Source organism: Gorilla gorilla, chromosome Y, assembly GCF_029281585.2.
Source record: "Gorilla gorilla gorilla isolate KB3781 chromosome Y, NHGRI_mGorGor1-v2.1_pri, whole genome shotgun sequence".
NCBI lineage: Eukaryota > Metazoa > Chordata > Mammalia > Primates > Hominidae > Gorilla > Gorilla gorilla.
This window is the reverse complement of record NC_073248.2, coordinates 43,359,544-43,420,491: the sequence shown is the minus strand read 5'-3', so window position 1 is coordinate 43,420,491 and position 60,948 is coordinate 43,359,544. Positions and strand designations below refer to the sequence as shown.

General features: G+C 37.5%; 1 pseudogene; it reads left to right on the top strand.

Annotated features, from left to right (window-relative positions):
* Nucleotides 1-361: 361 nt before the first annotated feature.
* On the top strand, nucleotides 362-9,746 carry LOC129530217 (RNA-binding motif protein, Y chromosome, family 1 member A1-like; annotated as a pseudogene).
* The last annotated feature ends 51,202 nt before the right edge of the window (nucleotides 9,747-60,948 follow it).

The following is a 60,948-nucleotide window of genomic DNA, read 5'->3' as shown; positions in this document are numbered from 1 at the left end:
AAAAATACACAAAACATCACACCATACCTCATAAATATATAGTTTTCAAATAAAATTATTTAACTGGGAACATCCTTCATATTGCAACTTAGGAAAATTACAGTAGCTTTTCTTATCTAATTTTTAGAAATTAGATTTTGTCACCTACATAATAAAATGCAGCATTTGTCCATGAAGTCAGTGCCCCTTTTGCTCTGTATGTTATGAATTTTACATATTTAAAGTAAGAAATACTAAAAAGATGTTAGCCTCTGGAAGGGACTTTTCCTTGAATTTTCAACACAGTATGTAATAAAATTTTATCTTTTTAGTTTGTTTATTTTTATCTAATATAGTTTTTTTTTTAACCATTGACAGCACAATGGTAGAAGCAGATTGTCATGGCAAGCTTTTCATTGGTGGCCTCAATAGAGAAGCCAATGAAAAGATGCTTAAAGAAGTATTTGCAAAACATGGTCCCCTTTTAGAAGGTAACTCTTAAAGCCATGTGTTTTGTGTGTGTGCGTGTCTCTGTTTGTGTGTATTTTTGTATGTATATTTCAATATGTTATTTAAAATATGTAGGTTATATATGTATTTTAAAATATGTATTTTTCAAAGTTCATTGTACACATACATTAAAAGGCCTTGTCATTTGTAAACTCTTATTTTGAAGTATCTATCTGATATTTGGAAAATTCTCATAGCAGCAGGTGAAGGGTAAGAATCACTTACTACTTAGAAAGGAAAATGAGGAAAAGTAAATGTGTTATGGAGTTAGGGAACAAACTGGAATAAAATAGGCTGACTATAGGGGTGACTTAGTATTAAGAATCATAGTAGTGATGTGAAATGCAGTTATTTTTTGGTTTGATGTAACTTTCAGATGGTTAGTACCTTGGTGAGTCCATTCTATAAATGTAAAATGTTTTTATGTATTTTAATTCTTTTGATAAAAGGTCGAACCAGTAAGTCCAGAGATTTTGCAGTCATTATTTTTGAGAATGCTGCAGATGCTAAGAATGCTGCCAGAGATATGAATGGAAAGGTAAGAGTCCCTTATTAATAATACTCTAACCCTGGTTTTCAGTTAACAGTATTTCTAGGTCTTTTTAGTATTACTAAAGTGTTGAAGATAGTAGAGTGCCATATGGACTGAAATGCTTTAGCCATCGTCTTCTTTGTGCCATATACCTGAAAGTGTAGTTGGAAGGGTGCTGCAATTAACATTACATAAATTAATATATGGTAACTTTTTTTCTATTTTTGTATTTCAATATGGGTGTAAATAGATTTTCAAAGGTTTCCAAGAGCATTAAAACCTAGAAGGAACCCTCCTCTAAATGAAAGGACTAAGTCAACATTTTTAAAATGCTATCAATGGAATTACTTCCAATTCTTGGAAATACTTCTATAGCATATACAAACTGTGGATAGACATCTAGACAGACTCACAGGAAGGAAAGATTCTCTCCCATTTTCTGGAAATATATTCTTGAGAAAGTACATTTAAATAAGACCTTTACATTTAAGGATGTGTTAAGTACTTGAAAATAGAAAACAATATCAGAACATTGAAGTTGGACAACAGAAGAAGTAACTGGCATTTTTTGCCCCATCCTTGCTCTTTTCTCCTAAGGATGTTTTTTTCCTGTCACCAGAGTGATTTATGTAACATGAATACCTAATTGCTCATTTTCCCAATGTGTTTGAGAACGTGTTTTGATCAAACCAATGGTCTCTTGTCCAATTGAGTCTTAAATCTAGGGATTGTGTGTTTACTAAAGCTTTAAAATTTTATGTAATTCTATTAACTATGGAAGTCCTTTACGTTCTAGTCAAGATCATTCCATTCTGGGCCCTTTAGAGCTTTTCTGCTTTCTAACATTATCCAAATCTGTTTATTCTGCTTTATAACATTATCCAAATCTGTTTTTAGCTCCTGTCACTCTTTATGCTACCCCTAAAATGCTTTTTTGGACTTTTTGACAATTATTCTTTCCTATGTATGTCTCAGAAATAACAATTCATCCTTCAAAAACAACTTCAATTTTCTATTTTCTTCCTCGTTGCAAATCGTAGATATTTTATACTCACTGTACCATGTATTAATCTATTGATGGTTAAATTGTCTACAGTGTATATTTAAGGCTTCCTAGTTGCTTTTATTTTTGTTGCATCTAGTAGAGTTGCTGACACATAGCAGAAAGTACATTTTTATTCACTCTTATAAATTAGTATTTTAAGCTGTGGTAGAAACCCAGAGTAAATTTGTGGTAGTTGTGGAGATAATTTTTACTTACATATAGTAATCTATGATAATTTCCTTTTCCCCCCTAGTTTTCAAGCACAAGAGCAGGTAATTTGTATAGATTTTTTGCTTGTTTGGTTTTTTTGTTTTTTAAGATGGAGTCTCACAGTGTTGCCAGGCTGGATTGCAGTGGGATGATCTCGGCTCACTGCTACCTCCCCCTCCCGGGTTCAAGCAATTCTCCACCTCAGCCTCCCAAGTAGCAGGGACTACAGGCACATGCCACCACGCCCAGCTAATTTTTGCAGTTTTAGTAGAGACTGGGTTTCACCCAGTTGGCCAGGATGATCTCTATCTCTTCACCTCATGATCCACCCACCTTGGCCTCCCAAAGTGTTAGGATTACAGGCATGAGCCTCCGCGCCCAGCCAACGTTATTTCTGAGTTACTTCATCTCACATATTTTATTGTGTAAACATAAATATGAAGTTATATGCACATAAATGTTAAGACGGCCAACAAAGGAGGTTCTTAGGGTTATCAGGGGCAATTAACAGTTTAAGGAATTTTGACTGACTTTGAAACACTGGGAAGGAAGCAGCCATGCGCAAATCTGGGGAAAATATTTTGGTCCCAGAAATAACAACAGAAGTTTCAAGGTAGGAACAACTGGCGATGTGGCTGCAAGGGGTCTTGTAAGGGATTTAAGATCTTCCCCCAAATAACAAAAAAAAATGTAATTTTAAAATAGAGTTATTTATTATCTGAACTGTTTTCAAAAATTACTTTGGCCTATAGAAAAGATTATACTGAAAAAATGTTATTGTGAAATTAATTAGCACATTTAAGCATTTCTGAGAAACAACATGAAGTACTATATTAAGAGTCATTTTTTAGGGGCACGTCTAAGGCAAAATAAGAAATGAATAAGGCAAGAAACCTTAATGAGATCAAACAAGGATCACATTTACAGAAACGTTTCTAGAGTAAATATAGAATTATAAATCATATGGGGACATTTTATGTAAGTGTTAGCAGATCAAACAAGAAACAACTCATAATGACTAATGTGACTAATCATTTGGAATAAGTAACCTCATTTTTTTAAATGACACAAGTTTCATTGGGACACTGAAACTTTTAAATCAGTGATGTGAATACAAAGATGAAGTGGATTATCTATTGTAAAAAAAAAAAGACACGCCACATTCTTCCATAGAATGTGTGATGGGTTAATCTTTTTTGTTTGAGGTGTTTTTTTTTTAATAATTGAGGAGTTTTCAAGGAATTTGAATAATAGAATTTGTGTTTGATCCCTTAATGGAAGGCATGTGTTAGTAAGTGTCTCAAATTTAGTATTGTGAAAGACGTGTTCATTTTAGGAGAAAAAAAAATTTGCTTTGGGAGAAAATATCTAGAATTGAACTACAGTTGATGTAAAAATGTTTGTAAAATGTGCTTAGGTTTAATCTTGCCAATGTTATTGATAGTACTCTTAATACTTTTAGTCGTTGGATGGAAAAGAAATAAAAGTAGAATAAGCAAAGAAACCATCTTTTCAAAGTGGTGGTAGGCGGAGACCACCAGCTTCTTCGAGAAATAGAAGTCCTTCAGGAAGTCTGAGATCTGCAAGATGAAGTAGTGGAGGAACAAGAGGGTGGCTTCCCTCACATGAAGGACACTTGGGTAATGTTTTAAAATATAAAGATGGAACCATAGGACTGAAAGAAAATAAGTTTGAAGATATCAAAATTTCCCAATTTTATTTATTTTGGGAAATTTACTTATTGGTAAGAAGTAATTTTCTTATTGATGAGAAAATTAACTTATTGATAAGAAGCAATATTATTTCTAAGTACTAAAGGTGTATCATAAGAATGATTGCACTAATATCTAAAATTTGTTTTAAAATTGTAATAACTTTGCATTGAAATGACACAGATTTCAAACTGAATTGAGTTTATGAATGCTGATTGCCTGTACTCAACAGGTTTTCTGAAGAACTCATTTATATTCATTATACTTCATAGAGTTTTCTACTTTGGGGCCCAGAACTTCATATCAGTTGTATTATCAAAATACAACGGAATATTTAAAACTTTCCAACAGGAAAAAAAGTAATTCAGTACTTAGGATTGATTTTCCAATATTTGTTTTTTTTGTGTATACATGTGCAAACATGTATGCAAATCTATTGCTTTGTAATTTTCATATGGAGAGTTTGTACATTGGCCTGCCATAAAGCATTTTCAATTTAAGAAACGTAGAACTTTAATTTCTAAAAAAAAGTCTGTGACTCTGGAAAGGACAAAACACCACTGCTTCACAGATATGTATGTATCTTTCTTGCTGGAAGGTGAGTCACTGAAAATGGTATTTATGAGTGATTTACACAGTAGAAATGAGGGGTCAATTTCTACATAAAAAAGAAAAACAAACCATGTATTTAAAATATATATATATTGGATGGGGGTGGGCGCACTTGGGGAGTATGGGGCGGGTGGACCACGAGGTCAGGAGTTCCAGACCAGCCTGGCAAACATGGTGCAAACTGTCTGTCCTAAAAATACAAAAAATTAGCTTGGCATGGTGGCACATACCTCTAATCTTAGCTACTCAGGAGGCTGAGGCAGGAGAATCACTGGAACCTGGGAGGCAGAAGCTGCAGTGAGCTGACATAATGCCATTGTACTCCCACCTGGGCAATAGGGCAAGAGTCCATCTCAATCAATCGATCAATCAATCAACCTATTGGTTAACTTATATTATCTATTAACCAACCTTCAAAAATCTATCTTTAATTTTGTGTTTTAATGACCAGATGTGTAATTAATTGGAGATGTGTTTTTAAAGTTGAAATTGCAGTGTTTGCTGCATTTTACGATGCATAGCTTCATGGTTATTTTGTCTCCATTGATCTTGAGGGTGAGATTCAATAATACTGTGCCATGTATGAGAATGTGTGTATTCTAACCTGTAACACCACCTGGTAATTGGCATATGTCTACAGATTTGTAGATATATAAAATATTTTTATATTATTTAATAAGCAATTCTTAAAGATTATTAAAATTTAGCATAGTCTAATCTGAAAATTAGTGTTTCACAAGGGAATTGTAAGAATTCTATACTATGTTAACAAATTTTAGAGATAATATATTTTCCTGATGTGTCACCTTTTGATATTGTAAATATTTGAGTTTCTTTGAATGGAATTTAGTTTATCTTTTTGATATGCTTTGAAAATTTTTCCTCATAATAGAATGATATAAACAGTCATTTATCATTTTTTAATATTTTTTCTTTATGTATATTATACTTAGATATTTTACTGATAGATTTCTGCTCCCTGTTCACTGCCCATTTTTCCCACATCTCTCTCTCCCACCAATATATTATAATTCTTGAGTTTCCTTCTAGATTTTCTAAACAGACTTTTATTGCTTGAATTGTACTAATTTCATATAGAAATGTTAATTTTATTAGTTTAGACAAATGTGAATTTGTAACATTATAATATGTAGAAAAACAACAAAACTTAGCCATTCAAGAAACAGTGATGCTAGTTAACTAAAATGATTTTGTTTGAAATACAGATGATGGTGGATACGCTCTTGATCTCAACACGAGTTCTTCTAGGGGAGCTATTCCAATTAAAAGAGGTCCATCTTCACGAAGTGAATGTCCTCCTCCTAAAACATCTGCTCCTTCTTCTGTGGCAAGAAGCAATAGTTGGATGGGAGGCCAAGGTAAATGCTACCTGATAAAAGACCATATTTTTTGTATAACTAAAAATGAGCTATTTTAACTTGATTCTTAAATTTAAGTTCATTGAACAAAAGAGAAGTGACACATCATTGGGCATAATTACTGATCGATAGCTTTTATTATACTTTCTATCTCACTAGGTACACTCAGATTTATGTTGAAGAAATACTCGAGCTTCTCACTGCAGTTCAAAGAAGTGATTAGAGTGAGGCCAACATTCCTCTTAATCCTGTGTTTGCTAGATAATTCCCCTTAATTTTTCTAAAAGTCCCTAGCAGTATTCTTTGATGATAGCCTTCTTCTTCTAATGAATTCTTTCATTTCCTAGGTCCCCTGGTAGTGGTCCCCTGGCGGGCCAAGTGAAAAATTGCTTGTTCAGTTTCTTTATTGGGTTGGAGTCTTGCTCTTACAAGGTCAGAGTGCATTGGTGAAATGATGGCTTACTACAGCCTCAAATTCCTGGGCTCAAACAATTCTCCTGTTTCAGCCTCCTGAGTTGCTGCAACTACAGGCATGCACCACCACACCTAGCTAAATTTTTTTCCTGTATTTTTGTAGACAGAGGATGTCACTACATTGTCAAAACTGACATTAAAGCCAGGGGCTCAAGCAGTCCAGCTGTCTCAGCCTTCCACACTGGCTCGCACTGTGAGCCGCTGAGCCTGACCATCCAGCTTCTGAGACCTCAATAATGTTTATGTGCAAGGCATTCTTACTGCTTCTATGAAGATTCAAAAGAACTACAAGAGCATTTAGCAGAAAAGGAGTCACTGGGCTTACCTATTATTTAAAAATAAAATCAAGTCTTGAAAGGTAGACATGAAGGAGTCCAATATTCTTAAATTGAGTGGATATCACAGAAGTGCAGAGGTGTGAAATATAAGGTCATGTAAATCAATAATTAAGATTATACCGGGATGTTTAAACATTAACACAAGATCCTTAGCGTAAGACTGGAAATTATTTGAGGAGAGAATTTAGACCTAAGCAACCTGAGGTGAGCAGTAGGATTGAATAGAAGTAATATTTTTGAGAAGGAGAATTGTTAAGATTGCAGACAGAACAGAAGAAAGGAAGACAGTAAATAAAAGTTCTTAGCAAAGAAGTTTAGGCAGAACAAATTAAAATTCTTACTTAGTCCTCCACCCTAATATGGAGGAAATTGAAAACTGCTGTTTTCAATTTTACATTTCATATGTAGAATATCGGTGAAATTAGATATGTGTTGACTTCAGCATACATAAGCCAACACATTTCCATTGGAAAATTAGCCAGTGAACATATCATAGGTGAAAGACTGACCTCTAAGGAATAGCACGTAAAGAGTATATTAAAGGAGAACATTTTCTATTTTTAAATAGCAACAATGTTGTAATGACCCCTTTAACAGGATTGCTTATTGCAGTAAAAGTAAATCTTGGCCATCATTAGAAAGTTTTCACTAGTACATTTCAATTTGTCAACATTTAAGGTAGAGCCAACCACTTAGAGATAAAGAAGACCTTTTATGTAAAAATTTAGCATCCAGTCATTCAAAGGTAGCATCATTTGTGTGTGTGAGGTGGATTGAACAACATAGGAAAATTTACCTTCTTCAGCTGAGAAGGGACAATGTATGTAAACTTAAAAATCTGTGAAGAGTTTTGTGGTTTTACATGTCTTCACTGTATCATTGGTAGTCATCAGTAATTCATATGAAAAGAAAAATAATAACTAACTAGTTATTTACCATTACAAATGAACTTTTACCTAAGAATTAATGTCTGTCTTCAGCTTTGTTAGAAGAACTGGCCTTGCAGTAGCCATGGGATTATCCAAAGCCATAAGAAATATTCACAGTGTCATGACTTTCTAGTAATTTAGGGAATGAAAAATGGAGTCATAGAAGAAATAATTTTTTGTTTGAGAGAAGAGAAAATAGTATTTCGGATTTGCTGTTCTTTCCATGTTTCATCATTTTAATATTAAAGGTCCCATATCACATGGAAGAGAGAATTATGGAGGTCCTCCATGCAGAGAGCCAATCTCTTCCTGGAGAAATGACCGTATGTCACCAAGAGATGATGGTTATTCAATTAAGGAAAGGTAAAGAAAAAAATTTTTAGAAGTTGATTTTTTTTGTTATGGTGATGAAATTCACATAATAAAATTAAATATTATAAGGTAAACAGTTAGGTGGCATTAAATACATTCTGTGTTGTGCAGCAGCTACCTCCGTCGAGTTCCAAAACATTTTTATGACTACAAACTAAAACTCCAGCTACCAGTTAAGCAGTCCCTTTCATTTTCTTCCTTCCCTCAGCTACTAGCAAACATCAGTCTTTGCTCTGCCTCTGAACTTACATGTTGTGGGCATTTAATGTTAATAGGCTCAAACACTACATGACTTTTTGTATCTGTCTCCTTTCCTTTTGTATCATGTCCCGAAGTTTCATTTACATCATAGCACTTAAATCCTTCCACAAGCGGTTAACCCGTTATTTTATTTGGGTTGTTTCTACCACAGTATTTCTATGCTCCAGTATTTGTTTGAGTACACTTATTCAATTCTGGGTATATATATAAGTGGAATTGCTTGGTTCTGTAATAATTATGTTTGTTTTCTTGAGGAAACGGCACATGTCTCCATAGTAGCTGCATCATTTTCCCTTCCAACTAGCATTGTATCAAGGTTCCAATTTATCTTCACCCTCTCAAACACTTGCTATTTCCTGCTTTTTATTGCCATTCTAGTGTGTGTGGGAAGTATGGTATCTTACTTTGGATTTGAAATGCTTTTTCTGAATCACCGATTATGAGTATCTGTTCCATGTGCTTTTTGGGCATTTGTCTGTTTTATTTGGAGAAATATCTATTTAGATGTTTGGCCTTTTAATTTTGTTTAAGTTGTAAGTTAGTTATGTTTTGGATACTAGAAGTTGAAATTTTAATATTTGTTGTTTAAACTTATGCCCACAGAAATCATCCACTTTCCCGAGAATCTAGGGATTATGCTCCACCGTCTAGAGACTATGCATACCATGATTATGGTCATTCTAGTCGGGATGAACATTTCTCTAGAGGATATAGGTATTATAACATTTCCTGGATTTGTCAAATAGAATTTTTAAATGGTTCATTCTGACATTAAGAATTTTTTTTTCAATTTAGTGATTGTGATGGCTGTGGTGAGGTGATGTTAGAGATCGTTCTGAACGTCCAAGTGGAAGTTCTTATAGAGATGCATTTCAGAGATATGGTAAGGGTCTGGGATGGATTTGTAAATTATAGAATTGTATTTAATAGACCAGATCGTTATTTTAATGAAATTCTAAGGAAAATTACGAAGGACAAATATAACATGTCTAAATATTGAGTATTCTTAACAGAAGAAAGCATAGGGAATGATATGAAGGTGAGAACTTCAGTTCACGTTCAGAAAATGTGACTCAACTTTTACTTTAGAATTAAATTTGTTAAGCTTCAAAATACTTCTCTTACACTTCTTACTAATAAAACCTTCTGATTATTGCAGGCATAATTAATATCCTGTCCGCAAAGACAGAGGAAAGTAGACATTTCCAAATAGTACTTTAACTTAATCATGCTTTAGTGATAGCAGTAATAATGTTTAAATATAGTCCGACATATTATTTTATCAACCCTGCAGGGACCTCTCATGGTGCACCATCTGCACGAGTGCCTCTGTTGTCTTATGGTGGAAGCAGCCACCATGATTATAACAATAAATGAGATAGATATGGCATAAGTCGGGAGAGTTACTCAAGGAGCTGTGGTGATTTTTATTCCCGTGATTGTGGGCACGTTGACAGAAAAGACCAAAGCAATCTACCTTCTCTGGATAGGGTACACCCTGCTCCTTGTGAAGCATGTGGTAGCTCAAGATATTTGTCATCTACAGGAGATGGTGGGGAAGGTCGATCTGACAAAAGAGCCTGAAGCAGATATTAAAGCAAGTATTCAAACAATAGTTATTGCATACTAAACCTTGTTTGCAAATTGAAAATTGACCTGTTATTTCTGCATTGTTACCTGCGTCTTACTAAAAGAAACATGTTTGTTTTGTGGAGAGAGGTAGATACTAACTTCCTCCATGAATTTTTTGAGGTATTCAAAGGAATTTTATTTCCAATAAATAAAGGGAATTTTATTTCCAAGTAATTTCATACTTACTAATGCTATTTGAAAACTATCTGTTTAGATGTAATATCTACATTAAAATTTTCAGAATAAAATTTTACATGTAATGCAAAATGCCTAATGTTTTTGCTCAGCTGCACATGCTTAAAAGCAAATTCAATAAGAGAGTAAATTGCATTGTTTGTTGAACATTTTCCTTTATTTCTTTGAACATAAATAGATACAAAATTAGGCATATGTTATGTCTCCCTTGTAAGCTGCACAAGTTTTCTAAATAGGCTGTTTCTCTTTAAAAACTTATAAGCTTACAATGTTTGAGTAGTCTTCAGAAAGACTACAAGACTGTCTGCCTCACCATATGTTTATCGTTTAGAGGAACAGTACAGGTCAAAGGAAATAATTAGATGTGGTTGATACTAAAATTTAAGACATCCAGAACATTCTACTTGAAGCATTCTGTGACTGAAGAGGGATAATGCTAATGAAAACTTTTTTTTACCTAAATGAAAAGTGAACCAGCTAAGTTTCTCAAGTGCATAGCATAATGAAATTAAATTTTCCTAGTTTAAATGGTGGAAAGTAAGTGTTTGGTCTTGGGAGGTAGTCATGTTATTTTTTTCTTAAAAGTTTTGACAATGGTGTGTAAGTCATGGTGTAGTAATAAGTTGTTACAAATAGGAATAATCTAGAGTGGTTGGAATTTTATCAGGTTTTTTTTTTTTTTTTTTTTTTGAGATGGAGTGTAGCTTTGTCACCCAAGCAGGGGGGCAGTGACTCCATCTTGGCTTACTACAACCTCCACCTTCTGGGTCCAATCTATTGTCCTGCCTCAGCATCTTGAGTAACTGGTATTAGATAAGTGTGCACTACAGCTGGCTAATTTTTTGTATTTTTAGTACAGACAGCGTTCCACCACACTTGCCAGCCTGTTCTTAAAATCCTGATCCACCCTCCTCAGACTGCCAAAGTTCTAGGATTACAGGCATGAGCCACCACTCTCAGCCTATCAGATTTAATTGGTTATATGAATGGAAGCACTTTCAACCTCATACTTTTGGGAAGTGAAGTGTATAAAACAAAACAACAGCATAACATTTCAGACAGGGGATTGCTTAAAGGTTTAATAAATCATCAAATGATAAAAATAAAAAGATTTGGACTTAAATAACTAAACCAAATAATTTTTCTGATTATACAACCTAAAGAAATGAAGTACATGAAGTTCCAGAAGTTTTGCAATCCATAATTCTTACAATTAACAGACTAATCTGCAAGGAGGAAATATTTTCTTGATAAAATTTTGACAAGATCTTCAATTTCTATAGGTAAGGGTGCAAATAATTTTAAAGGGAGAAGTTACCAACTTGGATTTTCAAGTGAGTTATTTGTGTTATGAAGTTGTGTTTTCATTCACCTACAATGTAGGATTGTGAGGATGAAGTGAAAAAATAAAACTCCCTAGTCTTGTGTATCTTACTGTCCAGGTGTGGTGGCTCGGGTTTTTAATTCCAGCATTTTGAGGCCAAGGCTTGCTGATCACTTTAGGTCGGGAGTTCCACTTTAGGTCGGGCCAATACCATGAAACCCCATCTCTAGCAAAAGTATGAAAATTTGCTGGGCATGGTGGTGCACACCTGTAGTATGTTACAGTTAATCGGGGGGCTCAGGCAGGAGAATTGTTTGAACCTGGGAGCCTGAGGCTGCAGTGAGCCAATATTGCACCATGTACTCTAGCCTGGGTGACAGAGCGAGACTCCAAATCAAAAATAATTATATAAATCTACAAATATGTAAATAATAAATAAGGTATCCTTCATTTCAAGCATTTATTATTTCTTTTTTCTTTTTTAGACACAGGGTCTCCCTCTGTTGTCCAGCCTGGACTGCAGTGGCACCGTCAAGGTTCACTGCAGCCTTGAACTCCTCGGTTCAAATGCACAAGCCTTCCATTTCAGCCTCCCAAGTAGCTGGGATTACAGACACACATCACTGTGCCCAGCTTTTGTGTTTGTGTGTGGTGTGTGGTAGGGACAATGCTTTGGATATATTGTTCAGGCTGGTCTCAAACTCCCAGGCTTAAGTGATCCTCCTTACTTGGCCTCCCAAAGTGTTGTGATTACAGCCATGAGCCACTGAGTCTGGCATATCATTTCTTGGTATGTGCGACATTACACCTTCGCTCTATTAATTCTTTTGAGACATATGATAAATGATTATTAAATGTACTAATCCTGTGCTACTGAACACTAGATCTTATTCCTTCTAAGCAACTATAATTTAATGCACCCCATCCCCTCTTTGATCCCTTCGTTACCAGTAAACATTGCTTGTATCAAAATATCACATGTATGCCAAAAATACCTACAACTTTTATGTACAAATTTTTTAAATAAGTAAAAATTAACAAAAAAGGGTATCTTCAACAAAGTGATAAAATAGGAGGCTCCAATTTGTTCCTCCATCCACAAATGCAACAAATAAAAAGCCACACCCACATCAATCCCCTATGAGATAAACTTAGAAACAAGTTGGGATACTCTTGCACGTAGGGTTATGAAAATACTTACTTAAAAAAAGGTAAGATAAACTGAATCATGATCTTTTTCTAGCGTTTATCTCTGACACATTGCCCTGGAATCAATAGGGAACTGTTATTTCACAGCTTCTCTCAGAGAACTGAAGTATTATTAATCCACATATGTAAAGCCCCAGCTGTTAACAGCTGCTTCTCAATGAAATGATTCCTCACTTGCCTATCTCTGGATTCTAACACAGACTGGCATTCATAACTCTCCTAGGACCTCCAAGATAAAAGAGGGATTTAAATAGACATTCGAGCACTTCCGAAACTGTTTCCTCGCGGCTTACTGGATGTCAAGCAGTCAAGAAAGCTCAGCTCCCACTTTGTACCTCAAAGAACTTCTATTGTACATCTAACGTCTTGACTTTTTTTTTTTTCTTTTGAGATGGAGTCTTGCTCTATTGCCCAGGCTGGAGTGCAATGGCACGATCTCGCCTCACTGCAACCTCTGCCTCCCAAGTAGCTGGGATTACAGGTGGCCGCCACCATGCCAGGCTAACTTTTGTATTTCTGAGTAGAGACAAGTTTTCGCCATGTTGGTCAGGCTGGTCTCAAACTCCTGACCTCAGGTGACCCACCCACCTTGGCCTCCCAAAATGCTGGGATTACAGGCGTGAGCCACCACACCCAGCCATGTCTTGACTTTTATAGCTTCTGCCCAGATACCTTGCTTCTAATCCTCCTGACTTTTGTATCTGTCAGGGTCCTCTGAGAGCAGGCACGTAGGCATTTCTCATCAGTCTTCATCATCACTCACTCTAGCAATATACTGAGCTTCTAAATTTTCCTTCCAAGAAGGCAAACTACCCAACTATTGCCCTGACTTCTCAGGTTGCTGACTAAGATTTTGAATACCATCTTGCCAATCTCTGGAAGCTAATGGATCTCAGCTTTTTGTAATCTCAAGATTCTAAAGAGGAAAAAGGATTGTTTTATGAAAACTCAGCATGATTTTTAAACTTCCCTATTGATATAGTTTGAACATTTGTCCCTCCAAGCCTCAGGTTGAAATGTGGTCCTCCACACTGTAAATGGCACCTAGTGTGAGCTGTTTGTTTGTGTCATGGGGATGGATGCCTCATAAAAATGGCTTGGTGCCCTCGCCATGGTTAATAAGTGAGTTTTCCGCTCTATTAGTTCCCACAATGCAGCTTACATCCAAATAGGTTGTTGAGAAGTGCCTGATTACCTTCTCCCCTTCTCTCTCTTGCTCTCTCCACATGTGACATGCCTTATTTCCTTTTACCTTCTGTCATGAGTGAAAGCCTCCTGAGGTTCTCGTCAGATGCAGATGCTGGCACCACAGATCTTTTACAGCCTGCAGAACCAGGAGCCAATGAAACATCTTTTCTTTCTAAATTTTCCAGTTTCATATTCTTTTATAGGAACACAAACAGACTAAGACGTGTATCTCTGGCTGGTAACTTGCCTATATCAGTAAGCAGTGGAGATCAGCACTCATTATTTCTTGTGTTCCATACAGGACAAAGAGGTGGTTTTCAGAGGTCCCGTGAGCTCTTCCTTATACCCAACCCTTGGATTGCTCTACCTTTCAGCTTCTCCGTGGAAGCACCCAACCTTTTAAACTCCTCCCTTAGGAAGAGTATTTTGTTGTTGTTTTCATTTTTATTTATTTGTTTGTTTATTGAGATTGAGTCTCACTCTGTCACCCAGGTCGGAGTGTAGTGACATGATCTCAGCTCACTTCAACCTCCACCTCCCAGGTTCAAGAGATACACCTGCCTCAACCTTCCAAGTAGCTGGGACAACAGGCACAAGCCACCAGGCCTGGCTAATTTATTTGTTTTGTATGTTTAGTAGAGAGGTGATTTCACCATGTTAGCCAGGATGGTCTTGACCTCCCGACCTCATGATATGCCTGCTTCGGCCTCCCAAAATGCTGGGGTTACAGGTCTGTGCTACTGTGCTCAGCCTGGACCAGACTTTTAACTTGCCTGTTTCTAGGGTCTGATGCGACAGACCAGGCATTCTGTGATTCTGCTAATTCCCACCCTCTCTGCAAAAAACCTCAACTCACAACTATCCTTAGATACGGACACCTGAGTGAATGATTCTACAGCTTGGGATTGGATCTATCACACCTTTTTTGACTGTAGAACTGAGAATAGCCACACAGATAGGATAAAAGAACAGTTTTAATTTGATGCTTTTTCTCCTCCCCAAGCCAGCACAATGTTGCATACAAAAAATTCCCCTGGACTCACAGTTTCTTCACAGAGGAGAGAGTTGAAGATGTACATTCTGTCCTTTCTTTTCCATTTTGCAATTCGTCACATGAAGTTCTCTCTAGTCTTACCCTGTGGGAAACAGTGGGGGTATCGGACAATGGCTGTCAATTAGAAACAAAGTACATGCATGGGGCTCACAGTGACCGTAACAGTAATCTTACTCATGGCTTTGCATTCCAGCCAGCAGAGTTGCACCATCAGAAAAACTAGGCAACAGCATCATTCTGCAGCAACCAACCATGGTTGATGGGTCTGCCAGGCTCAAATCACTGGCCAACTACCAAATCCCACCCTGGTTTTCTCTGCAAAACTTCCAAGGCTGTGACAAAGAGGCAGCTTGGTGATTATCCACAGAAGGGTCATGTGACCCCACCCATTCCCAGCTGCCATACTTTTGACCATCCTAGCCCTGTGTGCTCCACCCATCCCCAGGCTGAAAAGCAGAGGCAATTTAGTGGTTAAGGATGAAGTTTCTGGCCCTACCTGGACCCAGTGGGCAAGCAGCTTATATAATAAGTCTTGGTACCCCTGGAAGGAAGTTCACTTCTGATGTATCTAGTGGAAATCACTGGGGTGTTAGAATCCCTAGAGCACATGACTTTATTGAGAAACAGAGAATTCCAGTCTCGGCTCCAGCCCCTCCCACTGCTGTTGGGAAGCAACTACCCTGCTGGGGAAAGGGCCTGTCTGAGCTAATGAATGTAGTCTGTCCAGGCTCTGTCCAGCAGAAAATGGATCTAGACTCTCCAGCCTGTGTCCCCTATAGGGATGACCCACTCTCAGCTCTAGCCCTTCCACTTTAGTCAGGGAACACTATAATCCTTGAGAAACTTTCTGGGCAATATGCAACTTTCTTAGGAGAGACCAGGCTCTAAATGATCTGTTCAACAGCGGGTGTCAAGGGACCTGATCATCAGCCCCAGGCCCTTCTGCCGCAGGCAGAAAATTAGCTCAACTGTGCAGGGACCTTCCAGTAACCATCACAGCCAAAATTACAGGCATTCCATTCTGTGTTCTGCAACAGAATCTAAGTGGACACAGTCTCAGCTTCAGCTTGTCCAATTTCAATTTCTGAAATGGAATCATTGGTAATAAATAACCTACAAGCCAAAAAAAAAAAAAGCCCAGGAACCGATAGATTCCGGATGAATTCTACCAGATCTACAAAGAACTGCATCATATTCCATTGTGTGGGTGATTCCAGCTTGTTCAACTGGTTATGTGTGTATGCTTACACACACACACACACACACACACACACACACACACACACACACAGGCACACACCTGTGTTTCATGTTCCCTCAAAAAGCTGCAGTGGAAATGCCAGGCCAGCCTCTGGTGTCATCCGAAGGATCAGTGGGGAAGGACCCACTCCTTTGCTTGCATTACATTGTTGCCAGCAACCTTGTCCATAATGGCATCTTTTCAGTGGTTTCTTACAGCTCTTTAGAGAATCTGCAATTATGTTTATTTGTATGGTTTACAATATATTCGTTAACCTTTATCTCTAAACTTGAGGCTGGGTACAATGGCTCAAGTCTGTAATATCAGTACTTTGAGAAGCTGATGGAGGATGCTCTGAGCCCAAAAGTCTGAGACTACAGCGATGTATGATTCAGCCCGGTGACAGAGCAAGACCCTGCCTCTAAGTAAATAAATAATAAAAATACAACTGATAGTAATATTTTTGTTTTACAGTTTGGAAACACAAATTTCCTTGATCAAATAAATGAATATTTGATAGTCACTAACACAGCACATTTGCTTGTGTATGGGAACCAACGCAGGAAAGCAGTAGGATTGGATGCTCTTTCCCCTTAATCCCTGAACATGTATATACTGTGATGATGATAAGGGGTGAATTTGGATCAGGAAGTCTTTCTGCCAGAGCCATCAAAACCATGGAAATAAAACCCTCCACAAATCAGGAAACAAAACAGTCTTTACTGATAATAGTAACTATAAAATCTTTTGCAGATTTGGTTTCATTTTTAATTTAGTGTAGATTACGCAGCATAACACAGACTACCCTGCCCCTACTAGTATGCGATTTGATGACAAATGTCAATTAGACTTGGTTGTTGAAAACTACAAGAATCTTAGTTAACACCCTAGTTACATGAATAATTTTGACAATATAAACCAGCTTATTTTAAACTTTCAGTTAGTCCACTAGACACCAAAATATTATTTTAAACATAGTTCAAAATTGATGTGGATAATGGCCCTTGTGCACTGGGTGCTAGATAGGCTCTGCTGAGGGTGTCAAGGTGTGTGGTACCCTCTTCTGTTCTCCCTGAGGGGTGGGTGTGTCCACTTGAGGGAACCGGTGTGGGTAGAAAGGACTGCAGGGCTGTACCTGGTGCTCCCCATGGGGCTCATGTGTGTGCAATGGGGGCGTGTGTGCAAAGGAGGTTATATATGCTCAGGGTCCGCAGCTCTTTGGGTGCAACACAGGCAGAGGGAAGAAAGACTGTCTGGGTAGCTGGTGCCTGCCTTGCAGAGGACAGCAGCCCCGTGCACCGTGAACCCGAGTCTTGAGTACCTTGTGTTTCTGGTGTGAGGCCTCTGGACACACACGGGGAGTGGGTGTGGTTCGATGGCTGGTATGAGCATGCAGACTCCCTTTCCTCCAAGGACTTTCCCAGGGAAACGTACCCTTCAACTTTCTGCTGTGAGTGAAGGGTCCTTGGCACCCCTATTTTCTCTTGTGAGTGCTGAGCTTGGCTCCCAGTCCCTATCACATGCTCTCAGGGCACCTGCAAGCAAGCTGCCCTACTATCTGCAGTATCCTTGCCTCAGCTCCCCTCGCTGTCTCCCATCCCCTGCCTCCTGGCTGACCCTGTGTGCCCCTGGCCTGGCTCTGTTGCTCCCCGCCCCCGGAAGCCCGACTCCCACCTCCTGCTGCCAGTCATCCCGAATGGGCAGTTACAAGGATATGGCTCTGGCCTAGAAGCCGGAGATGCCCTGGATGATGGCCCTTGTGCCCTCCAGGCCAGGCAGACGCTTGTGACAAAGCTTCTGCCTCAGCCATGGGCAGGGCATGTGGCCTGGGGCATTCACGGAGCCCAGCTCCCTGTGAAGGACCTCCAGTGACTCTGTGGCCGGCTGGGGCATGCTGGGGCCCGGGCCAGGCTGTGTTCACTGGTCCTCCACCTGCCGCTCCATGTCGGCTTTCTCCTCAACCACCACCTAGACCACCGCCGTGACGTCGTCCACCACCAGCACCTTCTCCTCCTACAAGGGCACCTCCGCACTCCGTGCCCTGGCTGCCCTCTCCTGCAGAGCCTCCGAATTCAACAGGGTGCCTCCTTTGGAGGTCCCATTGCCTACAGCCTGCACTGTCACCTTCACATCTGGATAGGTGTATCCTTAAAATATACTTAAAGAACAATAACTTAAAAGTGTTCCCGTTTCTCCACATCCTCTCCAACATCTGTTGTTTCCTGACTTTATAATGGTCGCCATTCTAACTGGCATGAGATGGTATCTCATTGCGGTTGCAGGGCCATGGATGAAGCTGGAAACCATCATACTAAGCAAACTATCACCAGGACAGAAAAACAAACACCACATCTTCTTACTCATAAGTGGGAGTTGAACAATGAGAACACATGGACACAGGTGGGGGAATATCACACATCTGCCCAGTTGAGGGGTGGGGGGCTATGGGAAGGATAGCATTAGGATAAATACCTAATGTCAATGACGAGTTGATCAGTGCAGCAAACCAACATGGCGCATGTATCCCTATGTGACAAACCCGCACGTTCTGCGTATGTACCCTAGAACTTAAAGTATAATTTAAAAAAATGAAAAAAACTGAAAAGGAAAAATAGCTCTCCAAACCCAAATACTAAACAGAAAATTAGTATCAAGTGGCCTAGAATGTAATTTACATGAAAATGTCACAAACATTCAGCAGATAGTTTCTAAATGCTACAATAAGCCTGGCAGTCTGCAAGAAGCTCAGAAAAACATGGTCCTTGCTCTTCTGAGAGTGCAATCGTTACAGGCACAGATAAATGAGGAATAATAAGTATGATAACTGCTGTAATAGGCAAATACAGGAACTATAACTGGAAATAAAGACAATGATTTTGATAAAACTTTAATAAACAATGAAATATTAAAAAAAAAGACTCATGATTTTAATAAACGTTGCCTCCTTCTTCCCTCCAGAAGAAAACTCATGCCTCTGCTTTATTGGCTGACATGTTCCTAAGGAGATGTAACAGGTCTGATTTGTATTAGTAAATCACATTTGCCTCATTTATGAAACATGTGTTTAAAAATCCTCTTAAAGGTCAAATGAGAGTATTTGTTGTTACTGGATAAATTGTCAAGTGCTACCCAAATATTATTTTCTCATGGTGATTTATACCGTGTGTATATTACATAGTTAGTGTAGCATTCTCGGAAAGGAAACCTTGAAACACGTCTGCTGCTCGGTTTTTATTTTTCAATTGTTTCAGTCATTATTATTTATCACATGCTTTCTAGGGGCTTTTGAATTTTAAAGAGATATGTATACACCAAAAAGAGAAGGACAATGAAATTGTGAGACTACAGTCATAATGATTTCATTGATTAATTCAATTGTTTATAGGGCTAGATTAGATTATATTTCTCCCAAAAGATTCTCGGAGAAATTCTAAGATGACGCACCCACTGTTTGAAATGGCCAAAAAGTTGTTGCTTAAGTTAGAGTTAACTCTTTTTAAAGCCTGAAGATACAGTAATAGTTTCATGAATTACAACAGGGAAAATAGGATTTTTAGTGCTACTTGCTCTCATCAGAAATTATCGTTAACTTTTAAATTGTTCTTTATGTCACATTAAATTTTTCCTTTCCATCTCATGTTTTGGATGTGGTATGTATTTTTAAATGTATTTTCACCCTTATTGTGCTTCTGTGAGAAACTGCAGATTTAAGTTCATATCATAGTTATCTTTTAGTTTTATTTGTTTGTTCCTAAAGGTTCACAGAAATAAAGAATTCCATTTATGCTTGTATCTTTCAGCAACCTCATTTCAGATAACGGTGCACATTACTGCAGGTATCACATGTACAGGTCCAAAGGGAGAAAAAGAAGAAAGCAAGCTTTTAAGTCTATGTATTTGTAATACTAGATCAGAAACTCAGTATTCATAGTGAAATCAAAAAATGATCACAGTCAATTCCATCTCATACCCAGACTGAAATAAGAACCTTCAAAAGAAAAGAAAGTTAAGAGCTTTGGGCTTGTCAAAATTTTCCTATACAGATAAAATTATCGGTGACTTTCTCTCACTAGAAAACATAAACAAAAATTCATCCTTCATATATGTGTAAATAAAATATTTTTATTTCTATCAGTTATAACATGCAAGCAAGTAATACAGTGAAAGTACAATAATAAAACGATATAAGGAAATTTCTCTGTGTCAAAAAATTCCATCGAGGCCATTAATTTTACAAAACCCGTAGAGAATACTTCATGAAACTACATTATACTCTACTCTTTAGTATTTTACTTACATTTTAAATAATCAACAAATTAAATAAAATTCTTAATCATTATTTATTACCAATAACATTATTCTACTCAAGTAATCCTTTTGAGATTAAATATTTTAAATAAAACATTAAAAACAAATTGTATTGACTGATATCAGCTTTTGATGAAATAATACTTCTGTATTTGTAGTCATGTGAAGTATAACTTTCTCCTCACAATGGATCTTTTATAACACCAGTGGTATTGCTTTCTCTGATACAAATCCTTTTTGATCTCACAGCTTTACTGTATCTACATATTACATTCCTCCAGATAGTAGGCTTCAAACAGATGGAAAAAATTATATTTGTGACAAAATTCTAGGAAAGGGAATGGTAAAATGGGACAATAATTTCTAAATTTCTAACTGTCCATCCATGGATTTGGATATATTAAGATATAGACAAATATTTGCACACTGCAAGTTTGCACGTGTTTATAAATTTAAATGAGGTATCCATAATGTATGGGTTGTGTAATCTTTTAATTAATCCTCAATTTTACATGTGGGAAATTTGAAAAGGGTTTATCCTTATCAAATACTCAATTCGAAGTACTATACTGAATTTGATGTAAAGCCAACAAAATCTCTGTCAACATTCATTTCAATTAATCCATTGATGTTAACTGCTGATAGCTTCATTCTCCTTGATCCCTGTTGGCAGCCTGAAAGCTAATTCTCACTCTAATTCAGCACTCAGGGTGCCACCCACAAGTGACTAACACCTTGCTGTGGATTGTGACCTCTGACTCTACCACTTTTGTCCTATAACAGTCCTACCTTTGCATATTTAATGAACTTTGTACATGGTTAAAAAATAAAACTGTAGTGAAATGTCAGGCCATGCTGTGAGATGTTCCATTGCTTCTGTATCTCTAATTGACCTTTCATGTTATAGAGGACAAGAAAAACAATTCAATACGTTTCTTAGTATCCAATGCAATGCACCCTTTCTTATTAATATGCCAAACCCATCCCTTCAAGGCACTGACATCTAAACACAGCTAGATGTATCAAAATCTCTTCTCATTAATAACCATTATGTTAATCACTGTTGCCCAGATCTGGACTCTGACTGTGAAATCCTAGGGTGGAAATTGCTATAATGGCTCAAACTACGGGAATGACTATGTTTCGGCATAATTACTGCTGTCATCTTACTGAAAAATATCACGTTGGATGGCAGCTTCTAGTTACATAAATCCTGTTGATTAATGTCCAGCATTTATGATATTGCACAAGTAAAGATCTTTGATAACTTAAATGATTAGCTGAGCAATAATTAAAATAACTCACAGCAATTTAAATATTCATTTACTTACTAGAAGTGCCATACATCATTAACTCCTGATGAAAACAAACTGGGAAAATTGCAAGTGCTGAACTGGTTACTAAAGTATGTATTTCGGGGTATAAAACTATCCATGCCATGTATGATGCCTCACCTGCAAGGATAAAGCTTTAGCATATATGAAAAATAAGTGTCTTTGGTTCTTAATCTCTTTCTACATTTGTCTTCATAACCTCAACACAAAAACACTCATATACTTGACTTTTGGCTGGGCTGACTACCAGTTATTAGGATTTAAGTAAATAGAATAAAGATTTCAAAATTCGATGACCAAATATGAGAAATCACACTCTCCCCATAACATACAATTATTCTCAAGTGCCACTGCTAATGCAAAATTGAAAGAAGAAATTAAGTCCAATATATTGCAATATTCTAAAATCTAAAATTTTTTCTTTGAGGTCTGGTGGTTCATGCCTGGAATTGCAGCTCTTTGGGATGCTGAGAAGGGAGGATTGCTTCAAGCGCAGGGTTCAAGACCAGCCCAGGCAACATAGCAAGTCCTGTCTCTACAAATGTAACTAATTAAATACTTAATTAAATTGGGCACGCTGGCACACATCTATCTTCTATTTACTCAGCAGTTCAAGGTCGTAGTGAGCTGTGATTGCACACTGCACTTCAGCCTGGGCCATGAGGTAAGACTTTGTCTCTACAAAATAATTCAATATAACAAAACAAAATGAAATAAAAACACTTTTAGTTGTTTTTTGGAAGTTTGTTTAATTGCTCCAAAGCATAGACATTGTTTAAAAAGTTAAGCCGTTCATGGGGAATCGGCAGTGAACATTGTTTATATTGTTTTCCAAAAATTAGGATAAATGTTAGAATATTATATATAAATATCTCATAACCTTTTGTACAATAAATATTGACAAATGTCAAGCCATCGTGTTTATAGACTTTTCCTTCAAAATATTCATAGCTTAATTGGAGGATGAAGAGAAGAGCAATAATTGCAATGTACTCTGACAAGTGTTACAATAGATACAATTTAGTAACTTAGCTGGAGAGGAAGGAAGTGCTTAACTGCATTTACAGGGGTTGGGGGAACTTTCTCAGGTCAGGAACAACTGATGCATCTGTAAGGATACAAATTTGCAAGACGAATGTTTGGGAGAAAAACACTATAGAAAAAAAGAAACATTATTTCTATCAATGATAGACATCCTAACAGTCAGTGCATATGATGCCATCTGCCCAATTCTTAGACTATACTAGCTCCATAAATATTTCTTGAATGAATCCATGAATGGAAGATACTGGGAAAAGAATGCTGGAAGGGATTTTCAAAATCCAGTGAAACAAAGGTGAATACCCTGGACTTTACAATTTTGCCTGCTTTTCTTTAAGTTCTTGTTATGTTTACTACCTCATAAGCTCTGTTTTACTTTTTGTTGTTTTCACAAATATCACGCATGATATCGTTCCTGAGACTAATTCTCTCTTGATCCCTTGATACTATATTTGTCTCTGATGCTCCTTTGTGTGAGGTCCTGGGTTCTTATGCCCACAGCTACGTCACTCACCTCTCCCTGGCACTATTCTATAATAGAGAGGCCTGGCCCCTGGGAGGCAGGGTTCCTAGGCTCTCATAAAAATTACTTCCTGTTTCAGCTCAGTCAAGGGATGCCACTGCAGAGATTAGAGAACAAAAAGATGAGAGAAGCCAGTTTGTGTCGCCTTCCTTCTCAGCAGGGTATGTTTCCACAGTGATTCCATGCCTGCAGGACATGCTGTCTGTGTTTCCATTTTCCATGTAGTGACCCGAATCCTAGACTGGATCTTCTAATGCCATTTTCTCCAATTGTCTTTTTGAAGGATTTGGGTACTATTTTGGAGTTTAAAATTTAAAAAAATATTGATATGGACAGGGGGGCAGGGAAGTGCCTGATACAGGAGGGTGTGGTTCTTGGCTAGGGATTCAGCCTCAGGCCTGTGCTCATTGACCTAGGTGAGGCACGCACTTCTGTTTTCTTGCCCAAATTGGTGAGGACATGCGCTTCTGTTTTTTTGCCCAAGTGTTGCATTTTCCAAGAGCACCCCGGCCTGCCATACCCCCATCCTGTGCTATCAGAAACCTCGAGACCCTAGCGGGCAGAGACACAGTAGCTGACGTCGAGAAGAACCATCAGCAGAAGAAGACACAAGCAATTGGACCTGGAGAAGACACCGGAGGAAGGAGAGTGCAAGGACAGAGGCGGCAGGCGATCCACCGCAGAAGAACACAGAGTTGCGTGGGGCTGTGGAAGGACAGCGCTCACCTGCCCCATTCCAAGGGAAAACCACCTTCCTGCTCCGTCTCCCTTCTGGCTCCCCATCCATCTGCTGACAACTTCCACTCAATGAAACCTGCACTTACTCTCCAAGCCCACGTGTGAGCCAATTCTTCAGCTACACCAAGGCAGGAAACCCCAGGATCCAGAAAGCCTTCTGTCTTTGCAGAAAGGCAGAGTGTCTAATTGAGCTGACACAAGCCGTCTACAGATTGATAAACTAAAGTAACACCGTGTAACACATGCCCGCTGGGGATTCAGGAGCTGTAAACATTCACCCCTAGATGCTGCCTGGGGTCAGAGCCCCACAGCCTGTCCTCATTGCTAGCTCCGCAGCGGGGGATAAGGGACGTTTTCCCGTTGCACTATGAGTCTGTTTCCAATGCAGTGTGCTTTCTGCAATACTGCAGTGTTACCTCATTGCATATATTTGACAAAATAAGTTACAAACTATAATGTGAGAAGAAAATAAATGGTGGAGAATAAGGAAGAAAAATGAAACATTGTGTCAATAAGGAATGTTTTTTACTTCATGTAACAGAAAAAGTAAACATGAATTAAATAAACAGGAATTTCCGGTTTTCACATGTTGACCAGCCACAGTTAGGCATTTGGCGCCTTTGATCCGTTGCATTGCTGCATGGAAGCAGCCTAGCTGCATGGTAGTAGCACTGACTTTTTTTTTTTTTTTTTGCTATTTTCTTCAAGGTGAAACCTAGCTCAAATCCAACACCATGTTGGGTCCAGTTGTTGCTAGCCAGCTTTGCCCACACTCTGGTTTTTCAGTCCTATCAGCTTCTAGTGTATGCAGCTACTTTAACAGTGTGTTTTTGCTAGTCATGTGAAACTGCCGCCTGAGATTTTCTATTCTCCTGCAATCATCTAGTATTTTTCCTGGCTCAAATTATGTGACTTGCTCATTTTTCTCCTCAGGACACTGCAGGATGTTCTTTACCTGGTTTTCTAAAAGAGCATTGGTAAACCAGTTTCATTTCCCTCAAATACTTCTGAGAATTCCTGAGAAACTTATACATGTCTCACTGGACTGCACCACTGCCCACTCAGCTGCCTGTTATTGACTTCTTTCCTTAGATAAGATCCCCCAGACAGCAACTGCATGGGCCCTCCCACCCCCACTCCCACTAAAGACCAACATCCAATGTTTAAAACATTTTAAGTCTTAGATATAGCATAAAGGGATTATGGAATACAAAACAACACATCAGACACATATATTAAGAACACTTCAGCCAGTATCAGTCTTTGACAACAAAGGTAACCATTTTAACTACACGGTATAAATATATTTACACATAAAGTGTATGCATAGGGAAACGTTTCTCACATTGTATATACTTTCTCCAGTGATGTCTTAGGCACTCATTTAAAATAGGTCACTGATTGAATTACAACTGTAACCTATAATGAAAATAGCAGAGTAGAAAGGTGTAGAAAGGCTTTTTTTTTTTTTTTAAACAGCTCATATGTACACATTGTTTGGTCTTCCAGTTGTGCTGTTTCTTTTGTATGCGTGTGTATATGTTTATGTAATTTTAGATAGTTACAGAGAATAGATTTAGTACAAGTAATTAGAAATTAAGCAGACTTCTTTGTAATAAAAAAGGAAATGGTTAACTTTAATTGAATTTTAGTGCAACAGTAAAACTGGATAAGAATTTATTCTTACTCAGGGAAAACATGTACTGTGTTTTGCAGACTGAAAGAGTTCTTTCCTGAGTAAGCCAGTGTTGGCCTTTATTGCAGAAATAGATTGTTTTTGGTAGACCCCTACAGCCAGCTACCTGCAGAGAAGGAAATCCTACTAGAGAGGATTCTAAATTGAATATTAAATACTCTTTCTATAGGTGAAGCATTCACATACAATATTCTTTTACATTCAGCATAATTATAAAAGTTAATTTTAGAACACTTTCCAAAAAAATAAAGCAATTATAAAAATTAGGGAGATAATTGTATATTCCTCCTTTAAAAAGTTTTAGCCTATTCAAATCTAACAAGTCCACTCTGAAATACCTGTAAATAAGATACGAAATGAATAAGAAAATACAGCAGAATGTACCAGATGTTTTCTATGTGTTGGATATACATACATCTGTTATTTTTTAGTGGCAGACAGAGTGCAGTCTACATAATTTTATTGATAGTAGGTGCCTATGCATCATATATTCACAGATAACTATTATTTCTCTGAAGATTGAAATAGAAAGCTAGGAAAACACAACACAGCACATACACTGGATTATATTTAAGCAAATGTGAATTGTATAGTTACATGATCTCTTCCAGGGGCTTCTTATCACTCTCCCTTAGGGTAGTCTAAGGATTGATTAGTTAAAGTTCCTAGGCTCTTTCAAGCTAAGAAACACTGTGTAAGTGCTATGCATTATCATGGTAACACGAGAGTGAGGCATAAGTGATTTGCAACATCATAGGCTCTTTGAAATGTGCGTCTAGTCTGGTTGAAAGTTTCCTCTAACGTGTTTTATGTATTGGAAGTGCTTATCATATTTGAAGATGAAATGTGCTCTACTGAAATCATGCAAATCTGCAAAATCAATCTTTGTTCTATATATTAGTATAATGATGTTTCTCAAAATAGAAGAAAACTTGGGATATGATTTCAAAGGTAACTTATAACAAGGTAGAATTTTGACATCAGTTATAACTTGTCTATTATCATTTGATTGACTCAGCTGTTGCTCTCTTAATTAGTGCAACTGAAGTCTAGTTAATTTGCATAAAGGTAGCTATCCCATCTTACATACTTTTAAAGACAGTCAGGAGACTATTCACTGTTTCTATAAAGCTTACATAGATTTTATCAACATGTTTCAGTCATATATGACTGACTGCAATAGTATCAGTTCTAAAATGTAATTTATACATTAATAATTCCTTTAATATTTTTATTTTTATTTTTATTATATTCAGAGAGTACATGTGCAGGCTTATTACAGAGGTATATTACATGATGCTGACATTTAGTCTTCTATCAATCCCGTCACCCAGATAGTGAACGTAGTACCCAACAGGAAGGTTTTCAGGCCCTGCCCCTCTCCCTCTGTCCCTCCTTTGGAATCTCCAGTGTCTATAGTTCTCATCTTTATTTCTGTGCACCCACCCAAGTTTTAGCTCCTATTTATGAGAATATTCAATATTTGATTTTCTGGTTCTTCATTAATTTGTTTAGGTTAATGGCCTCCAGCTGCATCCACACTGCTGCAAAGGACATGATTTTGTTCTTTTAATGGCTGTGTACTATTCCAGGGTTCATATGTACCACATTGTCATTGTCCCATCCTCCATGGATGTGCTCCTAGGTTTATTCTATGTCTTCGCTATGGTGGTGAATATGAGAATTCTTGTGTCTTTTTTGGTAGCTTTAATAATTTATTTTCATTTGAGCATATACACAGTAATAAGATTGCTGGGTGAAATAGTAGCTCTATTGTGAGTTCTTTTAGAAATCCACAAACTGCTTTCCACAGTGGCTGAACATTCTCTCCACCAGTGTATAAGTATTCCTTTTCCTCTACAGCCTTGCCCACATACGTTTTTTTTTTTAATTTTGGCTTTTTAATAATAATACTCATTCTGACTGGTATGAGATGGTATCTTGTTGTGATTTTGATTTCCCTTCTCTGATGATCAGTGATGTTGAGCACTTTTCTTATGTTTCTTATCCACTTGTATATCTTAAGAAGATATTTTAAATACACATACAATTATTTCCTCTACTCATAGGTCAAATTCTGCCTATGTCCTTCTCTCTTTTTCTACTACATGATTTTACATGGATAATGAGTCAAAAAATGTGATGTGCTAGTAATACATTTTATTTCATACTTATAAATGTAAAATGTTTTTCTTTGAAAGATACCACATTCTCCAATTTTTATTTTTTTTTAATTCCTTTAAAGCGGCAATGGGGACAGGGAAATTTTAAAGCAATTACTTCACAAGGTGATTCCAATTTATACAGAATATTGTTCATTGTAAAATTAATTTGTTTTTGAGTAAAATTAAAATATATATACAAATACAAAATAACATAATAAATACTAATTTTACCCCACTTAAAAATAACAGCTATTAATATTTTCCTTGTTCTATGTATATTACCTCTGGTTGTAATTGGAATACACCCCGTCAGGTTCATTTGCTTTTCTCCATTTCCAGAGGTGCCATTATCATCAACCTGTTATTACCTTCATATTTTTAAAAATTTATTAAAATATTTATTTCTAAATAATACTGTTTTGTGAATTTTTAATGTTTCTGTGAATATATAAGGTGTGTATTATTTCACATTTTTTGTTAACATTCTTATTGAGAGCTGCCATTATTGATGGCATAGTTCTCGGTCTACAGAATTTCATCATGTTCCATGATGTGTTTGTGGAAATGCTAGAAAGAAAAACCTTCCCTATGCCTCTAGGTACACATGTGTGAGAGTGTCTAATGAATATACTAGAAGAATGGCTGGACTGCAGTGTGCATACAGTTTTAATTTTGAGGGGATGAAATCTATTCTCATTAGGTCCCAGGGCTACCACTTTATTACTATTGTTTATCCAAGCTAATTGGCTTAGCATATGTCTTAGATTTTTCATTTTTAATGAAGTATTATTATAAGTTACATTGATTAGAACCAGCATGTGTTTGTTAAATGTTCATTTTGTTTAATAATTATAGCTATTGTCAGGGCTCCATCATTAGGTGAGGAAAATAAAATATTAACAGAATGATGACTTCAGTAGGGGGATAAGTCTGAAAATCAACTTTATTTTCCTAACACGGTTTATACAAAACATAGATAATGCTTCTTTTTCAGGGACAGCATGCAGCAGAGTGCTTGATAATAAATCAAGATGCACTGAGTCAGTATTGGCTAGGAATGGCTAGCTCCTTCCAATCTTCCCTGGTGATGGAAGAAGTATTTGACATAGTTTTTTGTTTGTTTGTTTGTTTTTTCTATATGGTTCACTTACATGACACTGCCAGATCATCATATGGAGGGTTTGGGGAAAATGAAGGAAATAATAGGCTAGATATATGTAAATTATGTGCTAGAAATAGAAGCTTAGCACAGAGAGTAGTTAATTGGTCTGGCCACAGTGGTTTTGTCATCTCTCATATGCCCACAACTATTTATTTATGGGCTACTTGCTTATGATGATTTAAAAAAAAAAATCTGTTTCAGCAGCAATGACTAAAAAATGCAAGTAGATATTTAATTAAAAACAACTCTGGCCGGGCGCGGTGGCTCACGCCTGTAATTCCAGCACTTTGGAGGCCAAGGTGGGCGGATCACAAGGTCCTGAGATTGAGACCATCCTGGCCAACATGGTGAAACCCCGTCTCTACTAAAAATACAAAAACTAGCTGCGCATGGTGGTGCATGCCTGTAGTCCCAGCTACTCAGGAGGCTGAGGCAGGAGAATCGCTTGAACCTGGGAGGTGGAGGTTGCAGTGAGCCAAGATCGTGCTATTGCACTCTAGCCTGGGCAATAGAGTGAGACTCCATCTCAAAACAACAACAACAACAACAACAACAAAAAGAAAAAACTCAATTTCCTTTTCAATCAGATTATGGGTTGAAAAGTGTCTATAAACGCATGGTGTAATCATAAAGCCTTGTATTCTGTGATTGGGACCACAGTCTAAAAGTGATATCCAGAAATCCAGAATATAGAAGGCTGAGGGAAAAATACAGCTGCTACTTCAAAAGGTAATACTTAGTTACATTAAGAAAACTATGCCTGAAGATGACATTTTCACAGATTTAATATGTGAATTTGGGAAAATTGAACATATAATTCTGAGATGATTGGCTTTTTATTGACATCAAATTACTATTTTTTAAAAACAATCATGTACATTTTTAATTCTAATTTTTCTGCACTTAAGAAATATGCATCAGTAATTGTTAGTATATTAGCTCCATTAGCTACAGAAGAAATTCCAAAATAATTGAATAATGCCATCTAGATGTTTCAAACAGAAAATTGGATTAAAAAATGGTTTGATTTTTAATCAATCATTGGAACCAAAATAAAGCTGTTGAAATATTATTGTGTCAGGAAAAAAACATTGAACAATATGATACTTTTTTTAAAAAAGTTCACTTGAAAAGCTAAACATTGTGGATAACTTTTATTGGTGACAAGAAAAAGCAACATTGGAAAAGTTTTTGCCGGTAACTTTATTTAAAAATCAATATAAAATTAAAACAAATGCATTTTCCAGAAAAAAACTACAGATAATTATGAAGAAACAGATTAATACATATAAATATGTTCTAGAATAATTATTCTTCCTCTTATTTGTAATACTTCAATAATAAATACAAAGAAGTTATTTTTCTATTTTGCCTCAAGATATGTAATTGTGAATTTAAATTTCTGAAGGGATTTCATTTTCCAAAGTAATTGGAAGGTAACAATTTCATAGCTCCATTGATACAGTAAAAAAAAAAAAAATGCCTGTAAGGAAATAACATAATAAATATTAAATAATTTTGCATATGTTGGTACTCTTTCATTCTAAAAAAAGTTTCCATTGGAACAATAAATATTTTAGTCACCCTAATTTTACTAAATATCATTAGATAATCCTGTGATTGATGGAACCAAATTATCATTCCATACATCCTTGACTACACTTGATATTATTATTTTAATAGTTGCCAAGCAAATGAACAAAAGTTGGAACGTAATGTGGTTTTGATTTATATCCCCAGATTACTAATGAGCTCAAACGTCTAGCCATTTTTCATTGGTCATTTGACTTTCTTCTTTTCTAAAATGTATCTATTTACCTGTCCTGCTTTCTTCTACTGGGCTAGATTGTTTATAGATTTTCTTGTGTAGTTATTTTGATTTTTTGGGGCGCTGGTAACTTTAGGTATATTTTTCTTAGTGATTTTCTGGAGTTTTATAAACCCCCAAGATAATTTTTAGAATTTATGATCTGAAGATTTTCAAAAACTTAACTCAGAAGTCATTTGTGGCCATAATGCTAACTTCTAATGGAAAAAAATAATTTTGCCACTTTAGCAAAACATACTTTAAAGATACTAACTAGAAAGCACTGAAGTGCTCAATTCCATCTTTTTAATGAAATTTGCCTTTAAATAGTCATTTCAACAAAATCTTTTACCCTTACAATAAGAACCAATTATTAAATGTTGATTACCTATCTCCTGCATGGTTTTCTAAATATTTCACAATTGTCATTTGGTAACAATCACTTAGCATACTTGTTAGAATTGCTGGTTCTCCAGGTCTCATTTCAAATGATTGAACAAGGATTTTGAACCAAATAATGAGAAATATTTGAATATATATTTTATGACCCACGTAATTATTTGGGGATATTTGTGAAACTCTGGTCTGACACTTAAGATAAAGTAAAACAACAACAACAACAACAGAAAGAAAACACACAAAGAACATCAAGTCAGGAGTCAGGAATAAATACCTCATGTTTTCCTCACTCCTGACTTCTCAATTCATATGGCCCTATCTTCTTTCTCATTCTTGGTAAATACTACTCCATCTATCTAGCACTTCACAGGAGTAATTAACCTGTTAGTCTGCAATTTAGCAAAAAGCAAGAAACTACTTCTGAACATTTTCTTTAGGAACATGGTTCTAGCTATATACACTGTGTCAGGTAATGCTATGGATAGCCATAAAATAGCAGTATTTAACAAAAATATTTGACCACGGTGGCAAAATTTTCTTTTCTAAATGATCCACTGCTACTAAGATTACCTTGATATTTTGGAGACTGTACTGACATTTTGAATTTCACATATTCATGGGAGATTGGAAAGTGTCTTCAGATATCAGCGTCTATAATGTTAATACTTGTATTAACTTCCAAATTTTTCTGTGTTAAAGCAGGTGTGCAGTATTGGATGAACAGGTATGCCACTGAAGCATAGCTGTGATTAAAATTGTATACGTTTTCATGAAATTGAACGTGACAGCATCTCCATAGAAAATTTAGATTTTTGGCTCACCTGGGAGATGTTCAAGAAAAGGACATTTTATATTCTTAATGATTTCCCAGCTGGTTCTTAAAGCGAGGTAGCACAATGCTGTGGAAAGAGGCAGTTCTGTAATCTGACATTAGACTTTAATATATGCTAAATATTTTGAGGCCCAAATTTCAGATGTATGAAGTGGGGTCTAAAATATCTAGCACCTGTGTGTGTAGTTATAAAGATCATATAATAATAATTGATTCTGTTGGCCTGGTACTTTTCTGTAAAACAAAGACATCATTTAACTATTCAACTTTGTTACTTAGTATAGCTTCATTTGGGCATTTTTAAGGAACATTTATATTGTGATAAAGAAAACAGTTAATACTGGCAGAGAATGGTACTTACTCCAACATTGACTTTGCAGCACTCCAGCTGTTCTGTAAAGAAACTGACGTGAATTGCAAATAAAAAAAATAGTGGACGATTGAAGGTTGTTTAGGGGCCAGTCTTTATTTACTAAGAGTATGTAATTTTCGGAGAGGACACATAACCTGTGAAGTGTTGGGCGTGAAGGATGAAGACTCATCGAGAAGAGGCTGCCTCAAGGATCATCCTCTACATTTCTAGCTTGAAATACAAGGTATATAGTACTGTGAATTTCTGAAATAGTGGAATACTGTAGGGGGAAACATGTTTGGAGGATGAAATATAATATAATTAAAACAATCCCTACTAACCAGTAGAGATGGGTTTCACCATGTTGGCCAGGATTGTCTCAAACTCTTGACCTAGTGATCTGCCCAACTCGGCCTCCCAAAGTCCTGGGATTACAGGCATGAGCCTCCACACTCAGCTAAAATTTTCATTTTTAATTAAAGCCTTTTAAACATTATTAACAGTATTTTTCTGATATTATAAATTATTCTCTAATATTTTCTTCTAGCAATTTGGCAGCTTTGGTTTTTACATGTATTTTTAAAATCATAGTCCATTTACTCTTGCGCATACTGTGACAAAAAGATTTATTTTTATATGTCTTTAACAAATGTGTTTAGTCCATTTTGCCTTCAATTTTTTTCTTAGGATATTGTTGAATAGTGCTTCACTTCAGCATTGCTTAGATTGCAACTTCTGTCATAATAGTGTATTTACTTCTGGGTTACTTCTATTTGCAATAGATTTTCCATACTACAATATTTAGAAACAGCCGTATGAAAGTGTTCCCTATTAAACAGAGTCCTCGGCCAGACACGTTGGCTCACACCTGTAAACCCACCACTTTGTGAGGCCAAGGGGGATGGATCACAAGGTCAGGAGTTCGAGAACAACCTGGCCAATGTGGTGAAACCATGTCTCTACTAAAATTACAGAAACTAGCCAGGTGTGGTGCAGGCGTCACCCAGCTACTCGGGAGGCCGAGGCAGGAGAGTCACTTGAAACTGGAAGGTGGAGGTTGCAGTGAGCCGAGATTGCATCACAACAGTCCAGCCTGGGCAACAAGAGCAAAACTCCTTTTCAAAAATAAATTTAAAAAAAAGAGTCCTCTTTTCCATCTTCCTCTTCAACATCACTGTTCTCCCACACTTACTACAAATTTGCCCAGATGAGTCCCATCCCTTTTCAATTCTATATTTAGAATCAGCTTGTCAATGTACATGAAGCATCTTGCTGTAACTTTTATTATTATTGCCTGAATTTATGTATTAATATAGAAAGAGACGTCTTATCATGTGAAGATTTTTTAACAATTGCCTGGCCACCTTTTTATGTATATTTTGGCTTTGATTTATTATGCCCTTCAATAAAATTTAGTACTTTTCTTTGAAAATTGTTGTGTTTTTTAAATGTTTATTTTTATATGGCTCATAATTTTGTTTGTTCTCATAAACGCTATCAATTGTAATTAAATTCTAATCATATTGTTTAGAATTTTAGGCACAACTTACCTATATGCTTAATTACTCATTGTTAGTGTTATTGTTTATATTGTTATTGCTAGCTTAGGGATATGCTCTTCTTTATTAATTTGTTTACTCACCTTCTTGAATTTTCCCTTTTGTGTGAATTTCCTCTTTACTGAAACTTAACCTTAAGAAAATATTTCAGCAAACAAATTGTTGATACTACATCCTTTCAAGTTTTATATATCATGAAGTATCTTTATTTCACAATCACATTTTAATGATAGTTTTTAAAATATATATATATTATTTTAGATCATGGCTTGAAAAACCCCTGCTTCTTTATTTTTAATTGTTGCTTTTTAGAAACTTCTTGCTAGTGTAAGTGCCATTCACATATAGGAAATTTGTCATTATTTCTAGTACCCCTTAAGATAATTTCATTGTGTTTGGTATCTGTTTAGGGTGTTTTCTGTTTGTTTGTTCGTTTTGGGGGAGAACAATAAATTTCTACTCTCTGAGCAAGTTTCTTAAATATACAGTACAGTATTGGTAATCGTAGTCACCATGGGGGAATGTTTGCATCAGCTATCAGTGAAGTTCCAGCTGTCAAGACTTGTTGCGGATAATGAGTTTCCCTCTCCAGATGTCTCAGATCTATAATGGTATAGCTTACTTCTCCCAGCATTTAAAAACTTTTATTCAAAAAACAATAGTTGCTGCAAATGTGGAACCTTTGCACTCTGCCTGATGTCTACAAATATTTATTATCTTGCACTCAATCTGAATGTTCTATATCAGACCTATTATCTAATTTTCACTACCACCGTCATAGCTTGTGACTGAGGATCAGTGCAGGGACAAGCAGTGGCCCTCCTCACACTCCCGGCCCAATGTATTACATATAAAGTAAGTGAAAACAGTGTGCTTACTTTGCAGATACTGCTTTAAGACATATCGCTAAGCATCTTGTCTATATTCACTTAAGTTTAGCCCTCATGGATTTCCCAATGACATTGTGCTGACTTATTCTCTACTTCTGTTAAAAAAAAAAAAGTTTATTTCATTTTTGTTAGTTTTTATTCTGCCTGTATTTATTCTTCATTTTTAAAGAGAAGAACATGACACAAGACTGAAATATTTTATGCAATCTACATAGAATTAACCCTGTATGTCACTTAGAAAGCCTGTGTGTGTGTAGAACAATTTGAGTTGTGTGTTCCTTTTAATTATTTTGCCACTGTGTCAATAGGTAGAACTTGTGTTCTTCTCCATTAGTTAACAAAAATAATGTGTGGGTATAGTTGTGTGACTTTAAAACTCAAAACAAGTTTATTTGATTATAAAACATTCAATTTTGTGAAATCAGACATAGATTTTAAAAATATCTTTAAATAAATTTAAAGTCATCTAACTTCTTTTAAATTCAATTAAGTACCTCTTTTTGCTTGTTTTTTGATGGTCTCATATCTTGCTCCATGTCATTTTCTCAGAGAAAATTAGTAACACAACATCAGCTTTACCAATTCAAAATTTTCAGTGCCTTACCTGTGCTTGATCTTAAAGTCTTAGCTGATTTTATTCGTAGACTACACCATCTTTATTTCAACTAAGTTCTCGAAGATTTCAAAACTGAGTGGTTAAATAAATTACTTATCACCTATTTCTGTGGTGGAACTACTCCTACTCAGGGTGCTGGAGATAATACCATTTCATGGTCTTAAGTTTCAAATCAAAGACAAACTAAATCAGATTGAATTATTCACTGCTTTTCCTTGGCCACCTGATATTATAGTCCAATCAGGAACATTTTAAAGCCTGTATGTTAGGTCAAAAAAAGCACAGGGCATGGTTCAATTGGACTTCTAATTTAAAATGAGGAAAGAAGAAGGGAAGGAAAGAAGGAAGGAAAGAAAGAAGGAGGGAAGGAAGGAAGGAAGGAGGAAGGAAGAAGGAAGGAAGGAGGAAGGAAGATGGAAGGAAGGAAGGGAGAAAGGAAGGAAGAAGGAAGAAAGGGAGGGAGGAAGGAAGGAAGAAAGGAAAAAGGAAGGAAGGAAAGAGGGGCCGGCAAAAAGTTAAAGATAACTTAGAGCTTGTCATCAGCATGAACTCTGTTACTGTATTATTTCATTAAATAAGAAAGCCAAAATTTGTGCTATGCAGGAAGTGTAAATGGAAGTGGATCTCTGTTATCTGTATATTATTTGCAGGTTCTGGCTTCAACTGAACCAGTCAAACCCAACTTGCACCGTTTGGCATGACCTGATCATGCTCCTGCAGCTTTTTAAACATGGTTCATTTTTTCTGTTTATGGCTTTATTTCTTCAGTGACTTCCAGATAGTCTTATTAACTTTCAGTCCCTTATTCACTCTCAGCCTCTCCGTTTATTATTTTTATGTGTTGGTTTTTTTTTTTTTTTTTTTTTGAACTTTGTATTTTAGGAAAGACCCCAGTGGCACACATCTCCTTTAGTTTTACTCTGGCACTAAGGTTGATGTAGGGCCATCAATCCTCTGTCTTTAGAATTATACATAAACTATGATTTACACCCAGTTTGTCATAAAAAATTGCATACATTTTCATTCAACATATCTTTCCACTTCACTAATTCACCTTCTTGTCTTGTGAATGCTTTTCCAATTGGACCTTGCCAGCCACCTCCCCTTTCTGGGAAGAACTTCCTTTTTTCAACAATGTAAATGAGACTGCTTATCTAACAGCAGTGATGGCTCTAATTGAACTTCATAAATCTTTACAAAATTACAACTCATAAATCTTTACAAAATTACAATTGCCATCAGTGAGGTACCACTAAAACTATTTTTGTCAAAATAAATCTTGGTATTGGATGGGCAGAGATGTGGGGATGGACTTTTCCAAAGGAATACCATCACTTTGTTTCAGTGTTTAGAATACACTTTTTTGGCGGGGGGAGGTGGGTAGAAGGGAATAACTGTGCCTTCAATGAGTTGGAATAAAACAAACCATCATCATTTCAATCTATAATTATAAGAACTTCAGAACAAGCGGTAACCTGGGTTTAAACTATAGTATCAGTTCACAAAATTCCGCCTTTTGATAGTATAGCGTATTTCCCAAGAGGAACACTCTTTAGTCAGATGGGTCCTGTATTTACAAGTGGCTTTGGAGACTTGTGATTTTACACCAGCACCTACAGTAACTAGAGTAGAGTTGCTGGTTCCCTAGCTTTGTGTCTCTCTATATGTCAACAGGGGGAAAAAGACTTAAATAATCAAAACTGATGACTCCAGAGGGAATCCCTCTAATGCCTCGGCTGTTATTAAGGCACCCTGAGGGGAACACTTTAATGGCTCATGACCATGGCCTTTCTTTCCTGGCCAATCTGCCCCCTGGATCTTCTGTAAGACCAGTATAGCCTCTGTTAACTTTGACTGAGCAGCAAGGCACCTTCTTCTGGCTCCATAGTGCCTACTTAAAACAAAACAAAACAAAACAAAAACAGAAAATGCATATCTTGAGTATTCTCAAAAAAGGCCTCAGTTAAAACAGAAGACAGAAATTTGAGACCAATTGATACATCATGTTTTAATTCAGCAGAACTGTCTTCTATTTCTTTATAAGAAGTGATCACTTGGTAATGAGAAACCTGGAAAAGTTGTGAAAATTAATTTGCTTCTCCAAGAACATGCAATAAATCATCCTTTATAATTTTACTCAAAAGGCAGGAGAGTGAAGGTCTGCATATCATCCACTATTCTCTTCACTGCAATGAGGTTAAAAGATAGCATGAACAATGATGGTTAATACAATACTTACATTTTAACCAAAAAATTAATGTTTACAATGCATCTTATTTTACCCAGAATTGGGTAGCCATTATTCCAACTGTATTCATTTGGATGTGTTTGAGGATTAAATTCATAATGTCTGGAACACTGTGTACAGTCGTATCTTATTCTCCCTGTCTTCTGGGTAGCTGATCCACAACATTTTGAAGAGTTGTGTCACAGATTCATGGGTATAAATGTGAAATAAGTGAAAACTAGTATGTATCTTGAGTATCCCTTATTCTTGCTAGACACAATGTCATGGACGCAGTACCTCTCACAAAGTTTTATGGATCACTTCATGACTAATAATCTATGGCAGAGTTTCAAATTACTATAACTCCTAGGAGGATTTCCACTTTGGGATTCCTGGAGCCTAGGTTTCCGTTCTTCCTACAAATTACAGGTTTCATTATTTGGTGACAAATCAGCTATTTAGTAGCAATATGTGCTGAATGGTTGTGTAAAGTAAAACTAATAAGCTTTCTAGGATGGAAAGTATTTAAAAATGATTGTCAAAGGAGTCTATTTTTAACAACGGTAACAGAAACTAGCAAGTGCATATGTTGAAGGCAGTAACATGCAGAACCTCTTTGTGGTTTCAGAGGAAAAGATGGCAACCCAGCCTCAGCATGATAGCATGTTCAACTTCAGCAGGATACTGTTTGTATTTTTAGGTACAGTGTGATTTTACCTTTGCTGAGTTGGTAATTACAGTTAAGGTAGGTGCATGAATAATTCCTGATAAGTGAAAATAAATATATATACAAATGATACTACTAGTCAGGTATTTAGGAATTACAAAATTTGTTCTCTATTGTCAGATATTCATTTCCTCCAATGAAAACTGTAAAAGAGCACGTTTTTCAAAGCAAATGTAAGGCTGTCTCTGGTAATAGTTGTGTGATTGAAACTCAATGATTCCTTCTCTCCTAGAGGCTTCTAATGGAGAGAGATCATTATTGAAGCACATATTAAAATATACTCCTGATAGAACATTATTTATGTCAACATGAAGAATAATTTTGGGAGGTGTTTGTAGTTCTTTCTTTTTTCTTTCTTTTTCTTTTTTTCTTTTTTTGAGACAGAGTCTCATGCTGTGTCCCCAGGTTACAGTGTAGTGGCATGATCTCAGCTCACTGTAAACTGCACCTCCCAGGTTCATGCCATTCTCTGCTCCAGCCTCCTCAGTAGCTGGGACTACAGGTGCCTGCCACCATGCCTGGCAAATTTTTTGTATTTTTAGTAGAGATAGGGTTTCACCATAGCCAAGATGGCCTCGATCTCCTGACCTCATGATCCACCGGCCTCGGTCTCCCAAAGTGTTGAGATTACAGGCGTCAGCCACTGTTGACAGCCGTAGTTATTTCAATGTCCACTGAACAATTTTAACTTAAGGTAACTTCATACTTCTTTGTAATATTAAAGAGTCTTTGGATTCAACTTTAAATCTTGAATACAGTGGATTTAACTATTTAGAGTAAGAACAGATATACTTAAGGTAATAATATTGGTTGAAATGTCTAATTTATGACAGAAGATATGCTGCCTACACTCATCATTTCTCAGTTACTTTGTGAAAGATCATAAAGCACCATAGGCAAATCCAGCATTCTATCCTTGGGCCCTGATTGTCATTGCTGGGCCTTCCTCCAAATCCTGACTGCCTCACTGCCATTCAAGTTTGAGTGGGGCACTGTACGTGGTATAAGCAATGAATGCTGACCTGCAACCGCAAAAAAAAAATTAAACATATAATTTTATTCACTTTCTTTGTACCACATTATGATACTAATCCCGCTGAGCATAGCTCACTTTCTGCAATCCTCTTGAATGAGGTCTTTGTTAATAATTTTCCATGGAAACTTATTTTATCTGGGCAATATATTCCTCTCGGAAATTTAGTTGTGTGTATCTATGATGTGTTGATTAATTCTTGGCTCTTTCACTACAAGCAACTATCCATGAGATCGAAATAAAATTAGCAAAATGTCAGGTGCGATGGCTCCCATCTGTAATCCCAGCACTGTGTGAGGCTAAGTCGGGTGAATCACTTGAGGTCAGCAGTTCAAGACCAGCCTGGGTTATATGGCAAAACACCCATCTCTACTACAGATACAAAAATTAGCCAGGCATGGTGGTGAATGCCTTTGGTCCAGCTACTCAGGAGGCTGAGACAGAAGAATCACTTGAACCCAAAGTTGGAGATTACAGTGAGGCAGGATCACACCACTGCACTCCTGCCTGGGTGAGGCAGTGAGACTCTGTCTCAAAAATATATATAAAATAAAATATAAAGGCTCCAGGATATCCTTTTGCCTATGTATCATACATCATCATTTAAAGAACAGGACAAATATTTATAAAAATGAGACTATACCAACAATAATATTAAATATAAAAGTTTAATTTTTAAGTTCATTATTAAAGGGAGCCTTAAAAAGGTGCAGAACGGATAAAATTCAAATGTGTATCTTTATTAAAATAGGAAGAAATTTTTGGATCAAAAGTTGAATTAATGTCAAAATGTGTCAGATGGAATGTCATACATATGATACTGTGTATTAATACTTTGACACATGTGTTGGGCAATTTTGTGACAAAAAGAAAAAACATATCAACTTACCCTGTATTTAACAAAAAAATCCCTTCATTATATGATATAAACATATTTATATTATATTAAATTAAATATTTAACATTTAAATATTTAATATTTCATGTTTATTTGAATTATAATAAATTTGCCATGGAGACTAAGTGTCGTGTGTGTGTGTGTGTGTGTGTGTGTGTGTGTGTGTGTGTGTGTGTTTGAGAGAGGAGATTTCTTATTGTAAAATGGATTATGTTACAAAATTATTTCAAATTAGTTATTTTCAAAAGGGTATACATTTTCCCATAATAATAATACCATAAGAATTGGAAAGATACATAACAATCTTTGTAATTTCAGGATCCAACATTAATAAACTCTGACAGGCAAGACATAATTCACCTTGACTCTAAAATGAATAGGAGGATGGTTAGAAGAGTGGAGCAATACAGCCAGTGGAAGTGAGAAAAAGATGTGACAACTGAACACCTCTAAAATCAGGAGCGATGGATAAAGCTTTCTGGGTATGGATATCTAGTATAAAGGTAACATGTGCAAGTCACTTGCAATCTAATTGTTCACAGAATAAAAACCACCTAACGGCTTATTATTTAAAATTAATAGTCCTGTTGCTTAGCACATATTCATACTTTCCATTGCAGAATTGTGATTCCCGTTCCTTTGCTTCCTGTTAGGGGTTAATGGGATGCCCAGACATGAAAAACAGGGAAGGTCTTGAAATGTGTTTGGCAATTGAAGTTACCCTCTTGCCTTCCTGCTTTTCTTTATAAGAAGAAAATAACTTAGCTGTAGGTTTAAAGAGAACACATTAGAATCGACTGCAACAAAACCAATTCCAACTAAGCTTAGAAGGGTAAAAAAATCCCTCTTTTTCTGCAGTTACAAAGGCAAAAATACATGCTTACTATGAAATGCCACCAAGTTTTGGTATGGGTAATTATGCAACATTATTGAGACACTAAATTGTATACTCTTTACCTAAAAAAATAGTTTTGCCAAACAAGCATTGGTACAGAAAGTGTTAGATTAAGGCCTATACAGGAAAATTCAAAGTAGGTAATATTAACAAGAACAGTGATGATAACCTCAGTAGCAATAACAATTAAAACAGAAAATTAAAAGTAAGTAATATTAAGAAGAACAGGGATGATAACCTCAATAGCAATAACAATTACAACAGAAGTGTCTTACTTACATTATCTCATTTTACATAAAAAAGACAAAATTTACATTGTGAATTGGAATGCTTAAAACTTCAGCTTTTTTTATTTTAAAATACTATATTTCCATGTAAATGGGGTCCTGCATTTTTCACTCAAATCAGTGAGACATCTCTTTATTGTGGCCGAGCTGCTCTTACCTGTGTATGTGGGAATAAATCTTGTCCTAGTTTTCAGTTTCTTGAATGAAACAGCAGTAATAACAAAAATGAGATGTCCTCATCACTGACGCTACGTATGGCTTTTTAAAAAAATCAGTGTTAGTTTCTTTATTTTTTGGTTGGTCTGTCCTTAGCTTTACAAACAGGCAATATCTGTCTTTAGAGAACATCTATCCTTGCCTAATCCTTTGCTAGCATATAATATAAAGCAGGAGAGAGAGAGAGAGAGTGAGAGAGAGAAACATACAGAGAGAAGCAAATAGAGAAACAGAGAGAGGGAAACAAAGAAACAGAGGGAAACGGAGAGAGAGAGAGAAACATAGAGAGATAAAGAGATAAAGAGATTCTTCAAAAACAATAAATTATGTCTGCATCTGAAAGAAAGTAAAATGTACTGATGAGCTTGAACTAGGGAATGAAAACTTTGGTTCTATATGTTTAATTAGTTTCTAATTTCTCTGTAATCTCATCATGAGTCTCTAACAGGAAATAATATTGACCATACATTTGGTACAATTAGGTGCTCATATCTTAGATCATTCTCAAGGGGCTCACTAAATTATTTACTAAGCCTAATGTATTACCAATGCAGGTTTAACTCCACCTCTAGTGTAACCGTAAAATTCAGTGAGTAAGCAGTGCCCTGTGATCATCATGGGCTTGTTGTTAGAGATAAGTGAATAGAGTGCCTCGCACAGTGTCTATAAGGAAATACTGTATCACCTTGCCCTGCTCCATTAAAGGAATGAGGGTTTACATCATATTCCACACAAGGAAAACATTTTTACATGCTTCATTTTCCCTAAGGTAAACCACAATGACAACAACAACAACAACAAGAAAAACAGACTCATTCTGTCTGGTTCCAAAAATTAAATCAAACCTTGAGCTTTTCTGTAAGTTACTGACTCCCTAACAAAAATAATTTTATCTTGGCCTTTGAAATGTTGATATATAAAAATGGGAGAATATCATCTAATTTGACAATAATTCAAAGAAGTTATTAATTGTCCATCATGAACATTACAGATTTGATAAATTAAATATCTAGTCATTTTTTTTAATTTTACAGCAAGTTCTGTTAAAACCTGTACTCCAATTAATAATTTTCTGCAAATGAATTTATTTTCTTTTCTAAATGACTTAGTCTCTGAGTCTACCTTTGACATTTGATTTCCAGTGAGTGCCCATAAACTGTTTTATATTACTGTTGTTATTAATATGACAGTCATTTTCATAGTTCATAAATATGCACAGATTCAAATATGTACTATCTATGATAAATTTTCTTTTTTCTATTATACTTTAAGTATTAGGGTACATGTGCACAACATGCAGGTTAGTTACATATGTATACATGTGCCATGTTGGCGTGCTGCACCCATTAACTCATCATTTAACATTAGGTGTGTCTCCTAATGCTATCCCTCCCCCCCTCCTCCTCCCCCCACCCCACAACAGGCTCTGGTGTGTGATGTTCTGCTTCCTGTTTCCATGTGTTCTCATTGTTCAATTCCCACCTATGAGTGAGAACATGCGGTGTTTGGTAACTTTTAAGCTGCAATTAGTCTGGTGACTTTAGCAGAGCCAGGAGACACTAAACAAACAATTTACTTCAGTTATTTTTGCTGTATAAACAGTGACGCATGTTTCCTCCAAGGTTCAACTGAGCATTCAACTGAGTATTCTTATGACTAGTCGATGAAGAAAGAATATGATCACCTAAAAACAAACCCAGCTGAAACATGTGGGAAACACTAATTTTGAATATATGGTTATCATTTATTGCATATTTATTCACCAAGCACTGTCTTGATAAAAACTGTAAGATATGTCAATCAGCCTTAATAGACTGACTCTACAGGAGTGACTAATCACTCCCCATAGGTAGTCCCTTCTTACCTGGACACACTGTTTGTTCTAGATATACTAACCACTTTAAAGACTTTGATGATTCTAAACACTCATTCAGGTACCCCAGATCAGGGTACCAGTGCATGGCCTGTTAGGAAGTGGTTGCACAGCAAGAAGTGAGTGGCCGACAGGCCAGCAAAGCTTCATCTGTGTTTACAGCCACTCCTCATCGCTTGCATTACTGCCTTAGCCCCACCTCCTGTCAGATCAGAAGTGGCATTAGATTATCATACCCCGTGGTGAACTGCCTATGCGAGGGATCTAGATTGTGCACTCTTATGATTATCTAATGCCTGATGATCTGTCACTGTCTCCCATCACCCTGGGACAGAAAGCAAATTCAGGCCTCCCACTGATTCTACATTATGGTGAGTTATATAATTATTTAATTATATATTGCAGTGTTGTAATAATAGAAATACCGGTACACAATAAATGTAATGTTCTTGAATCATCCCAAAACCATCACCTCCCCACCCATGATCTGTGGAAAAATTGTCTTCCATGAAACCAGTCCCTGGTACCAGGAAGTTTGGGAGTGTCTGCTCCAGACCAACCACTCCAGAGAAAATATAATGACTGAGCCATATCAGCGACCTGAGAAACTAAAAATTCTAAAACACAAAACAATCTGCACAAAAGACTACTACCACAGCATCCCAGGAGAACTTGACCTGCTCTACATTCTTACAGAGATGAAAGGGCCCATCCAAGTAGAAATTTCAAGTAATCTCTAAGTAGGTTACCTGCTACCTTTTATGTACATAAAATAAGTACACTTTCTTCAGGTTTATGTGAGTATCGTTTCACATAATAAATCCCATTGAGTACTCAGACACCCTCTGAACTGGTAAAAATGCTGCCTGTTAACTTATCAATGTTGTTGCTGTCTAATGAAGGATAAGCAATAATTATTTATAAAATTTTAATACTCGTCTTAGTGCTTCTTTATTTAATCTTTTAAAAATTCAGTCAGCTACTGTTTATATGTGTACTATTAATATGTCCTCTCTTTAGAACCTGATAAAAAGAAAACCGGACATAAGAATGCTTTTACTACTATGGTTTCCATAAGGATAAACTTGGACAGAAACTGTTAGTACATTCTAAAGCATATATTTAGTAAAATAATATGCTATCACCAGTAATTTTATTACTAAGCTAATTAAGTTTTGTATCTAAGATGAATGGGATTATTAGAAATTAATTACTTGAATAAATAGAATGCATTCATGTTTTAGTATGAACTTTAGTATGCCAATTTTCTAAAGAGTTCAGTTAATGTTACTCATTCAGCATTCTGTTCCACAGTTTGTTGAGCATGTACTGCACATTTGGAAATTGGAGATCCGTAGGTTGATGCACAATATATGAAAACTACCTTCTCTGACATAAAAAATATTACACATTTTTATGTCAAACACAAGCATGATATGAAAGCACACTTTTAACGACACTTTCAAGTCTAAACTCTCCTGAAACTGACATTCATTCAAATTTCTCAATAAGCTTACACACACAATTTTTATCCTAGCATCCATTGTTTTCTATACCATTCTGCAATTAAAATATTTCACTGCAAAATCTACTCAATATTGTATTTTCCTCTGCACCGTTTCTTCATGCCAGAGAAAATAAAGTAATGTAAGGAAAAGCTACAAGAGATTGGCAAGAAAGTGTAACACGAGCTGAGCCCTGAAAGGAGAATGGAACTCCAACCAATTGTAGAAAGGATTCGACTATCAGGCAAAGGAACTTAGAATCAATTTCATGGTAACCTCAGAACCTTCATATTTTCTCTTTCTGTCTTACTTTCTTTTGTGCAAGTCCTTTCTTAGTTTCCAGGTGTGGGAGCCTTGCCTACATTGTTACTTTGATTCAGAGGTCATCAAAAAATTTTTAAAAAGAGTTTCAATCCAGCAGTTAATAGATGGAATATGAATAAGAAACCAGCAAGGATTGTTTTTATTTTGTTTTATTTTATGTTTTCCTACTTTCATAAAGCTAAGTGAAACACTTCAGATTTAAGAAATTCTCCTCTTTCCTGGAGCAAAATTAAGCTCTAAAGTTCAGAGGCAAGTAGAAAATCAAGCATCACTTCCCCTCTGACTACAAGCAAAAGAAAACAAACCTTGCAGCCAGGATAGCAGGAATCTGGCTGGGTAAAACCACATCAAAGCTGCTCTGTAGATCAACCAGCGATGCATCTCAAGTGGTAATCCGGGAGCATGCCACCACCATAACGCTTTCAACCCTAGTAAGCAAATACCCACTTCTAAGATGAAATCTGTCTTCTTTGAGTAACCCTCAGAGCCATAATGTTGTCAAACCAAAAAGAAAGCATCTTTTCTCATCCTATTCCCATTATAAATTAGACATGTTTTGTAAATAAATACTGCTTAACATTGCCTAGTTTCTAACCAATACAAAAGTTTTATAGGTTCTAAAGTTATGTGCATTCTGAGATAGGTATACTAATGTAACACCTAACCTTGTTTTTTACTAACCTTGCTTTTACTAACCTTGTTTTTAGACTCTCACTTTCTCCCTTAATCACCTAGCCTTGTTTCCACGTGAATATGCTCTCCCTTAGCTATGAAAGCCAGACGAACTCCATTTGGCTCCTTCATTTACAAGATATCAAGGACTCCTTACCCACCCCCTTTCCTCAAGGAGTTAACTTGTGTAAGCTGATTGTCTACGTATCAAAGAGTCCAATTAACTGAAGCAAGCAATGCACAAAGCAAGGTACTGAAGCAAGCAAGCAATGTACAAAGTTCCCAGGATTTCACTCAAGAGATAACACCATAAAGCCTTGAGTTTGTGTTCAGCAGAGCCACCATACCTGACATCTTATAATATATTTAGAGCCCCTGCATCTGGAACTGTTTATTTCTCTGTAACCATTTGTCTTTTTAATTTTTTGCATGTTTTTACTTCTGTAGAATTGTTGCAACTGAGCCCCCTTCCCCTTCCTAAACCAAAGTATAAAGGAAAATCAAGCCCCTTCCTCGGGGCCGAGAGAATTCTGAGCGTTATCCGCCTCTTGGCTGCCAGCTAAATAAAGGACCCTTAAATTCATTTCAAAGTGTGACATTCCTCTAACTCGCTTGGGTACAACACTAATGGAAAATGTATCATGATATGCTGTATACCTTTTCAAAGGTAAAATAAATATATAATTGCAGAACCATATATTAATCTTTCAGAGGTATACAGAGAAATGCAGAGACATACAATTAAACCCATGATGAATATAAATAAATGAGAAAAAGGAAGAAACATCACAGACTGTAGTGATATAATAAGAGTCATAGTTGTTTTCTTTTACTTTCATGTTTGTAAAAACGTAGTAATTGTTGCGTACCTGAAAATGTGATACTAATTCCCTTAATTACGTGGTACTAAATATTTTCTTCCAAGGTTTTTATAGCCTTTAGTTTAGACAAAATTAAGTTTACCTGATGCAAATCATTTTAAAGGAGAATTTGTTTGGCAAATACTACTTTGTAATTGTAGGAAAAGTTTTTTTAATTATAATTTGTTTACACTGATCAATTTTAAGACTAGTGGAAATTTTGAATAAAGACAATTCCTGTGAAAAAATAAAACAGCTCGGTGTATATTATATCTAAAATGCTACTAGCTTGCTTCTCCTTCTAAAAGACATAAATCTTAATCATGAGAAATAATTTTCAAATATACTCTTAAGAAGTACAAAAATGGTTTGGGAAAACTGGCTAGCCATATGCCGAAAACTGAAACTGGACTTCTTCCTTGCACCACTTACAAAAGTCCACTCAAGATAGATCAAAGACTTAAATGTTACACCTAGGACCTTTAAAATCCTAGAAGAAAACCTGGGCAATACTATTCAGGACAAAGGCATGGGCAAAGAATTCATGTCCAAAACACTGAAAGCAACAGCAACAAAAGACAGAATTGACAAACGGGACCTAATTAAACTAAAGAGCTACTGCACAGCCAAAGAAACTGTCATCAGAGTGAACAGCCAACCTACAGAATGGGAGACAATTTTGCAATCTATTCATCTGACAAAGGGCCGATATCCAGAATCTACAAAGAACTTACACCAATTTACAAGAATAAAACAAACAACCCCATCAAAAAGTGGGCAAAGGATATGAACAGACACTACTCAAAAGAAGACATTTATGCAGCCAGCAGATATATGAAAAAATGCTCATTATCACTGGTCACTAGAAAAATGCAAATCAATCCACTATGAGATATCATCTCTCTCCAGTTAGAATGGCAATCATTAAAATGTCAGGAAACAACAGATCCTGGAGAGCTTGTGGAAAAATAGGAATGCTTTTACGCTGTCGGTGGAAGCGTAAATTAGTCCAACCATTGTCGAAGACAGTGTGGCAATTCCTCAAAGATCTAGAACTGGAAATATCATTTGACCCAGCAACCCCATTACTGGGCATATACCAAAGGATTATAAATCATTCTATGATAAAGACATGTATGTTTATTGTGGCACTATTCACAATAGAAGGACTTGGACTCCCAAAAAAAAGGTGAAGAAAGGAACGGCATGGTTAACTCACTGAGTAATCAGTAAGTCATTGGTCCACACTTGAGGTCACAAAGCTCTGGGGGAAGTTGGTTCAAGCTGAGTTTTCATTATAAGAAAACAGTTATCAGCACCTCAGAAACAGTATATAAAAGTATTAAAACAGTTGCTTAAGGTTAGCGGGGCTTCAGTTTCCCAGGTTCAATTAATGAAATTAATGTAAACTGTGGTCTCATATAATCCATGGTTCCCAGAATAAGGAATGCTAGACGTAGAACTCTGGGAACAAGTAGGGAGAAATCTTAAACAATATTATGCACAGGGTCGTCAGGACCCAGCATCAGCTTTAAGATGGCAGGCTTTACTAAGGATGGTTTAGTCCCATTATACACAGAAGAGCCTAAAAATGAGAAGGAGGGAGAAACATCACCTGCCTTATCACCTCCTTTTCCCTCAGTCCCACTATCACCAGGCCAAAATAACAAAGAGTAAATGGAGGGTTTGCCTGATCCCCCTCTTACTGTAAGTAGAAAAAAAGGCAAGAAACATACTTCAGCTATGGGACCTTGTCTTAAACAAGTGGCATTAGAAGGAGAGCTCTTAGCCTGTCCAGTAATGCAAGACCGACATGGTCATCAAGTACATGAACCCATTTCCTTTCACTCTTATACACAATGAAGAAAAAGCATTAAAGAAAATGGAGCCACTAGACCATTTACAAAAGGAATGATTGGGGCCTTAGCAGACCACTTCTGTATGGCCCCATGGGACTGGTCAATGCTAGCTAAAGCGACTCTGGAGCCTAGCCCATTCCTCCTCTGGAAGGCAGGATATGGACGGCTTGTGCAAACAACAAGCCAACCAGAATCAGGCAGCCGGGCAAAATATAATAGCTGATAAGCTCCAAGGGAGGTGTCCTCATGCTGATGTACAAAAACAACTAAATTTTGATCCCCAGGCCTTTGCTGAAGTGTCTGTGTGCTCTCAGAGCTTGGGACCAAATTCCCAAGACCAGAGTTCAGCAGGGGTCTTTTGTAAATGTTTGACAAGGGACTTAGGAGCCATTTGTTGAGTTTATGGATCCCTTAACTCAGGCAATTAAGAGGCAAATTAGTCACACCCAGGCCACTCCTATCTTATTGCTGCAATTGGCCTTTGAAAACGCTAATGTGGATTGCCAGCAGGCAATGCAGGCAATCAAAGGAAAGGCAAGCACCATCCAGGAGCTCATATAAGTGCCTCACCTGGTAGGAACTGAGACAAACAAGGCCAGAATATTAGCTATGTCGTTAAGCCCTCCGAAAGTGAAAAGGGAGAGAAACCAAAATTGTTTTCTATGTGGAGTGAAAGGTCATGTGAAGAGGCAATGCCCCCCTAGGGAAAACCGAGCTAACTCAGGGAAAGAACCCTCTTCTATATGTTCCGAATGTAGGAAATGGAAACATTAGGCAAATCAATGCAGGTCTAAATTTGATAAAAATGGCAATCTCATAGGAAATCAGTCGAGAAACTTCATGAGGGGCCAGCCCCAAGCCCTGATCCCAATTGGGACAATGCCGACAGCTTTCCTTGGTCAGCTGGAAAGCCCACAGTTCTCTCTCTCTCTTAGAGCAGCCACTACTGGGAGTGCATGACTGGACTTTCTCTGCCCTGCCAAATTAGTGCTAAAAGAGGGAGAAAGCCCTAAAATGGTTGAGACTGGGATCTGTGGCCCGCTGCCTCTAGGAACAGCAGGATTAGTCCTTGGGCAGCCTAGCCTATCCAGTAAAGGAATTAATATGCTCTCTGGGGTAATTGATAGTGATGGCCAAGATCAGATATTGGTTATAATGGAATGTAAAGGTCTGCATATTCTTCCCCCTGGATCAAAAATAGCTTAGTTAAAGACTTTACCATAGTGAGACCCTAATACCCATGGGAAGGAAAGGGGAAAGGGAAGTTTTGGAAGCACAGGAGCTACAGGAATATATTGGAATCAATTAATCACTGATCGGAGACCCATGATTACCTTAAAACTTGGTAATAAGAATTTTACTGGCTTATTGGACACAGGGGTTGACATTTCCGTCATTAGTGATCAGAACTGGCCAGAAATTTGGACTTGGATCACTCAGAAATAGAAAATTGTCAGCATCGGGGAAGCACACACAGTCAAACAGAGCACACACCCCTGAGCATGCTATGATTCAGAAGGAAGAAAGGCAGTTATACAACCTCTGATCATGTCCATTGTTATACGCAGATGAGTTAGAGAAAACGCCACACTTTGAGATGAATTATTTAAGCCAGTGGCCAAAGAGATGGCTAATGCTCAAAATTCTCTCAGCCCCGAGGAATGGGCTTGATTAACTTTTATACTTTGGTTTAGGAAGGGGAGGGGAACTCAAATGCAATAATTCTACAGAAGTAAAAACATGCAAGAATCAAAGAAACAAATGGTTACAGAGAGACAAACAATTTAAAAGACAAATGGTTACAAAAAAAGCAGTGTAACCAGGTGTGGGGCTCTAAATCCTTCATTAGAGTTAGATATAGATGTTATGCCAAGCATGGTCTCAAGGCTTTATGTTGTTATTTCTTTGAGTAAAATTCTGGGAACTTCTTACATTGTTTGTTTCAGTACCTTATCAGTTAATTGGGCTCCTTCCAAATGCTGAGGATCTGCTTACACAGGTTAACTCCTTGAGGAAGGGGGTTGGGTAAGGACCCCTTAATGTCTGGTAAATCAGGAAGCCAAATGGAGTTTGTCCGGCTTTCCCAGACAAGAGGAAGTCTTACTTGTATGGGAAAAAGAAGGCTGGGTAACTAAGGAGACAAGCAAGGAAAATTTAAAAGTAACGCGTTAGAGTAAAAACAAGTTTAGGCACTACACCTATCCCTGTTAATCTTTGGGGATGGGAATTATTAGCGCAATTGTTGGGGGGCGGGGCACACTGCAAACCCCTTTCTAACAATGGCCACTGTGGTTATTCCTCCACTACCTCTGACTTGGCTCTCTCAAGATCCGGTCTGCTTAGAAGAGTGGCCTCTGAAGGTAGAGAAACTACAGAGGATTCATGTGTTAGTTGAGGAGCAGTTAAAGGCTGGACATCTTGAACATGCTACCAGCCCCAGGAATTTGCCTATTTTCATCATTGCCAAAAAGTCTGTGAAATGGAGGCTTTTACATGACTTATGTGCTATTAACGCTAATTTACAGCCCCTGGGACTCCTTCAAAGGGCCTCCCCTCCCCAGCAGCAATCCCTCAAGATTGACATATAATTGTTATTGACTTAAAAGATTGCTTCTATACCATTTATCCAATGTCCGCCCCTGTGTCCAATAAGCCAGTAAAACAGAACAGGAGAGAGAAAAATTTCCGTTTACAAAACCAGCTATCAATAATGAAAATCCAGCTTGTCAATTTTATTAGAAAATGCTTCCTCAAAGGATGCTAAATAGTCCTACCATGTGTCAGTTTCATGTAAATCAATCTTTGCTCTCTAGTAGAAAAGAATTTCCTGACTATAAAATTATTCATCCTATGGATGGTATTCTACTAGCAGCCCCAACTGGGCCAACACTTTTAAATTTGTTTACTTCTGTCATAAAGAATGCACAGCTGAGAAGTTTAGCCATTGCACCTGGAAAAGTACAAATGTCCAATGCTCTCTCCTTGGAAATAAATTGGATATCTGATAACCTCCCAGTCAGTAAGACTCAAAAGGTTAAACTAAATACTAGCAACTTACACACATTAAGTAATTATCAGAAATTACTGGGTGATATTACCTGGCTCCATCCCATTTTAGGAATTCTTACTAATAAACTACAAAACCTTTTTTCTATCTTAAAAGGCAATCCAGCTCTTGATTCTTCCAGATATTTAATCCCTGCAGCAACAAGAGAAATTGAGGAAATGGAGCTAGCCATCTCTCAGAGGCAGCTAGATCATATTGATCTATGATATTCAATTCAGTTGTTTGTATTTCCCAACAAACACTCCCCTACAGGGTTACTAGGACAAATGACCCCTGGGCTACATTTCCTAAAATGGGTTTTTTGTTCACATACTGGGAGTAAAACACTGTCTCTCTATATTCACTTAATTACTAAAGTCATCTATTCAGGTTGCGAACATTGCAGTCAGTTACTAGGTTATGACCCTGATGTCATCAGGATTCCTTTAAGTAAAAAGCAATTTGAAGCAGTATTACCTTTGGCAATAGACCTGCAAATAGCTTTCTCTGATTACACAGGGCAAATAGAGCACATCCTCCCTACTGATGAAGTCCTTCATTTCTTATCTCACACTCTGATAATATTGCCTATAAAAATAATTTACTCCCCCATGCCTAATCCTTTAACACTGTTTACTGATGGGTCTGCTAAACATGGAAGAGCGGCAGTCTGGAGGAGACTACACAATTCAATCGCTTGAACTGGGTTTACTAGCATGCAGAGAGCTGCAACTGGGGCTCTGAATTTGGTCGGCCTTAGAAACTTTTTACACTCAGCCCATAAATATAGTTAGGTGATTCTGCATACTCTGTTTATTTGTTACAAAACTTTGAAACAGCACTGATTAAGTCCACTCTGGAGCCAGCTCTGTTTACTCTTTTTCTCTGACTTAAACAATTCTAGACTAATGTTCACATCCTAGTTTTATTACACACATTCGAGCCCACAGCCCACTCCCTGGCCCATTGGCTTATGGCAGTGAACAAGCAGACCTTCAGGTTATGACATCACTGCTACACCAAGCCACCCAATCACATCAATTTTTCCACCAAAACTGGAGAAATTTATCTAAACCATTTTCAACTTACCCAGAGGCTAGCTAAACGAATTATCCTACAATGCCCAGATTTCCAGCACACAGGCACGCCCCCTCCTTCTACAGGTGTGAACCCTAGAGGATTCAAACCTTATCAGTTGTGGCAAACAGATGTTACAGACATCCCTGAATTTGGGAAACTAAGATATGTGCATATATCCATTGATACCAACAGTCATTTAATCAGTGCACATGCTTTGCCTGGAGAGCCTACTCAATATGTCATTAAACATCTTCTTTTAACTTTTGCATTTATGGGATGACCCACAAAAATGAACACTTTTAATGGTCCAGCTTATACCAGCTCACGATTTCAACAATTTTGTCACAGGTGGAAACTCCAACATTCCACAGGCATCCCATATAACCCCCAAGGATAGGCAATAGTATAACACAGACACTTCACCCTTAAAAATGTGCACTAATAACAGAGACAGGGTAATATAAGTAAGCACGCTGCAACACTACTGGCACAGGCCTTATTTACCCTTAATGTTTTAAATTTAGATGACAAATTTCAATCAGTTGTAGAAAAGCACTTTGCTAAAACCTCTCAAGGCACAAAACCTGCAGTTCTACGGAAGGATGTAAACAGTAGTGAATGGTGTTGAGAGGTGACAGCGTGCTGGCAGTCCTCAGAGCCCTCGCTTGCTCTCGGCACCTCCCCTGCCTGGGCTCCCACTTTGGTGGCATTTGAGGAGCCCTTCAGTCCCCCACTGCACTGTGGGAGCCCCTTTCTGGGCTGGCCAAGGCCGGAGCCCACTACCTCAGCTTGCAGGGAGGTGTGGAGGGAGAGGCACGAGCGGGAACCGGGGTGGAGTGCGGCGCTTGCGGGCCAGCTGGAGTTCCGGGTGGGCGTGGGCTTGGTGGGCCCCACACTCAGAGCAGCCGGCCGGGCAATGGGGGACTTAGCACCCGGGCCAGTGGCTGCGGAGGGTGTACTGAGTCCCCCAGCAGTGCTGGCCCACAGGCACTGTGCTCGATTTCTCGCGGGGCCTTAGCTGCCTTCCCACGGGGCAGGGCTCGGGACCTGCAGCCCGCCATGCCTGAGCCTCCCACCCACTCCATGGGCTCCTGTGCGCCCGAGCCTCCCCCATGAGCACCACCCCCTGCTCCACAGCGCCCAGTCCCATCGACCACCCAAGGGCTGAGGAATGTGAGCGTACGGCGCAGGACTGGCAGGCAGCTCCACCTGCTGCAGGTGTGGGATCCACTAGGTGAAGCCAGCTGGGCTCCTGAGTCTGGTGGGGACATGGAGAGTCTTTATATCTAGCTCAGGGATTGTAAATACACCAATCAGCACCCTGTGTTTAGCTCAAGGTTTGTGAGTGCACCAATCAACACTCTGTATCTAGCTGCTCTGGTGAGGACTTGGAGCACCTTTATGTCTAGCTCAGGGATTGTAAATACACCAATTGGCACTCTGTATCTAGCTCAAGGATTGTAAATACACCAGTCAGCACCCTGTGTTTAACTCAAGGTCTGTGAATGCAGCAGTCCACACTCTGTATCTAGCTGCTCTGGTGGGGCCTTGGAGAATCTGTGTGAGGAAACTCTGTATCTGTATCAGAAACTAATCTGATGGGGACTTGGAGAACCTTTGTATCTAGCTCAGGGATTGTAAATGCACCAATCAGCGCCCTGACAAAACAGGCCACTCGGCTCTACCAATCAGCAGGATGTGGGTGGGGCCAGATAAGAGAATAAAAGCAGGCTGCCGGAGCCAGCATTGGCAACTCGCTCGGGTCCTCTTCCACACCGTGGAAGCTTTGTTCTTTCGCTCTTTGCAATAAATCTTGCTACTGCTCACTCTTTGGGTCCACACCGCTTTTATGAGCTGTAACACTCACTGCAAAGATCTACAGCTTCACTCCTGAGCCCAGCAAGACCACGAGCCCACTGGGAGGAACAAACAACTGCAGACGCGCTACCTTAAGAGCTGTAACACTCACCGCGAAGGTCTGCAGCTTCACTCCTGAGCCAGCGAGACCACGAACCCACCAGAAGGAAGAATCTCCGAACACATCTGAACATCAGAAGGGACAGACTCCAGACGCGCCACCTTAAGAGCTGCAACACTCACCGCGAGGGTCCGCGGCTTCATTCTTGAAGTCGGTGAGACCAAGGACCCACCAATTCCGGACACAGTGTGGTCTTAATGAATTATTAACATGGGGGAGAGGGTAGGCTTGTGTTTACACCCCCTCAAGTCCTCTTTGGATTCCAGCACGAGGCATCAAATCATAACAGGGCATGGCTAGGGTCCAATCTAGTACCGGAATTGAAAGAGTTAACCCAGTAAGACCCACAGTTCCAGAGGAGGCTGAACAAATCCTGCTCCACACACAGGCACCATTTACTCCACTTATTTTGTTTCTTTCTATGCTGTCCATTGTACAATGCGACTTACATAGGGTATTGATCATTTTTATACTCTCGCTTTGTCTGCAAACTGTACCTGCTACACTCTATTGGGCTCATATTTTAGGCCCACTTTTCTTTCACCCTGTCACCTGGGCAGATACTCCTTCCCACTCTGTAACAACATGACTGCTTGGCTAGGACAGATAGATTTACACCAAGTAGTGTCCCTCAATAATGACACACATTTCCCTAAGGTGCCAGATAACACTATATAGCACTACACTATCTTCTCACTGCTTCTAAGGTATAAAGGCTCTAACCCTTACGGTGTAACTGCTCCAAGACAAGTATGGGTACATCATGGCAAAAAAAGTGCCTTAACAGTTTCAGCTACAGATAACCTCAAACTGGGCAATGCAATCCATGCTGCTTTCCCAAATATTCCTTTCCGTGCTAAAGAACAGAGCCAAGAAAATAATGGATTTCACTTTAGCTGGGAAGTCTCATAGTCTCTGGTTGGGCAATTAAAACATCTTAGAGTGGAGTCTCCATGGCCAACTGCAGGGCGCACTTACAAATGTCTTTCTCCATCGTGGCATTAACCACAATTTATAGCCACGTCTCGTTCCCCTGTAATTTGGGCCGATGGAGGGATGGGATATCACCAGACCCTGAGTAAACCCCATACCAACCCAAGGCACCTTATGGCACCTGGGACATCTTAGCACCTCTCTTAACACCTGCTATGGTAGATATCATAATTCCAGGCTCAACTACACTATAGCCTGTATTCATACTCACGCTGATCAGTGCCTGGTTTGCACTACCCATCCATATGTTTTCCTTACAGGAACTAACATTTCCATTACACCTGGAAATGCCACATTTGTGACCCGGGTGCAGGGATAGGCTTGGTTTGCTTCATGTATCACTGGTCATGATATATCTAGTTTAAAAACTTCCAGTGTCATGGTATTAAGGAGACAATCTGAGGCACTTCTACCAGCCAATTTGACATGCAATTGGCAAGATTCTTCTGCCCTTGCCACCTTAGAAAGTGCCCTGTCCCAGGTCAGACACAAAAGACTCACATTTACACTTATGGTCTTTACAGGCTCAGCCATAGTCATTCTGGCAACTGTTAGCATTGCTGTTGCATCTATTACTGAACCAGTACAAGCAACTACTTTTGTAGATAATCTGGCCAAAAATATATGTGATGACCTTCTCCTACAGTAAGGAAAGAGTATGCGGGAGAGCCACAAGATGCACTAGCATTCTGTCAACAGTGAAACTGTGACTGGGAACATAAACATACCTGTGTCACTTCTCTACCATGGAACCAATTAATGTATAGCTAGGGTGAGGTGAAACAACACCTCTGGGGAACCTTTTATAACAGTTTAACTGCAGACATGAAGCAAGTTAAAACTAAAATTTTAGAATCTGTTCACACCACAGATCTGCACACCCAACAGCCATGTGGAAGGGTGTACAAGATCATCTCTCCTAGTTGGACCCTAACTCCTGGGGGATACTCTTTGACTGGAAAAGAATTTTGCTAATTATGCTCATGTTTGTCTTATGTTATTTGCTAATCCTAGGATGCAAAGTCTAAATAAGAGCAGTGACTGCCTCATCTGAAAATCCTGTGGCTGCACACATCTGTGCTCTGCAATCAAAAAACCCTAATAAAGAAAAAAAAATGGGGAAATGTTGGGATTCACTCAGGATGGTGGCAGAAATAGTAAAGGGAAATATTAGGGAAAGTTCTAGGGAATAGTCACAAACCTTTCGTAAGGCCAAAAGGTTACCTAGCTTGTAATAATTGAACAGGTTGAAGGCAGCTAGTTTTTACCTTGGAACATTGTGTCCTAGGGTAAATACAAGGGACAATTGAGGCTTCCCCAGTTAAGTCTGTTTATCCTACCTCCATTAACTAACCTTTGTACCAAATGGCCCTCTCAGGGGGAGGTGGACCAAGGATATTGCCCCCTAATGGTATTTACTTAGACTACAGTACCTGAGCTTTAATCATTCATAGAACTACTGTCTTAACCAAGTTCATTATCCTCAAGTGTAATTACTCAAAGCTTCTGTTGGTAATTGTATACTAAATAAATGCCTGGAGTGCTAGCTGCTCAGGGTCTGCTGCAGTGACAAACCTGTCTTGGTGTGCAGGCAGTCAGACACAGCAGGACTAGCAAAACAGGATACCTGTGTGTCAGTGTACATTTTATTAATCTGTTGTTTGGGCCAGGGTCTGCAGGCAGATGCCCACAGATAATGCCCTCTTGTGAGAGGCAATACCTGTTAGAAAACTCAAACTACTGGTAGTTCTAGTCAGGGTAGTGGAGTTTGAGTCCTACTAAGATAGACAGAGTAGACAAAAACCTTTGGCTTCCTTTTGAAATTGCAGAAAGGATACACTTTAGGAAGAAAATCTGTATGCCAAGAATAAAGAGTTCACAATGAGAATAAGGATAAAATCCAAACAGTCTCATCCCAATAAAGAATAAGACAAAGGTTCTACAACATCAATATCACTAGCCAACAATTTCTGATAGAGCAAATGCCAACCTTCTTCAGAGAAAGAAAACAAATCCATTATCTAAACATGCAACTGCAGTTCACAGAAAAATGTTATTACATGTATAAAGAAACAGGAGCATATGACATAGGAGAGATAAATAAGAAATCAGACTCTTGCATGACCCAAGTGTTGGAATTCACACACAAGGACCTTAAAACATTTCTTAAAATTGTGTTCAAGGACTTAAAAGAAAAGATAAAAAGGCTGTATCAGCAGAGATAATTCAATATCTGAGAAATTTCAAAAGTAGATGTTTTTAGTAAGACTTGGAGAAGGCAATAAGGTCAGTGTTCAAGAATGTGGTGGGCAGTATGACTTCTAGATGCTAGAAAAAAAAAAGGGAATGGACTCTCTCATAGAGACTCTAGAAGAAATGCAGCCATGCCTACACTTTGATTATAGTTTGCTGAACCCATTTCACACTTCTGATGTCCAGAGCTGTGAGAAAATAAAGCGTAATCTAAGACCTGAAAAGAAGAAAGTGTCAGCTCTGAGAAGACTAACAGAAAACAGTATGGGAAAAAGCAAAGGGAGAAAGCTCTGAACCAAGACAGAACTTGAAAATATGGGCAACTTGAATAAAATACTATTTACTCTGGAATAAGGGGTGGGCCTGAGATATGAGGCTAGAGCACTGGACATGAGCCTCATCTTGGATGCTGGTAAAGCGAGTAGTTTCTTTCTGAGACATATCCTCCACAAACATCCCTTAAGAAGAATGACTTAATATAAGATATATATTTTTAAAAGGGAATATTACAGAGAATAAATTTGAGAAGGCAAAAGTAAGAAAGCATTAATTTTAGGGAAGCTATTGCAGTAGATGAAGCAAAATATAATGGTGGCTTGGATTTACAGTGGATATTGAGAGCAGAATATAGTCTGATTGGGAATATTCTGAAACTAAGTTTAGCAGACTTAATTATGGATTTGATGTAAAGTTTTAAGGAAGGAAGAAATTGAGGATAAATCTTTGGTGTTTTGTCTTGAGTGGTTGATAGTGGCGTTTGGATATTTAGCAGTGCATGCCGCTATTAGTAAAAGACTCAGTTGGAAACAGATGCTGCTACTGCCTGAGTGAAAAGCTCTTATTTTTTACTACAGTAAGCTGAAAACTCATCCCTACTTGGTCCCAGGTTTTCTCTATAAAAAAAAAAAAAAGTTGTGAAACTGGTACGATTTCTCTCACCTTTGTGATTCTCTGAGATATATGGCTTTTACTCAATTCCTTGGTCTGCACATCAAAAAACATGAACTGAATTAATCTATATTCAATTTGTTACACATATGTATTCATCTGAAAAATTCAACATTTACACACACATTTACATACACACAGTCAAGAAATAATGAGATAAATTGGAAAGTATATGAATTGGAACCACAAATAGAATTGTTTTTGAGTCGTGGCACTAGCACTTTCTGATATGTGTCATTATATATGTCATTTAACCTTTATGAAACTCAATTTTTTATAAGTAAAAACATATATTAATACTCACAATATTGTTGTAAGCATACTAACGAAATTACATTTTACTGTAAAATTAAAAACTAGAAGTGCTTGTTGGTTTCTCAGTGCTCTTACAAAAAATTAATCATTGTAACATTTGAAAATAAGTAGATGTGTGGAAAATAAATTAATAAATTTCTTTTCTTCTTCCAATTTCAAATATAAGCACCAATAGCAGTTTGGCAATAATTTTCATGAAGTTAATTTTGCATATAAAACATTTGCAAAGATAATGTTCATGTTTGTGAAAGTGAAACTGCTATACATACATCCATGTACACACACAATACATGAATATTGTATAATTTGCTTTTGCTAAAATATATATTTTAGATTTTCTTCCAAAGGAAAACATATATCAATCTTATTTGCATTAATAGTTACATAATAATCAACATTATATTATTAAATGGATGTACCATTTAATCTTTCTAATTTTGAGAAAAATTCTATAATTCCAAATCTTTAGTATTAGTAACAATGATACAATAAACATGATGGCATATTTATCTTTTAATCCTGGTAATTTTATTTGTATTTAATAAGTGGTACAAAATGTGAAAACTGGGCCAAGTGCTGTAAGTACCATGTATTGAAATTATTTGAATACTAAATTTATGTAATATAAAATAAAATTATAAATATTTAAATACCAAATTACTTTCCAAAAACCTTGTAGTAATCACATTTTTTCTAGTACCTACAATTTCATCAACAGTGGATGCTACTATTAGTTTTTATTTTTGTAAACTAATGAATGTATTATCTATTATCTTAACTTCATTTTTTTAACTTGAAAACTAGAAATTCTGTTTTATTGTTACCGATCTCTAGAGTGTTGGTTTTTTGTTTTTTTTTTCTAGCCAGAAACGTCTGTGGCTGTGACTCCTTTGCCCAAGATCTTGTCCAGTGTCAGGAAGAATGAGGTAGAATGAGGTAGCAGATAAGTGAATGTTGAACAAGAAGAAAAATTTTGTTCAGTGTTAGTACAGTTCAAAGGAATGGTTTGCTCCTCTCTGTAGGCAGGTTTTCCAGTTGAGTGTTCAGCTCTTAGCAGAGAGGAGGCCCTGGAGAGTGTGACTCTTCTCCATGGCAAAGTCAATCAGAGGTCTCTGCAGGCCTCTGAAGCTCATGTAGCCTGACTTTTGACAGTTGGCAGATACTTCATTCCAAGGAGTTAGGCCAGCAAGGCCAAATCTCTGATTTGAATTAGCACATAGAAACTAGCTCATTTTTTTTTTTTTTAAGACGGATTCTCGCTCTGTTGCCCAGGCTGGAGGGTATTGGCACAATCTGGGCTCACTGCAAGCTCCACCTCCCAGGATCATGCCACTCTCCTGCC